The 72,089-nt window shown below is 41.0% G+C and overlaps 4 protein-coding genes across 4 annotated transcripts in view; 2 read left to right on the forward strand and 2 right to left on the reverse strand.

The window, feature by feature from the left end:
• Window positions 1-14,569: 14,569 nt before the first annotated feature.
• On the reverse strand, window positions 14,570-31,145 carry LOC106751637 (solute carrier family 22 member 8-like). Its single transcript, XM_014632601.1, has 11 exons — window positions 30,043-31,145; window positions 19,995-20,077; window positions 19,391-19,535; window positions 18,850-19,069; window positions 18,106-18,212; window positions 17,415-17,569; window positions 16,865-17,054; window positions 16,316-16,448; window positions 15,861-16,173; window positions 15,222-15,406; window positions 14,570-14,752 (listed from the first exon to the last, which is right to left on the reverse strand). Exons 1-11 carry the CDS (start codon window positions 30,075-30,077, stop codon window positions 14,570-14,572), a joined length of 1,749 nt encoding a protein of 582 aa, XP_014488087.1. The 5' UTR covers window positions 30,078-31,145.
• A 2,043-nt stretch (window positions 31,146-33,188) lies between these two features.
• LOC106751638 lies at window positions 33,189-40,480 on the forward strand. Its single transcript, XM_014632602.1, has 9 exons — window positions 33,189-33,308; window positions 34,161-34,253; window positions 34,894-34,974; window positions 35,070-35,121; window positions 35,211-35,289; window positions 35,578-35,706; window positions 36,782-36,865; window positions 37,009-37,199; window positions 37,627-40,480. Exons 1-9 carry the CDS (start codon window positions 33,189-33,191, stop codon window positions 38,982-38,984), a joined length of 2,187 nt encoding a protein of 728 aa, XP_014488088.1. The 3' UTR covers window positions 38,985-40,480.
• A 240-nt stretch (window positions 40,481-40,720) lies between these two features.
• Window positions 40,721-46,668, reverse strand: LOC106751695. The gene is made up of 3 exons (XM_014632708.1): window positions 45,668-46,668; window positions 44,898-45,058; window positions 40,721-43,614 (listed from the first exon to the last, which is right to left on the reverse strand). Exons 1-3 carry the CDS (start codon window positions 46,608-46,610, stop codon window positions 43,555-43,557), a joined length of 1,164 nt encoding a protein of 387 aa, XP_014488194.1. The 5' UTR covers window positions 46,611-46,668; the 3' UTR covers window positions 40,721-43,554.
• A 10,576-nt stretch (window positions 46,669-57,244) lies between these two features.
• LOC106751662 (apolipophorins) overlaps window positions 57,245-72,089 on the forward strand; it is a 33,845-nt gene continuing 19,000 nt past the window's right edge. Inside the window, exons 1-5 of the mRNA XM_014632635.1 lie at window positions 57,245-57,417; window positions 66,682-66,708; window positions 67,007-67,191; window positions 67,936-68,118; window positions 68,210-72,089. The exon at window positions 68,210-72,089 is cut by the window's right edge and continues 692 nt beyond it. Of these exons, the coding sequence (XP_014488121.1) occupies window positions 57,348-57,417; window positions 66,682-66,708; window positions 67,007-67,191; window positions 67,936-68,118; window positions 68,210-72,089 (4,345 nt within the window). The 5' untranslated portion in view covers window positions 57,245-57,347. The remainder of the gene's footprint in view (window positions 57,418-66,681; window positions 66,709-67,006; window positions 67,192-67,935; window positions 68,119-68,209) is intronic.

Below are 72,089 nucleotides of genomic sequence, written 5' to 3' on the forward strand. Positions count from 1 at the left end.
GCAAGCATCTCCACGCTGATGTAAAGTTTCATTATTTACAGCCGCGCTCGCTTACGGCGCACATCCATATCTTAACGTTCCTTTCCTTTTCTCTCCCTTCCTTTCTCGCTCCCTCCTCCACTGCCCCTCAGCCTAGCCTCGCTCGCCATCGGCCTCTCGCGCACGTGTCTTCTTCGTGTGCGCGACGCCGTCAATGTTTATGTCATGTCGTTGGCTACTCCCTTCCGTTGTACGTGGGGTCTCCAGGAAGGAGATAATTCATGTCCGGTTTTAATACACTCGCGTATCTTCGAACTTGCTGCAATATTCGCCAGTGACTTATGTAGTGAAGTATCGATTTTAATCGGAAGTAACTCGACCACAGAGGTTCGAAAAGTCCGTGTCTTTTCAATTCGAGGGTTAATTCATTTGCTACGGCTGAACTGGACGCAGAGCTGTGCCATTGCGCGCACGGCTTTACTGTTGAACGTACGTAATGGAGATCGGGTCTAGTTGAGCCAAGAGTCGTTCATACACGAGGATGATTTGAAGGGTAACTTGGCTCGACATTAAAGACAACAGTTTCATAAGGTACTTTGTTTCCCAACATCTTCAATCCCCCTTGAAGGTGAACACACTTCTCTCGACGTTTCTCCAGGTTTTTGCTTACCCCGATTTCCACCGCTGCGAGTCGTTGTTTCAAAAAGCCGAAATGCTACCGTAAGGCTAATTCACGCTTAATAAGCTCGACGCAACGCGCCCGCCTAATGTTCGACTAGCGAAGCGGATACCCTGTGGCGTCATTAATTAATCGCGAACGTATCGAAATATCGTAAACCGCCGTGGAATGTAGTTTGCGCGCGCCTCAAGCCACCTGCCGTGATGAGACAGCGTCTGTCAACAGCGGGGGGGAACTTCAAGGGTCTCGGCGAAGTCGAAGAGGGCGGGTGGTTGGATCGACAGACAGAGAGGGGTGGATGGGTACCGGTTACAGAGCCGGGCGCGCGCTTAAATATTAACAGTGTACTCAGCGGATACATTAGTAACACCGAAGCGACTTGTATACACACGGTGGGAAATCTCTTGGTTTTACTTACCGTCGAAATGGGCAAACCCGTCGCGAACCGGTCGCGTAGAAAGCGAAAACGTCAAAGGGACGTCGATTAATGCCGTTAATAAGCGTGTAAACCGTTCTCCGCGGTTCCCAGAGTTGAAAACGAAGCGGTTAATCGCGTTTCCGATGGAAGATCTCTGTACAAATAAACATGTAAATCTATATGTGTGGTGCGCTCATTAATCAGTTTAGCACGATTAATTTCTGGTTAGCTTTTGGCTAGGAAAGAAGAATTAAGATTTATCGAGTTTCGACTGGCCAAAGACTAGACATTTACTAATCAGTTTAATTCGGCTAGTTTCTGAATAGTTTCTGATTAGTTTATTTTTTGGAAAAAGATTTTCTACTCAGTTACTAGATAGTAACTAGATAGTTACTAGACAGTTTACTAGACTGTAACTATCTAGTAAAGCCTAACCAGTAAAAACTGATTAGTTTCTGACTAATAATCAGTTTTTCCCGAAAACACTTCATTCGGGTATACGTGAAGAAATGACGTCAATCGTACATCACAGATTCTTTTCTCAAAGGGCGGTTCGAAGCAATATTTACCGCGACTGAAAACTGCACGCAACAGTCACAACGTGTCACTCAAGTATCTTTCTTTCTTTCTTTCTCTCTCTCTCTCTCCCCCTCTCTGCCAACTTCCTCCCCTCCTCCCCCTCTCACGTAAAAGGCTGATCTCTAAAGAGCACGAGCCGTGTTTCACGTTCATCTTCGCAATGGGTTCGCGCCAGATGAGATTAAAGCGTCGCGGGCCACTGTATGTAACTCGGGTAGACTCAGCGTCGTCCATGCCAATAGCATTCATGTCCCGTCCCCGACGTTTCACCCTCCTTCCCCTCTAGCTACTCTTCCTCACCCCCTTTGGAGAGAAAGAGAGAGAAAGAGAGAGTCGGAAAGCGGAAATGGGATGAAAGTGAAAAGATTAAAAGGGGCGGCGGGCTTAATGAGACAGCCGGTTGTTTCGAAGCGCACGCCTCGGCTACGGATAGGGTTCAAGTATTAATGAAATCGATACCGACACACCGGAATAATGATCGGCTAACGATTTCAACGGCAGCCTGTCTGAAAAATGTGTACGCGCCGTTGCCGTTGCTTTTTGTGCTTATATGAAAGCCAGAGCAGAAGCATGGAGAACGCGTTAATCGTTCGACGACGAAACGATGTGACAGTCGATCGAGAATTTCGAGGCAGAATTGTGAGGCTGCTCGAATCATAAGTCCAGGATGATCTTTCAATCGCGAAACATGAGCAGAAAAAATGAAAAAAATTGATGTTATTTAATTGAATGTCGATATTACGCGCTATCAAGTAGCCGGAAGCATTTACTTCGATTGTATTCGCATGTGATTTGTAAACAACAGTATTTTTTTATACCTGGTCATATATGGGCAAATTTCATACATGATTTTTTTCCCCCGGGTTATTCACTCGTTCCGTCGTTTCTCCCATTTATATCTCACTATTCATGCTCTCTGATCGATGTTGGTCATAAAAATTTACCGATTTATTGGAACTTAACAATGTGTTAGCGAACTATCAGCGGTGATTTAACAACACCGGTGTTTGTCGTTTGCTTTCCATCACGAGTTGAAAGGCATACCGAACCGATTTGCGAATGATGCATGTGGTCGCAAATGCCGAATTAGATCTGGAAATGAGGTCGTTGCCCAATGCAACTGACGTTCTCGTTATATATGATGCTGACCGTCGGCATTACGTCGTGCGTAATCGGATTTACAATATTTTGTATAATATGCGGATTAGTCATTAAACATTTGCAGTAGTACAGAGGCAGCTTTCGTATCCATACGTGTTTCGTAAACGATGCAAATTATGGCGTGATGTTCTGTTATTATGCGTGCAACTTTGATATTGAAAAGTCTCTCTCTCTCTCTCTCTCTCTCTCGTTGTTAGAGAAGCACGATTTAAAAGTAAAAACGCGCTCGTTGCGAGAATATCTATCTGTGCTCCCCCGACAATTATTGACTTCGAGTGGAAGAGAAGAAAGATAAAGCCAATATCGTCGATAGAGTTGAATGGAGAGTCGAGTGGTCCAATGAACAAGCGACGATCTGTAACTCGTGGCTCGGAAAATCAACAGTTTTTAAACGGCATTATCGATAGATAAATAGACTAGCGCTGTTCGCGCTTGCGAGTCGGCGGGCCGAATTATTCGAGAAATAATAAATCGCGATAACCAATTCGAAACAAAGTGAAAGCAAGTGAAAGCCAGGTATAAAAAAATACTGTTGTTTACAACGATCGCACACATCGCACCGTTCCTCCTCGCCCTCCCTTCCTCCCTCCCCTCCGTGTTCAGAAAGTTTCGGGACACTATGAAAGCGTTCCGAATGAGAGGCGGGAGCCCAAAGATAGGAATTCGGAGGCGAAGCGAAATCCTAATTTTTCCAAAATTTATCGTCACGGTTGAAAGGTGAGATTCCAATTTGTCGTCGGAGGTCCGCGAGGTAAATTCTCCCCCGATGACCGTCCTCACGACTGTCGCCGGCGAGGTCGATTTTCCCACGGCATCCGTCGGAATTCGAACGTCTTTCATGAGAAAGCGGCTGGAAGTAACCAAAAGCGAAAAATGCTGATGTCCGCAGACCGAGCGGGGAAATTGTCTGCAGATCCCGTCGGGATGTGGATACGTGCTCGGATAGAAATTATAATTACTTTTGGCGTCAATTATTATAACCTTCTTCTAGATTTGATTGCAAGAATCATAGTAGCAGTACGCACATAATAATCTTTCCAGGTATACCGATACTCTTCCCGCTATTCCTCTCTCGCAAAACTATATTCGCAAATGAAAACGCGAATTGCGGGCGCACGCGATCGACCTCGCTGATGACGAAGGTTCGTCGGGGCTTTACAGCTCCGGTCATTATCTACATCGGACCTCTCGAACGTGTTTGTTTAGCGAGCGTATGCCTGTCTCTACGCCTGTCTGTCACGCACATACGCACATCGCCGCTACACACCGTGCTTGCGAAAGCCACATGCCGGAGGGGACGCGGGGGATGCAAATATTAATGATCGGTCCCCAATGAACTAGGAATACATAATACCTATTTGCATGACCCCCGTACCGCGAGCCGAGCTTAGTTAATCATTCGCACGTCCCGATGTTTGCCGAATTCGCATTGCGCACACACGCTCCCCCACAAATCATTGATTGTGCGACTGCTGACAAATCGATAATTGTTTAACTATTTACGAGATAGATTAAGAACGGGGAATGAAAATATCAGTCTGGTTCCGGTTTCGGTCCACTAAAATATTTAATAAAGGTTCCAGTCCTAACCAGTCTCGGTTTCGGTTTTCTGAACAATGAAAATAACGGTAAATCGTTTAGATTACGGATTATTTCGGTTCCGGTTCTGTAGGATTTATAAAATTTTGCTGCGGTCTATGCTCCCGGTTTGGTTCGGGTCCCTGATTAAGAATTTCGCTCGACGGTTGATAAGGTTCGACCGACCAATCCGCCGACGGGTTTCTAAGGGTTAACAAATTTTATAAGCAAGAATTTTATTTGCAATGCTATATTTGCAACTATGACCACCAATGTTTATTGGCCGCTTCTTATTGATAGTACACTAATCGCGCTTTCACGAATGGAGATAACTGAATTTGCAGGGGTTGAGATACTCACGATATCGGGGTTTACTTCCGAGCGATAAAATTCTCGTTGCTCTGTGAAAAAAATACAGGAGGCGATACACGAAGCGATATGTGGCTCGATCCAATTCTTTTATTTAGGCATTTAATCGACGCAGATGCGACGACCGAAATGTCCGAGTGAAATATTCGACCGTACGACTATGCAAATGTTTCAAATATCTGGAGTTTTGAATATTTCGTCACGAAACACATACAGAGTGTCTCATTTTAACTTACATACCTAAATATTTTGAAAAAAGTGCGTCAAAAAAAATGGAAAAAATGTCTTAGACAAAAGTCGGTACGATTTGGAGGGGGAGATAAGGTAATGACATTGGTTTGACCGACTAATAGTCTTTTGAAGGTCACACGAAGGTCACCTTCAATTTCTCAAACGGAAACTCCTACTTTTTATTGCATATTTTTGTTGCTTACCTCGAGAGCTTTATTCTACGTATTTTACAGCACTGTACATAATTATTTTATAATTAAAAAGTAGCAATTTAGAATTCATCGTTAAACGTTTCATTTAAACCGTCGAGAGCTCGAGGACTCGACGGCAGACGGATATACATCGAATGCATGCGTAGCATACGTGCCGGCGTGTAGAATTTTAATCGGTCCGCCGCTGCCATCCAATTAATTCCATTTTAATATTTCTGTTGCGAAGCCTAATACTGCGTAAAGCCAAGTACAATTATCGAGTTTTAGATAAAACCTCGGACGAATACTCCGGATTATATTTTTCAAGAGCACGCATCTACGTACCTCTCAAAAGTGTGAAACGGTATAATACGCCTGTTTTGGAAACAATGCCGAACTACTAAAAAAAAACTGCTCTATTTCTCAACCAAAGCTTTTCTTTTGCTTATTCTTCCGTGCCCATTATTCAAAAACCCATGTGCAGAATCTACACGCAAAACCTAATCTAACGTAACCAGCCGCGAAAACCTAAGCTCGCAATCTATGCGCGGAACTCATGCGCGAAACCTATACGCTTCAAATAATTTCAGATTCATCTAGAAGAAAAATCCTTATATTCCATTCAACGTGGAACAAGTATTATTTTCTCAAGGTTGAAGGTACCACAAGATCCCCCATCGCCATCTCCGTCGTCGTCATCGTTGTCGTCGTCCCTGAAGAACTCTACAAACGGCTGCCAGCACGTGACTTTTTCACGTGCAAAAGGCGGCGATCCGCTATGACAATTTTCACCGTCGACGTAACGACGGCGTGAAAAGGTGGATGCCGAGACACGAAGATTACCTCGGTAGAAAGTTGCGTAAAACGAGCTTCAATAATGGCCGACATAACCGCTAAAGCTCGAGTGCGCGCTTTTGATGTGGTCACCTCAATAGGACTCCACACACGTATCTCGTAATCCCTGTGTGCACGTGAAAAAGATAGAGAGAGAGAGAGGGGGGGAATGTGTGCATGTGTGAGCGAGAGAGAACACATTCCACACGAGAAGAAGAGCTTACCTCGTCCGAACACTTTGATACCATCCGGAAGGGTTTGTTAGGACGAGCCACTCGTTTGATGTGGCTAACCATATTTGCCATGAGATTGAGCATGTGAGGTGAGAAGAACGTGACGACGTTACCGTCGTCGTTCGTGTAGCACCACGGCAATCTTAAGGTTTTCTTTGCGCGAAGTTAAGAAGAGGGCCTGTTCCTAGCTTCAAAATAAATCGATAACATGTTTGTCTTTTCTTTGTTGGAATATTTCAATATGAAACGATAATCCACCATACAAAGATAAATATCTAACGAAGACAAAATTCTACATGAGGACGGTAGTGGGAAATTCTTCGTCACGCAGCATATTCGCCAGGCATGGCCCTTTCGGACTACCACTTGTTTCGAACGACGCAATACTCGTTATCGAATACACACTTTGGCTCAATAGAAGACGTTCGAAACTTCGTCGGTGACTTCATCGTTTCGAAGTCACCAAGTTTCTATAGTGATGGGATTCGAAAGTTGCCCGATCGATGGCGCAAGGTCATCAATGTTAACGGGGAATATTTCAACAATTAATTAATATATTCATCTTACTGAAAAATAAAGTCGAAATTTGCGAGAAAACGGCACGAATTCATTCATACGCCTAGTAAATTCAGTAGACTCCGCCGGCGGACAAGTTAAAGAATAAGATATCGGCGCGGTACTCTTGTCCAGAGATGCTCTCGCTCGCTCATTCGTTCTTCCTCTGTTTCACGCGCAATATCACGAAAGCATCGCAACGACACGCACGTAACAGCTGGCATCGCGCAAACGAAGGAAGGTTAATCAATTCCGGTCGTGACGGTGTTTCCGCAGACTTAATTCGTGCTCGGGCGTACAGCGGCGCGAGGATCTCTCTAGGCTTTCCCATTATTATCCGTCTACGGGGAAAGTAGACACGTACCACATGGGAGTCGCTGTGCCGCCAGGAATCTTCCAAGGACGAAACGGTAGGGCTTCTGTTCGTGCAGCGTCTCCTTCTCGTTTTCTTCCCTCGTGTCTGTACCCCTACCACCCGCGCACTCACCCGCCCAACCCGCCATACCGCCCACTTCCACTGTGGCCTTCGTTGCAGCAACTTTGTTCTCCGGAGAAATTCCCCGAAGCGCCATCTACATATTTGATGTCACCTCGTCCACTCCGCTAATGCTTCTCGTTAGAAACTTACCGCTTACCCGCGTCTCCCGCACCGCTCATTCTCTTTTCTCCCTCTGTTCCTCCCTTTCCCCTCAAATTCTCCCTCTATCTCTTCCCTTCTTCTTCGTTGTCGCTGCCGTTAACATTCGCCGACTCCTTCGCACTTCTCTCGCAACGTGACTAAACCACATGTTCCGCAAGAACAGCGAACTGTGCCGGTCGATCTGTGGCGGCGGCTGGTAGCCGTCAAAATACTGCGACACCGTCGAGCACGATTGGCGAAATGAACGCCGATAAAACGGGAAGCGACGGCGAAACGGCCAAGTGAAAAATATGTCGTCACCTAAGTAGGAAGTAGTTACTGCCAGCGAGATATTCGACCAGGAACGATTTTTAGTGAAAATACATCGACGTTACCTACCAAGTGCCGATACCGATGTAATACTGAAGTGAAATACTGGAGTGATTACGATAGACTGAAACTCGAAAGACAATATTGTAAATATACCGATTCGCGATATTGCAAAAATATCGTACATCCAAAAATATTTGATTTCTAATATTGGGGCAGTAACGATTTCCAGTAATGTTTATTTATTCAGCGTAACAGTCCGCATGACTTTTGGAGCACTTCCGATAGTGTAAAAAAAAGATTAAAAGGTGAATATCCATCTCTTTCGTGCAAGCTGTAACTTACAATAAAAAAAATTGGGAAAAATATTTCCATAAGAAATCAAGGTCACTTTGAATTTTTTAAATGACATCAGGATTTTCTTTTCATAGTATTTGTAGAAGACTTTAAGACGAATTCAACTATCGAGGATAGTCACTTTTAACGATATTTAATACCAAATTTGGAGTACTATTTTAAACAGCAGTGCTTATAAGCTCTGGCTATAAATGTAAACATAAATACTGAAAGCTCTCTGGGAATTATTTTTGCGTAAATACGTAATATTATCCATCGTTATGAGCGATGGAACATTCTCTGAATCTTCTTCCGAAGTGGACATAATCGTTGCTTCAATAGCAGCAATGGAATGTTAAAATAATGCTGCAAATTTGAAATTAAATATCAGTAAAAGTGACACTTCCAATAGTGCGTTGAATTTGTTTTAAAGCCCTCTACAATACTATTATGAAGAAAATTATAATATATAATATATATCATTAAAAAAATTTAAAGAGACCTTGATTTTTTTTAAACAACATTCCTTCTTTCAATTTTCTTTTGTTGCAGGTTGTAACTTGTATGAAACAGATGAATATTCACCTTTCAACTGTTTTTATAAACTGTCGGAAGCGTCCCAAAAATCATGCGGACCATTATGCTGAACATCCTGTAAACGTACTATTGGTACTAATACAACTGCTGCAGTGAATAAATTGCTATCAGCTGGAGTGAGTCAATGCATTTAGATAATTTTATCTAGATACCAGCGAACACTGGGTGAAAGAAAAAAGAAAAATAAACAAGAAAAGAATGTTTCGTCGTGGGGAAGTATTTCCTTTCCGATCGAAATAGGCGCTCCCTTCCCGCTTTAATAACGCAAGCCTCCGTTACGCACGCCGACACCCTTTACAATCAGTCCCGCGCGCGCCGCATTACGCAGTATTACTAACTGGGGAATGGTCTAATTCAAACTTCCTACCGAACAGCGGAGTTAGTTAATATGTAAAGCAGCTGCAACCGCAAATCCCAGGAATTCTCTCTCTCTCTCTCTCTCTGTCGCTGAGATTTACGTTTACATCTTACTTATACCTCTTAAACTTTCCCAAGATCTCCTCCTCCGCTCTGATATCATTCTTGCATACTACTTACATCTGCTAAAGAATAATAAATACACTTCTCCAGTAAGAAAGAGAGAGGAGAGAGGGGGAGGGGGCAGAGGGAGGGAGGAAGTGAGAGGCATGGCGGATGCTCGGTGAATCGGTGAAGTATGGGATCCAGGAAAGGGACGCTCCTCTCTCAGCATCGTCAACTCCTCCCTGCCGAATGAAACAGCGTCTCAGAAGGAACGAATGAGCGAGCGAGCGAAACCCGACGACATGTCAGCCGTGCCTCCACTTAACGGAATGGAATTTGTCAACGCTTTCCTGGCCGTCAAATAAAATTCAAATAAGACGAGGGTCAACCGGGTGCCCGCCCGTCCATCCGCACTTGCTTCCACCTTCCTTTCGTAACCAACAATTGGAGGAGCTCGTTGCCAAGCGTGTTGCTCGCATCTCGAGTTTGCGAGTTGAGATATATTACGGATTCATCGTCGGAGCATCGCCGATTGGTCTCGTACAAGCAACAAGCAGTTTTCGTCTTGGATGATTTCAGATGCATCTAGATGAAGATGAGAGAAAAATTCATCTTAGATTAAATGATATTGCGTTTGGTTTATAGATAAGATAAATAGCGCTACTTATCTAGGTAATTATTCGGCAGTTGTTCGATATTTGCACTGGATGGATGCATAGCTATGAGTGCGCGTTATTTTAAGCAATTAAACATTAGACTACGACCGATGAGACGTTTATAAGAAGATGAAAGACCATTTTTCTTCGTAGGATAATCATTCCAGGGTGTAACTCTCCCCCACCGTTATCCCCCGCCTCCTCGTCGAGGCGAGGTCACGCTTCCAGGAGCAGAAATTTTAATTAGCAGGTAGACGTCTTTACATCGAAGCGGGCAGGCAGGCTATTAATTCCCTTCCCGTCGTCTATAGATGTTTAACCTTCGCTGGCTCGACAAACAACCGACGTTTCCCTACGATTTTTCCGTCGTTTTATTTTCCGCTGCGACACCGGAGAGAGCCGCTCGATGAAACTAAATGAAAATGACCGCTTGACTATAAATCACGGACGCCGAAATTGCTGCGATTACTTGCGGAACCGATGCGGAATGCGATGGAAAGTGAGGGAGATGGTTCGTAAAAAATAAATAATAACAGTAATAATTAGATTTGAAAAGTTACTTCTTTCAGTAAAGATTTAGTAACGACGTTATACGTTTTCATTAGTAATAGTGACGGACAGTTATACTTCTTATTTTTACAATCAACCCGGAAGTTATAAGAAATGTAGTTTGTGTCATTTAATGTCTTCCGATCTTTGTCAATTGAAAAGCTAACGTTAACGTACGTACAAGTCGGTAATAGAGACAAATAGAGGTAGTCTAAACCGTTAACTCTCTCATTTGCACCACTTTGATCTAACCCTACTTTCCAAGCGACAATAGCAGCAGCGGTAAAGCTGACAGTCGTATCCCTCAGCTCATCATCTGCCAACGATTCGATCAATTTCGAAACACCCCTCTATTCGATGCTAACTAATGTCCTCGTCCCTTTTGCCCACCTATACGCAATGCTATTCAAAACGGATCCGATACGATAACCAGATTGGTTTGCATAAATAATTGTGCGCATTTATTACCAAGGACGAATGCGTAAAATGCGCTAGTCAGTTTAAGCGCAAAGCTTAAACGCATATAATGTACAAACAAACTGATGATTAAACGGCGGCTGTATAAAATTATTTTTGGAATGCGACGCGCGATTTCAACGGGGCCAATTGTAAGTGTCCGGAAGAGTATAATCGAATTCACGCATTGACTTCATTATCGTCGGAATTTTAATTTTCAAAATACGATCGCCGGGATGCGTCATATCAAGCAGTAATATCAGGATATGTGTTGGAAGTTCGATATAAATAATAAAAAAAGAAAATAATAAGAAGAATTTCGTCCCGACAATTTTTTCTTCTTCCTCCTTTCTCGAAGAATTACCAGAGCAGAAATGTGTCTGGCAGATTAGATTTCAAGACCAGTAGCTAGACTAGTAATGACTAGTAATGACTAGTTAGATAGTAATGACTAGATAAGTTTTCTAACCAGTCACTAGCATGATTAAATAATCCTAATCAATCTTTAATTGTCTAGTTATTAGAAAATATGGTAGCAGATGACGCTGTCTTTTCTAAAATATACAATCCAGCTACTATCTCGCCACTAGCAGGATTATGTTAGTCAGCACATCGAAATTATGGTTATGTTACAATATCAAACTCTGTCTAGTCACTATCTAGTAGCAATGTGTAAATCCTGCATAGAAATTGAACGTCAGGACTGTCTAATAGCTATACCAATTACATAGACAGTGACTAGACGAAGAAGATTACATAATAATGCCGTGAAAAACCATCAATATATCTTAAATAGAAATTGAGGTTTTCAAACGAATGAAGTTAACTACTTTAAAAAGGAGAATACTAGCCTTTCTCCGCGGAAGGAACTGCATTGTGCTGCGCCCCTTCCTTTGCGCGCTCCATTACACGATGTTTACTTTCAGGTACGATTACAAGGTGTCTCGGCAAAAGAGTCGATTGAACGCATCAAGGATCGGATTAATAACGACGAGAGTCGATTTCGATGAAATCGCACGAGCATGATGGACGCGGGGACTGAACCAACAGGCAGTTGGAAAATACGAGGGCTTGCATCGCGCAAGCGGAAAACGTTCACGAGGAAAAAAGAGAAAAAAAATGAAAAGCAAAGGAAGAGAGAAAGGTGGAAGGAGAGAGAGAGAGAGAGAGAAAGGGAGGAAAGAACTCATTTATTGCCAGGTCGCGACTGACCGACCGCGTCACCGACCGATAATGCGAGCTCGGAGCTCGAACGAGGAGCCACGATTTATTTTAACGATCGTTAACGCGACGAATGGAGAGCGCGATGTTACACCTGGCGATCGTTAAAACTTAACGAAATCCAGCCCGACACCCTTGTACGCGCATGCCTGGATCCTGCGTGATGTGTGTTACGGCGGTGGACGACGTTTTCCCCGCGCATATACGCCTCCAGATATCCTGTCGCCCTCGCCACCACAGGAGAAACACGGTAATTACGTTCTCACTTAACGCAACTGCCGCACAGCTGGACGAATCGAATCCCCTATTCCCCCCTTTTCATCGCCCTGTGGCACCGCGCGTTCCTGTTTTCCAATTTTGGCATAGGCTATAAGCGAGCTATCCACTAGCCGGACGTCAATCACGGAGGGGGAGGTCACACGCATAGGGAGCTACGAGTCGTCGTCGTCGGCGCGCGCGCGCGCGCGTACCCTGAGAATGCATTTCGCATTCATACGGAAATTCTGGTGTCGCGCTCGAGGGTGACTGATTTCAATGATCATTTTCACGGTTGAGCGTCGTGAGGGCGAACGGTCTCCGAGGTTGCTCGTGCGCGCATATGACGCTAATATTCGGTTCGCACCGAAGCAGAAATCGCGATGGTAAACAGTTCTCGACTCGTCGGGGAGCAATTGCGACAAGGATTTGGGTTGTGTAAAGTAATTTCGTACTTTTCGGTGAAATTCAAAGACAAAATTTTCGTATTAAGGAATATTTTTAATGAACAATGTACGAGGGGTGTTCAGAAAATAACGGGAATTTTTAAATTTCGCGGGTTTGGAGAGTCCGATCGTCAAAATTTTTTTTTTATTATGTTGGTATACATGCCCCTGAAGTATGATAAAATTTTCAGCTGTATTCATTGTTTACTTTGTTTGTGGCAGCCGCTAAGGTTAGACGTGTTTTTATGAGCTCGGCGATTTTCGTTCGCGAATGGAAGTTGCTCAGGAGTTACTAAATGAAGTCAACGATGATGCAGAATTACTGAAACGTGTTATAACAGGTGACGAAACATGGGTTTACGGATATGACGTCGAAACTAAGGCTCAATCGTCCCAGTGGAGGCATTCTGGCAACTTCCATTCGCGAACGAAAATCGCCGAGCTCATAAAAACACGTCTAACCTTAGCGGCTGCCACAGACAAAGTAAACAATGAATACAGCTGAAAATTTTATCATACTTCAGGGGCATGTATATCAACATGATAAAAAAAAATTTTTGACGATCGGACTCTCCAAACCCGCGAAATTTAAAAATTCCCGTTATTTTCTGAACACCCCTCGAATGCACCGTTTTGTACCGATAACCTTTCATTAACTTCCGGGAAAATTAAAGATTCCATCCTGCTAGAATTTCCCAGTTTTCTGGGCGAAAAATTGCTCAAAGTGTTTTTTTGCAGGCCTTAAAAAAAGCGAAATTTTTTTCCAATGGGGGAATTCTGCAGAGACCTGAATAAGTGGAAGTCTGATGGTGCCAGGTCAGGTGAATGAATAGAGTATACGGCAAGACATTCCAACCAAGCTGCAGTCATTTTTGTCGGGTTGTCAAAGATACGTGAGGTCTAGCTTTGTCTTGGAATATGACATCATAACGTTTGCTCAATTCTGGACGCTTCTCATCGATTGCTGGCTTCAAACAATCCAATTGGGAACAATACTTGTTGGAATCAATTGTTTAGTTTTGCGAAAGCAACTCGTAATTATATGTTGTTGAATTTATGAAATGGTAAATAATTAAGATTTCAGGCAACATTATCGTTTATGAATACTTTAGAAACAACGTAGTTAAAAAGAAATGTAATAAATTTCGAATTGATAATATAAAATATATATGAGTACATTTTTTTATTAGTATTGCATATGGTTATTTCTTATAACTATTTTATAGTACGTTTTATTGTATGAAAATCTTATTTTATTCTACGATAACAATATCATTTAATTGAACGAATGATTGTTATAGTTATTATGGCTGTAAATCCGAATTTACTTCATTATATTTTGCATGCTCCTAACTGCAAACATTTGTTCGAGGCTCCAAAGATGACTATGTAAAATATAGTGAAATTACATTTACTCAACCACCCATCCACCCACCCACCCACACACACACATACAAACACATGCACGCATACATTTCTGCCTCAATGAAGAATCGAAAAACGATCGTTTCAGGTCGTTTAACATTCTATTAGTAATAAGAAAATAATTAAAATTAGAAATATGAGAAATGATTGGTTAGAAACTGATAATAAATATCTCGAAACTGGTGTTAAAGACTGATTAATAGTTAATAATTAATAGTTACTTGAAAATTAGCTAGTTTCATTGTTCAGTTACTATTGGAACGAGCGTCGAGCGAACGAACAAACTGACTAGTATATAAACGGTAATATTACTTGAAAAATGGGCGCGCTTCATCGGTAAATTTTCAAAAGCTATCGCCCCACTTCCGTCGTGGAAAAGACTTAACCCTTTGTCTTAGCGTTTCAGTGTCCTATGGTCCCCCCCCCCCCNCCTGTGGATCCCGTTTAAGTTGCACCTTGCCGATGTTTTCTGCCTCCCACACGGTGTCCGGAAGTTTCGTTCCCAGAGTTTCCGGAAAAATCAGAGACAGGACGCCTGCGACTATACCCATAGCACCGAAGAGGATGAGCGGCAGCGCCGGCATTATTTGTGCCTGGACGCAAACAAGACAACGTACAATTAAAGCGATATCTGAGATAACAGCCGTTTCTCACACAGTGATGCTTAAAAAATCTGTAAAATACGCAATCCTTAAACACTTGTTACGAACCCTATAACGCGAGAGTACGAATTACACATAATATTTTATTTTAATTAATACAGTGAATTATCTTGGAAACAAAGCATTTCTTAAAAACATGTTTAACCCTTTCAAGAAGTATTATTTCTCGTTGAAAAACATATCAAGTCGAAAACTCTGCCGCCAAAGGTTGGCAAAGACCGTTCTCGTTTCTATTCCACTGACTCTCTCTCTCTCTCTCTCTCTCTGTGTCGCACGATTAACCGATTGGCGTAAATTTTGTTTATGACTACGTTATCGAGATGCAATTGGCAAAACACGTTCGTGCGATCCACAACGCGTTTACCGCGTTGCGACGCGGCTGCGCCGTCTATTGACTCACCAGAAGAGGCGTCTGCGGCGATAAGATTGACCCGACGCGTCCAGTCATACTGCAAATTCCCAGCAGCGAATGCCTCATCGTTGTAGGGAAGAGTTCCGTCGTGTAAATGTAGACAGTGGCGAATGCCATGGTGATGCACAATTTCCCGGCCATGTATAAAAGTAAAGGCCCGTAACTCGAGGCATCTGAAAACAGCGCGGACGATTAATCAATACCGCCGTTCGCGCCGCAACGTCAATTACAACCGATGTAGTTACTCTACGAACAAATAGCGTACACGTGTGTGCGCATACAACGCAATTCGACAAAAATACCGGTTTTCGTACGGTTTTCGGTTTTGGTCCGGGTTCCTGGTTTGATCCAAGATTATTCTGCCGCTCAAAGTATATCGATTCGTCTACGTTAAGCGTCTCGCGTTTCGATCATCATCGAACATTACAATGATCGGTACTGTTTTATCGCGTGTCAAGATAAATGAAATCAGTGTGATTACAGATGATTAATTCGTTCCAAATGCCCCGTTTCTCCATATTGCCGGATCACGACTTTAATCGCTTTTTCGCTCGTCTGAGAAATTCCTTTCTCCCCTTTATCCATTCCTTTCCGTTTCTTTCTTTTTTCTTTTTATTTTCTTTTTACCTGTCGGTACGAACTGGATCGCGAGGCAGAACGCCCCGCTCAGCAGGAACGAGCAGGAGAGCGTTGGTTTACGGCCGACGTGATCGGTTAGCAGCCAGGTGAGGAAGTACGCCGGTATCTCGACCACGGCGACGAGCATGAAATTAGTGTACTTATCCCCGGCAAATGCCACGGAATTCAACGACAATCCGTAATAAACGAACGTATTCGTGAGCCAGCAGAACGAGCAGGCCAGCAAGCGGATGAGTATAATCGAGCTGTGTAGAACCTGCACGATCGGCTTCTTCTCCTCCGACATCACCAGCTTGCTTTTCTGAAAGAGATCGCGCGCATTTAGCAGCGGAACGGGCAAACGTGAACTTACAAGTAAGACCAAATTCCAACGTTATGGATTAATGCGCGTGTATAAGCGAGGATAATATATATATACGTATATGTATATGTATATGGTATACCGTTTCAGGCTTAACAACATTCAACTCCTTAAATACGTTGATGGCTTCGTCCGTCACTTGCAGACCGTTCATTCGTGCCATTTTATGATAAATTTCCTCCACCTTGTCGTTCTTGCCCTTCGACAATAGCCACCTTAAAAATGATCGCGTCATGAAAAGCGTCATTACGCTGATGAAAAGGGAACACATTACTTAATATTAAAGAATGTTAAATAATATTAATAATATTAATATTAAATAATATTACGTACTTATAGGGTACAGCGGTACGTACAGTTCGCGTGCAAAAATCACCGTTAAACCCGTATTTCGCTACGTAACGAAAGAGCCGCAGCGCGAAAAGTTGCAAATCACGCATTCCTCCGCTCTCAATCTTTCAATCTGATCCGCGACTAATTGTGAGCGGATTACGAGGCGTCGACCGTGTGCACGTCACACACAATTCAATTGATCGCGGATAATGTTCGTCGATCATTAAATCTCGCTGATCGGGCAAGAATGATACCGTACTGATATGTGAGCAGTGCGCGCTATCAAGAAAAATATTACCTTACTGATTCCGGGATAAATAGGGGCAAGAAAACGGCGAGCAACGCTGGCCCGTACACGACCCTGAGCAAAGCTCGCCAGGATCTCAGCTGGCTCGCAATTAGTCCCAACAGGATCTCGCCCACGGCGAACATACAGCAGATAATGGTGCTGCCGAAAACTCGATTCTTCACACCCGCCATCTCCATTCCTGAGCACAAACGCGAGTGTTCAACGTCTTACGAAGACCCAAGTCATTTGCGTTAAAACAACATAGTCGTATGTTATTCATTAACATACTGAATATATTAATTATTCGCCACAAATACATCTTGTTTTACATTTATATATGTTATTCCAACTTAAAGTGCGATGTTAGAATAACACGAGAAATAGTTGAGGAATAGTTGAGAAATAGTTGAAAAATAGTGAAGGAGTAGTTGAAGTAACTTGTGAGAACTTTTTTTCAGCATATACACGCGCAAAGGAACGGATAACCGGCACGACATAACGCTTTACAGATTGTCGTGTATTCTTTCCCCCAAATTATCGTGTTTCGTTATTAGCATACCTAGAATAAATCCTGCGCTGTAAATTCCAGACGCAGCGGTGGCGTCCAGGAACTCGAACCCGAGAAACATCCAATAATTCGCGGAGAAGGAATGTATCAAGCCACTGACCCCGCTCAGAGACGTTGCCAGCGTCAAAATGGTTCGTCTGCCGTACCTGAAAGTAGGTGAGAAGAACAAACGGATGTGCGACCACCATCGTTTCCGCCACCATCGTCACCACTACCATCACCAGTATTTGCCCTAGATGATTTCAGACTCATCTGGATGAAAATGAGATGAAAATCCATTATTTGTAACGTCATCACCGTTGTATGTTATATTTTTTTTTCGTCAGTAACGGTAACATAATAGATTTTTTTTAGATAACAATAATAAATGCAATCGTTAATATATGTACATGGTACAACGTAAAATATACGTACATGGAATAAGCGGAAACGAATTTTAAAAGATCTTCAAAATTTGATGAAGATAGTAACGGAAATAGTCGGATAATCGCGAGAAAAAAAGCTCCAATTCTTTTTATAAAATTCAGGTTTATATATTTCTTTTTTGTCGGACGGCACGCGGAAGTATGCGAGATTGAAACGCGTTCACGCGAACGCATCCGGGAGAGATTTTTCTCCGTGATTGATTAATTAAAGCCAAGAGGACCGTCGCGTCGCACATATATATATATATATATCTCACCTGTCGGATATGTATCCGGCGAACATCAGGCCGACGAATTGACCAACGTTGTTTATTGTGCCGACCAGCGTGAGTCTCCATCGATTAGCATCGCAAGTAAAATCCCACTGTGTCGCGATAAGCAAAGGAAAATGATGAAACGTGGCCGGGGGCTTCCACGGGTCTCGGGGGAAAAAAGATCAACTTAATTAACCCTTTGAAACACACATTTCTCCTCCCGCTTATTTTTCATCAAATTCGGTACCCGAGGATTTTCGAAGTCGCTGATCACAAATCTGAGGTCAACATTGAAAAACATTTTTAACCTGAGATGGCAGAACCAATATGTAGGACCGAAATTGCAGCGAATCGACCAAATCACTTCAAATTTGGTATTTTGGTACGTTAGAACGCCAGTTTGGATTTTGAAAATCTACTAATTCTGACATTAGATTCGTAATCAGCGACGTCAAAAAACCCTATATACAAGTTTTAACATCTAAATTTTGGAAAAGTTGCTGGAAAAGGTATTTTCTCTGAGGAAACAAGCACTTTTCTTAATTTGATTATTTATAACACTTTTACAGTTAACAAAATGTGCATTTTGACGATTTTTTACATTCGCCTATCCCTAAGATACCGGGAGGAAAAAAAACAGTCCAAATATAGCAATGAAAATGCTATATCGACAAAAATCTGAAAGAAAAAAAGGTGGGAGGTATACTTCCCACCGTGCTTCTGAGGGTTAAGCTAGTACTGTTTTACCTCGTTGAGTATCGTGCGCTCGGTCGGATCGTAAAGCCAGGAATCACAGTCGTGGGTCACGTTCGTGAACGAATTAATCGTGCACACGTTCGGACGATCCTGCACCGCGTAACGTACGCAACGCGAGATGTCTCCTCCCTTGGCTCTCGGTGCGGAAGCGTTCACCCAAGGTGGATCGAACGTCGCGTTTCCCGAGTGCTCACATTCCGGCACCAAACATCTGTGTATTTGGACGAAAAGATAAGATTGGCCATTCACTTGCAAACATTGTACTCGTAATTTTATCTTCCAGTTTTATCTATAACATTTATATGTAAATATTTTATTTGTAGACACTTTACTGATTTCTCTACTGCATGATCGGATCCGTTCAATCATAAAAGTTTGTCCGGTAAACAATAAATTTGCTAAAACGACTTATCCATTTTTTTCGTGGATTATCTCTTTAAATGCCCATTCGCTATACTATGAATTGTTATGGAACACGTAGCGCGTCTGTCTCAGACATCGATTCACAGGTCTCAATATTTTTTTAATATACCTGTATTTGACTTCGCCTGCAGTAAATATATAGGAAAGCGTAAACCCTGCTGTGAACATTAAAGGCAGACTAATCAACGCGAACATCGTCATTTGATAAAGCCCAAATTTGTCTATAGCGTTCCCCACTGGAGGTTTTATAGTTCCTGAAAAGATAGATAGATAGATATGAAAGGTAAAGAAGTATAAATAAGGGGTATAAGTGAAACGTAAGAAGACTACTTCCTCGATTAAAAACGTGTGCGTAATAATTATGACTCATAGTAACATTTAAATTTTATAATATTAAAATTTATTGAAAATAAAGTAATAAGTGGAATAAAATAAATAATATGAAGCAAATAATAAAGAAATAAAATAAATGATGGTATATAAAATAAGTTAGCAGAATAAATAATATTAAATAAATATAGATATAGAATAAATAATGAACAATATATATATACGATACAGTGTGAGAGAAATTTACGCAGAGAATCGAGTTGAACGTTAAAATTATTCTCGCTGCATTCGAAATTATTCATCTCTTGGTGCGTTCGACAATCGATACATGCAACATTTTCAAACGTTTATGCGATTATGTCGATTAATAATGATATTTTTACCGTTTCCAAGTCCGGACGGCGCGTCGGCCTCGTCTCTTCTTGAACAACACAGCTTCATATTGTCGTCCTTTATGTCCCGTAAGCTGAAATCATAAATTCGAAATTTATATATCTCTTGCCACGGATCGGTCCGCGCGTGAACAATACGACCCGATTGAAAATTCACCCTGAAGCTTTATATTACTTCAAGTTTCCCGCATTGCGAAATGAAAAATGATGACGTTGCAGTAGTCGTGCGCATCGGAGCCGGGCATTGCATAAAGAAATGGAATCGGCCCCCTCCCTCCTCAAGAAAGGAGAGTACAACACTGTCGGGAATGCGACGCGACAGGACTTTCAAGTCAACAGCAGGAAAATCGCATAGTTTTTATTAAGTCATTAAATACGAAATGTCCGATTTCAAATCAAAAGTTCGGTCCATTATATCACAACCAGGCAGCAGTATAATTAATCAGCAGTATAATTAAGTGTGCGCTTAAACTATCGACATAATCTTGTCATCTTACTGGCAGCTTGTTTGTGCCAGCAGCAGAGAATCCTGGAAAGCGAGTGGAAAGCGATAAAATCGCGAAAGGCGTTTTCCAAAGCTTGTTGAAAATTGAATGACATTTTCCTTGTAAGAAGTGCTCTAATGCCTGGAAGTAGTCAGTTGGTGGAAGGTCTAGTTGAATATGGTGGGTGACGAAGAGTTTCTAATTCCAGCTTCTGTAGTTTGAGCAGCGTTGTTTGTGGTCGACACGTAGTCGAACGTTGTTTCGCAAAAGGATTGGCCTGTCTCTGTCGACCAATCTCGGCTACTTAATCGCGAGCTCCTCCACCATTTCGTCCAATTGGTTGCAGTAGACATCCGCCGTAATCGATTGACCAGGTTTCATAAAGCTATAGAGGGTAGACTACCAAACAGACATCGTTAGCTTTTTTGAGTGAACATTCGGTTTCGGACTGTGTTTCGACATTTCATCTTTATCCAGCCATTGAACGCTCGGGATTGTCGAAAAGAATCCATTTCTCATCACATGTAATAAAATGATGTAGAAATGGCCTTCATGTCGTGAAAAAGAACGGCAAGCTTCAAGACGATTTCTCTTCCGACGCTCGTTTAATTCATACGGAAACCATTTATCCGGCTTTCTTACGATCGTTTCAAATGGCTCAATATGGTTGAAACAGTAACGTCAAGAACCTTGCTACTGATTCACGCTTAGTTTAAGATGCACTCGCTTCCACTGCAGTTTCCAGCTCATCATTATCCATTTTGGCCTCGGGTCGCCCACGTGGCTCATTTTCAAGACCAAAATCACCAGAAGGGGATTCCTCAAACCATCGACGTACTGTGCGTTCATTCAGCCTCATCCTCGCCAAACACGTAAATGATATTTCGAGCTGTCGCATTGGTTCCACGGCGGAACTCATACGCAGTATGTCCCAGTGAAAAGGTGTTCCAGTTCTATCTCCAAGCTGCCCGCCATCTCTGAATCAACACATACGTTACACGTAGTGACGCATTTTAGTTATCACCGTCAAAAATTTCAAGGCGCCAGCGTGTCCGCGGCTCATGAGTTATAACGTGAAATGTGACGGCACCTTTTGTACATCTATCGTAAAACACGATGGAGCAACCTTGGGTAGAAAATTCGTGTTCTAATTTTAGTTGTAATCGCGCGAGGTCGACTGCCGGGATCGGATGCCCGACATTTTGATTTCCGGGAAGTAGAGTATCGGCATGCCGGAAGGGTGGGTTCCACCACCGTGTAGGAAAAATCGTGTAGTCCTCCGAACTGCGGTCCGTCCAAAGCTCGGGGAAACTTCGTCGACAACTTCATCGCTTCGAAGCCACGAAGTTTCCATCGCGATGCAATCCGAAAGTTGCCCGATAGATGGCGTATGGTCATCGATGTTAGCGGGAAATATTTTAATGATTGATTAATGTATTCATCTTATTGAAAAATAAATGAAAAAAAATACAGCACGAATTAATTTATATGCCGAATATTAGGAACAGCGCCTATTCGGCACATCATCAAGAAGTTTCGCGCTAAAAGCCTTGTGCTGACCTCTCGCAAGTGCGCGGTTAACTTCTACGGTACGCGCGGTGCTATTATTGATTTTTCGACAGCAACAACAGGAGAAAGGGCCGAATGGTGTTGAGGAGAAAATTTGGATGCCACGGCGAACGAGGTATTTTCCCATTTGCCGTCAGCACAAAACAATCACACAGGTTATCCCGATATGTCACAAGATTATTGTTTTCTCCACGTCGAATAACCAAAAAAAAAAAAAAAAACGCCAATAGCGATCGCACACCCGTTCTTTCCGTTCACAGCACGGTTCTCAAGGATCTCGTTCGAGACCCGCGGCGTAAACCAAGTTTCGAATCATTACGAAGTTTATCCATTCTCGCGATTTACGAGGCAGACATTGTTCCCGCGCGGAAAGCGTACTTCTCGCGAGGAAACGGACAACGTTAATAAATTAATAGAGCGTAGCTTAATATCGTGATCATTATCCGCGCAAGGTGACTCGACTCGGGAAAGTTCCTGCGATCCGAACGGGCTCCAAGTTAATCCCTCGAGGTGGTTTACGCGCACGCGGGAAGTAAGAAATAAACAAAGCGGCGAAACGGAATATTATTTTCGCGCTTTTTTCCTCTTGTCTCTTAATTCACGAGGAAAACGTCGGCACGACACCGTTCGAGCGATCATACGTTGGGGAACAAATTTTAGTATTTGTAGAGGAGGAGGAGATTCAAATATGGGCTAAGATCCCCTTCGAACGATAAATCTCATGTAATTTAACATAGTATAATCTTTATCATGCACGTGCGTGCTGTGTAAAACTTAATAAAACTATGTTTAGTTCTCTTCCAGTTTTCGCGCAATTTCGACACATCTGTGAAATGCAGTAATACTAGACAGTAACTGGGCAATTGCCCCGCGCAAACTGTGCATATTTTTACCAAGAAAACTGCTTCGGGCGCTAAACAAAACTGTATCAAGTTTCTGCCCATTCGCCGCGCAGTTTTGATGCAATTAATGAGAATGCAGTGATACTAGACGGTAACTGATTGGGTGTCTGGTAAAACCGCACAGATTTCTATCAGGCACGTGCCTCGGCGTGATCGTTTCAGATGCAACGCGGAGGAACGTTGAATTCGAGCGACACTGAACTCTATCGTGACATGTCGCGTCGCGTCGACACGATATATACGTCGCCTAATCGCGCAAATGTAACGACATACTAAAATGTAAGATACGTACTTCGGTACTCGATGAGCAGACAACGATGGTAATTATCGGCAGCCAATTACGTGCGTCCGTGTGTGTTTTCTTTTGTGTTTTCTTTTCGTCTTCCAGCGTGTATCGCCTGTTTTGTTTACCACTGCAGCGCTTCGGGAGATACGCTCTCGTCAGCGTCGTCGTCGACGCAAATCGTCGGACTTACAAGGACGGCACTTACGACCGCGTTTTATCGCGACAACGAGCGAAAACGCTTCCGCGTATCCTCGCCGGAATCTGCATATTTTATTACGTTAAAATGGAGCACACATGTCCGTCATAACAAGCGAGAAGTATATGTGTTTATGTGCGATGTGATTAAATCTTCTCACGTTTTCAAACCCCCGTCTCCGCTTCGCTTCTTCTTTTCTGCGCTGAGATTACGCCGCGCATACCTCTTGTACGATCACCGATAAGCGATAAACTAATTAATAACCCGCGTACCTGCTGGACATCGACGCGGCACCTGTCTGCATTAGTCTTGCCGCGACTCGGAACTGTCTTCGAATGTAAACGTACGCCACTGCGGAGCCCTACGGTGTTTGAGCGAGTGTGTAGAGGGGGGCACATGAAACCTGCGATGGAGCGGGATGGAGAAAGAGAAGTGGGGAATTCTTCCGAAAATTTGTTGAGGGGCATCGCCTCTCCGCATCGACGAGGTGCCGTTGTCTCTGGGATACTGCCGGACGTTTTGGTGTGTTTCAACGAATACGGCGAGGATTTTCGATGGACAAGCAAAGAGATAAGGAAAGGATATTTATGTTGTTGTCAGGCATTCAGGTATCTCAGATTACCATCGGGGTAGAAGAGAGAGTCCTAACATGGACTACCACTTTGATTTTTTTTATATCGTAAGTTGTTTAAACTTCTTGCCGACGAGGATGTAATGAAGTTAGTTTGTATTTATAACTGCGTAATGAAAGAATCATTGTTAGAAAAGTCATTTTTGTGTATAATACTACAATAGTAGTAATTACTACAATAGTAGTAAATACTACAATATAGTAAGTATTACTAGAGAGTTAGTAATATAATAACTTTATATATATATTGTTTGTACTATTTTCTAGTAGAACAATAAGAGGATATAATTCGAAGCGCCGAAAACAGTTATAATTTTAATGATGTTAACCATTTTCTTCTTCCAGTGTGGGTATTCGAATATCCAACTATTCAGGAACTATACTCGAATATTCAGTTATTTTTATTTTTATTTTTTCTTGTTTATTTTTCAAGTCGTTTCATGCATAAACGTATCACGGTAAAGTGGACAAAAAACAGGCACTTTACAGAAAAAAATATTTATTTTTCATATCAAAATATTTATAGAGAATATTTCATTTTTACATCCGAATATGCGTGTGTGCGAAAATCAGATATGAAATATCTGACAGAATACTTAGTTCTCGTCGATCATAATATTTTTACACATAGGTTGACAGAGATAATATATTTATGCAAAGACAAACACATGATGGTATTGGAAATACTTTTTTCATTCTATGTATCCTGTATACCCTGAGAGAACATCTTCTTATTCTAACAAAAAGTTGTTCTTGTTTTAACCTAAAAATTAGTAGCAATGCACATATAAAGTTATATTATTAATCACTGATATTAGAAAATGCAAAAATAGTAAGGTCATTGATACCATACACACTAGAAAAATTCTTAACTATATGTCTTTTATTTATACGATTATAGTTACAAATATCAAATATTTCTTTCTCAGTATTTGATAACTGTAGGTTGATTACTGCAAGAATTCGGATATCCGGGTATAGAAATATTTGATTTACATATATAGTGTTTGCCTGAGATGATTTCAGATTTATCCAGATGATGGGATGATGGGAAGATGGGATGAAAATCCGAAAAATACATCTTAGATGAAATAAAGATAATTTTGCTTTTGATTTATCTAGTAGAAGTGCAATAAACGTTACAAGCGCTGAAGATATACGCAAAAAAATGACTCGGTTACATCGGTTAAACCTCATTAACTAGTCTGAACTTGGCTGTTACTGCTAAAAGTTGGCTATTAGAGTTAAAATGCATTTGCTGCGACTTTATTGGCTGAAATCATTAGCATGAGTAGCTAAAGTTGGTTAGCTGAGTTCTTTGATTATATACTATATACAGGGTGATCTCAGAGCTCCGCTTCATGGGGGTATAGAACTCATTGAGTCGAACAAAAAAGTCCTATTACCTATATAACATTAAATCAGGTAAATAACTAAATTTCGGACAGAATCAGAATACATTAACGCCTTTAGGAGAGAATCTCTAAAAAAAAGCGATAAATTTCTGGTCAGAAGTATGAATATGATTTAAATTCTGTTGTGCAACCTCATATTTTTCGCTGTAGTTTCGTCTAAATTTAAACAATTAATAAATTTAACCGTGGCAGCAACAACATTAGCTGTCCCTATTACAAAGACACATCTTAGCTACCACAACTAGATTTTTGAGCTCCTATGGCTAATTTTTCCCAGAATGTATTTTCAGTATTACCCAGTATATCGAAAGGATCTGGAAAAATATCATATCGTGTAACTGGTTTCAACCAGACAATTCCAGCCGCCACGGGTCACATCGACTTTCTCGTCCACTACGGAAGCTGAATTATTGTTGTATCGTTTGTAAAAACGGAGAAAAAATTGAACTAAGCGGACGAATGTAACTCGGCGCGGCCAAATTTACCCACACGTTTCGTTGTCGTATTTCTTGACAGCATTATTTAACAAGCGGATAAAATCAATGTTTATACATGGAGAAAACAATTTTGCTAGAACAGCAAATTATTTGTTAATATAGTGACAGCAAAAGAAATTTTTTCGAACAGCAGAAAAATTTGTTCAGAATATTAATTGCTATTTGCTAGATATATGAACAGTAAAATAATTTGACAGTGCCAGTTGAATTTTACTGCTATCACAACGATATCTTCCCAAGTAGCAAGGTAACGTCAAATAACATCTTAATAACGTCTTTATGATGTTTCTAACGTTAATGAGACGTCATTAAAACATCATTTGACGTCATTTTGTTGTTACTTGGATTGCTAACATAATAGCAAAATTATTTTTTACGTGTGTAACAAATATTTTTGCTGTTACTATATTAACAAACAACTTGCTGTTCCAGTAAGACTTGTTTTTTCAGTATATGGAATGTATTACGTATAAAGTAGAATATACATAAATATTTTTAAAACAAGCGGATAAGACATAGTTTACGTGTTAACAAGATCTGACCTATATCTCATTTAGATAATCTCGCGTTATCGCAGTATACATTTGATAATTACATTCCTCAACAATTAAAGAATCATTTGAAATCGGTGCTAAAAATGCATAAAATTCAAAGTCACGTGCCTTTGTAAGAAATGGCCGCAGAATGAATTTCATGAGAGATTTTATAAAAATTTATAAAGTAAATTACGCAGACCATAAAATTGCATAACGATTAAGTAATTCGTCAACATATTCGCTTTAAATTTAAGGATCTAACAAAAAAGACCAATAATCATTGACTGCTCATTAGTCGCTGTGTTCTTAGAACAGTTCTTAGAACAGTTCTTAGAACGCAGTCATTATTTCAGTCTTCTTCTGTAAAGCCCATATCAGACTACTGACTGTGGAGGCCGATCTAACTGGCGGTTACGACTGTCGACTCTTGAAAGGCCTATCATAGTTATGTAACTAGTAATTATTAATAACTTATAATTGGTCCATTAAAAGTTGGCACTCGTAATCGGCAATCGGGTCGACCTTTACAGTAAACTGATAGGGCTTAAAATGGACTGACCAATTGAAACAAATGGTCTGTTCTTTTTGGTTGTACTGCTGAACTGATGGAATAACTTAGAGTGAGATAAGTATATTTTGTCTCGCTCTAATTTAATGCACCAGTTCAGCCGTGTAGCTAAAAAGAACAGACCAAAGGAGACGAAAATAATTTCAAATGAAGGCATAACAGTTAGATTTGTTAAAAACTCGATCGTTCAAGGTCGAGCTGTGCCGATCACAAAGAGTAAAAACTTCCCGCTGCTGCCGATAAACTATTCGCATTGCAACGTATGCACCTCGCAAAAACGTCTAGGTACAGCTGCGAAAATATTACCGCGAAACGTGTTTACGAGCAAACGCGCGCATGAGGAAAAGTGAAAAACGCTTCGTTACACTCGGAGGAAACGTACAAATGCGTAAAGATAAGTTACGAGCCGCACCAATGAAAAGACCACTTTTTCACGCGCTATACTTTCGCATTCGGCCTGTACTATACTTTTTCTTTGTTATTTTTCTTTTCTCAGGATACGATAAGATTAGTCGTTATCGAGGAAACGAGTGCAAGTCAATCAGCGGAGGCCGGCGATCGATAAGTTAATTATACAGGGCGTCCCATAAGTTGAGGTCGATCGCTCGGGACGTGATGGGGGACTCAAAAACACAGAAAATACATGTAATTGTTATGAACATACATCCGGAAATGTGTTGTTTTCGAATTATCGCCTTGTTTCGAATTATCGCATTTTTATGTTGTGGCTTGAAATTGCTTTATTTCGAATTTTTTATCAAAATTAAAAATAATGATAATTCAAAATGATTGAAAACATCGCATTTCCGAACGTATGTTCATATCAACTTTTTTTCCTTGTTTTTGGGGCCCTCATCACCTCCTGAACGATTGATCTCGACTAAAGGAACACCCTGTATATCGACAAAGATCACTGATTTTATTACAGTGAGTAATCATGCGCGACTATGCACGTAACCTAAATTAACGAATCAAGATAATTGCACATATGAAGATTTGATCGCTTATATTTTCAAGAGGGGAGATAGATTCTTATCTACATGACGTTTTGTTTAGCGAGCTTTGAAATTTCTTTTGTTTAAACTGTTCGACTTACGTGAGTATAAGTTTACGTATACATATTTAATTATATTATACATATTTACATTACATACATATTTAAATAACATTTATTTATTTTTTTATTGATCTGTTTATATTTCCTAATTTAAATGTTACAAGTTATTTCGTACATTCTTTGTCAACATAACAATAAACACAATTACAACTTTTCAGTTTATCTAAAACACAGTAATCAAAAAACTAAAAATTTCGATTTCTATTATCAAACTTTTTGTTTTAATCTATCGCCATTTCGTTAAATCTTAACCTTTCTTTTTTTGTTTCAAGCAATATAGATATAATCAAATAAATTAAAATTAAAAATTCATAATTCTATTTACATTTTAATTATATTCTAATTATATTTTAAAATAACTTAAATTTAAAAAATATAAATTTCGTCTAAAAATTAGTAATTTAGTTAGATAAAAATATCTCGTATTTTGACAAACAACAAGCAAAGAAGTGACCGATTAAATTCGAATGATACGCACGAAGCTTAGGACAAAACTCGCGAAAAAGTGGTTGTAATGTGCGAAAGAGAATATCATGCAACTAGTAGAGCAAAACATGAAACCTCGAAAGAGCGGAATCTCATCGGTACCGATCGTGATTCTAATGTTGATTGCTCACCTTATAAGACTCGATTACCGAGCCTTGATCACCACTGACGTATCGTAGCAATGATGCACGCGCATCGAGAAAAGCATACGTGAGGGGTTTAATGAAAAGGCGAGACAAAGCACGGATGCTAAATCCACGTCGAAAATATTTCTTTGAAAAATAACCATCCGGATAAAAATATCAAGAAATCATTATATACAAAAATTGCACGATAGTGTTGAGCGCTTCGATCGACATCGATATCAATACACTAAGGGATATCAACGCACACAAAGAGCAAATCATCCGAATGGGTGTGGGGCATCCGGAAACATCCGCACTCGATGCACATTAATGCAGGCCGCCGAATCCGCTGTGTGATAACACCCTATAGGGAGAAATTTCCGGCATATCTATATGTGACTAATATCTATTTTGAGCTGTTCAATTGGGAGACAATTCTAAAACAATATGACACATCGGGATTTACGCCTTCCTTCGCATATTCAACGCACGTAAGCGCCGACCTAGACATCATTTTGACAGCGCGCAGCGCTTGATTCCAAAATATAACTCGCCGCCGCGCATTTGAACGTTTAGTTTATAATGAAACGATAGAGTAATACACCGAAAAAAAAGACTGGTAATACTTACTAAATATATTTAATAAAAGCTTTCGATGGAATATTTGGTAACTGTCATGAAATTTGATATTAATTACCAAGTATTTAGTTGGCCTATGGCAATATGAACGACTTTTATTCAGAGTTGAATCGACTAAATAAACTATTAAAACGTATTGTACGAAGAAACGTGCAGATCTGCGGGCATACTATTGCATAAATTTACAATTTACGTTAAATATGTCAAATTTAGAAAGGGTAGTCGCGAAATGCGTGCTTATTTCATAATTGCATTCCTACACAAGTTCTTATTTCATTCGGTCGGACAGTCACACCGAACTAAAAAAATTCAAATAAAACAAATAGTTACAATAAACTTCTATAATTTACTAATCGTCATCATTCATCTAAGTAACAAATAAAAATCCTAAAACCTGCAATAGTATTGGATAGTGAATATACTTCAATGGATCTGTCAATTCTATTAAGTAATTCAATTAAACATATATAAATTCTGTGAAAGTGAAAACACACACACACACACACACACACACACACACACAACATACAAGACGCTTCTCGACGTGCGAACGTTGAAAAAGTAAAGAAATCACGATTAATACTCACTTAATCGAGCTCATAGTGGCGCCGTATCGGGACATACGCGCATCCCAGATTTCCCACTTACGTGTGAAAATCAGCGACGAACTCACGGATCACAAAAAGCACATGTACTCGCTCGCTCGTTCACTCGCGATCGCAAATCGCTCGCTGTCGCGTTTCGTTCCTCTCCGTTCCGCTGTACTCCGCTTTGTTCCGTATTTCCGTACGTACATCTATCGTACTTGTGAAAAAAACTCGGTCGGCCGGCCAGTTAACTATACCACGATTGCGAGCTTAAGTCCGCTGGACGAGCACCCGCCCGATGGAGTTGTAGATGTGAGACGAGAATAAGAGGACGCAGCTGGTGATGACAACGATGACGATGACGACGATGATGCCAGATGGCAACGACCGGTGGGCAACGAAAAGTCGCCGTCATCGGCGGCGAGCGGCCGTTTCTTCCCGCCGTCTCTCTTATCTGGCTCATTGTTGAAAGTTGGGTCAACAACAAATCGCACGACGCGGGTCGTGAGAAACGCGGCACGAGCCAGACTCAATCAGCTCAACGACCGGGCGGCTGGCTTCGTCACTTCTCTTCACGCAGCGAAATTTATCACGAGCATCTATTAACCGTATCTGTTTTACGGCACAGTCTACAATGTTTGTCTACTCTGAACTCTAAACACACACACAACACATACGTGCCGGATCGTGAAAATCGCGATGAATCCGCGTTGCAACTCGTCGAAATCGTTGGTGCTCGCACGCGAAGCCAGCCATTCGTCGCACGCGTGATCGACGAATTATCGAGGAATACCTTGAACTTCAGTCGGCACGTTGATTGACAATTCGAATGCGAGTGACGCATCACGGCTCTCTGCCGATTCACGGCTGATTTCTAGTTCTGAAATTAAATAAAAGTTTGCAGCGCGAATTACGGAGAAACGATGAATAATCGTTAAAAACCTATAAGCGTGTGATATTCCTGGAATATTAGATGAATATTATTCAATATTAAAATAATATTTCTCATAATATTCTAAGAATGTTATGTAATATTATGTGATGTTATGCGATATTTCTTAATATTATAAGAATGTTCTATCAATGTTATTCCAAGTAACAATGTGACTTCGAATAACGTCTTAATAACGTTTCTGACGTCAATAAGGTATTATCATTAAAACGTCATTTGACGTCATCTTGCTAGCTACTTAGGGACATGTGCACTTATATAATATTATCGGCATATTATGAAAATGTTCTTAGAATATAAAAACATAAGATATTGATAATATAGAAAAATATACATAAACATTCACATATTTATATATGTAACTGGAAAAATCCTCCCCGCCTGGACCAGGTCTGTTCAGCTGCAGAAAAAATCTGCGACATTTTTTGTTTAGCTGCTTGGAAAACGTACACTATAAAAGCCAGTTTTTACTTGACAGAGTAACATGTGTTGGCGCCACGAGCGCTGTGCGTCCAGGTCTCTCGCTGCATCGTCTTATATACCCCGCGAGGAGATTCTGCCGCGAGAAAACTCCGCGGTCGTGCGCCGTCTGGCGGCGGCGCCGCGACTTAAAGCGGTCGTGCGCTGTCTGGCGGCGGCGCCGCGACTTAAAGCGGTCGTACTTTCTGCCTGACGGCAGTGCCGTGCGCTGCGGGGATCGGCTCCTTGGGGCGCTGCATACTGCCACAATATTCTTAGAATATTGCGTTTAATATTCTAAGAATATGCCCAGAATACAAAGTGTGAAAGTTCGTTCTGTTTTATAAGTTGGTTTTGTAGGATTTTTACTTTCTTAACCCTGGAATAGTTATTTTGTTATTTTTTTTTTTTAGAAAACGATCGCCTGATGTCATTTAGATGTTCAAATTACATATAAGTTGTAATATTTTTATTAATATTTATAAAATTATAGTGAATACCGGAATGCTGCCCAAGTAGGGTCGAGTCAAATCGAAAATGTCACTTAAAATCCATATAAGACAACGAATTGGAGATAGAGATTGAATTGTATTTGGTCAATCAGCACAAAGTTAAGTGAACTCAAGTTTAGTGAAATCTAGTGAACTTTGCACTGATTGGTCAAATTTCATTTCAGTCTCAATCTCCAATCCGCAGTCTGATACGGATTTAAGAGCCACTTGCGCAAATCTGATTAACTCAATCTTCAATTAAAGTTGCGTTCGGAAGTCCACACCATGTGCACTACTAGCATACTAGTCGTTCAATAATACTCAGTATGGTTCAGTGTACATTCGTGTGTGTCGTTCTGAAATCTCCCGAGAGACATACTGGCCATTATGGTTACTGCCTACGCAGTAACGCGCGATGGAAGTTTGCGCGGTAGCCAAGAAACTTCTAGTTCTTACCGAAAAACCGGCACGTTGATTGGCTATCGCGCGAACTTTCGTCGATCTACAATAGTTGCTTTAAGTTTTAAGCCTTAAGAAATGATCAATCACAGTCGAAGGTGAAGAGAATAATTAACTGTGATTCGTCAATTTCTTAAGGCTTAAGGTTTAAAATACCTTTTGTATGCCGACACTAATGCGAACAAACTCTTTAGCCCGTGTTTTGAACTCTCTGTTATCGATAAAAATACCTTTAAATCCAACGACACGAATTAATTAAGCCAGCGGCACACGATGCTTGTTTTCGTACTGGATTGCTTGCTGGATAGAAATACTGCATTCTGATTGGTGCATTTCCAAAAATGGATAATAATATACTACTCAAAACTCAGTATTATCACTCAAAACGCAGTATTATCCAGCAAGCAATCCAGCACGAATAAAATACGAGCATCATATGTCGCTGGCTTTAGCTAATTGGACAATTCCGTTGAGTCGATCGGTCGTTTATGTTAACCGAAGTTACTGGCTTCGGGGCCAATCAGGTGTTTCCTAAGCTTTTACAATGCTATTTTTATCAGTAAAAGAGATCTCGGAATACGAGCGTATTTCTTGTGATTGGTGAATACTTTTGGTAAATACTTCTGGAAAGGACATACTAGAGAAGCAACGTGAAGGTAGACGCTGGCCATCATCATTTCCGAGTACTCGCGTTCATCAGCGTTAGACTGGTCCTGGCAGATTAATTTAACGAAATATCTCGTGAGTTTTGTAAAAACTTATATATTCGATATTTCGATTAAATAATGGGCAAGACAAGAGGAAAGTTTTTGAATAAGGACGAAGTCCCTAAACCAAAACGAAGACGTCGCAGGAAAGATCTCGACGATATGCACTCGAGGATCTCGAAAATAAAGAGAAAGTCGGTAAGTTTGTGTCGTGATTTGTGTTATCTTCATTCATGCTCGAACTATTCTCGTTTTTTACGATTTTACTCGATTTTCAAATGGCTGTCTTTTATTTGCTTCGGGCGAATTTTTCCGAATGTGTAAAGCGAGTAAGTTTTAACAAGGACCGTCCGAGTACTTTGATTGTCCGGCATCGCGAGTATATCCGCATGTAAGATCCGCCATTTGCCGTGTCATGGGTGAGTTTGAAGGATACGCGCTGTCAATTTTAACACAAATTCTATTTATAGTTACTACTGGTAGCTTTCTAATAATTATCCATGATATATAATAATAATTTTGTTTATTATCCATGATGATAATAATGTCAGTACATATGTCCTAGCAGACATGTTTACAGCACTTCACTCACTTAGTCTTGGTCTACAATGGTTACTTTAAGCTTAAGAAATTGACCAATCACAGTCGAATTACACAAGAAAAGTCAATTATGATTGGTCAGTTTCTTAAATTTTACATCTTAAATTCTCGTTGTAGACATCGCTTAAAATGGGATCTACAATGAAAATTTAACCTTAAAATCTTAAGAAAGTAACCAATCATAGTTGATTATTCTTCTCACATTTAACTGTGATTGGTCAATTTCTTAAGGCTTAGAGTTTAAAGCATATGTTGTAGACTGGGATTAAATAAGTAAAGTGCTGTGAATATGTTTGCTGTGACTATATATGATGATGATGATGGAGACGAGTCTTAAAGCTGTCCCAGCCATAACTGAGAAACATAAACAGATGTTTTCTGTAACATGTCCACTGACATTATTATCACGGAAATATAATCACGCGTGAATGTGTATATGAAGAATGTTAGAAATTATTACGCGCGGATTATTACAATGTCGAACGACATATTCGTACCTTCCATGAACCACATTGTTACACGGATGTATCTGATGCAAAGAAGTTAGGTAGAAAGTAGGTTAAGTTAGTTGAACAAGGAATCAGTTTTCTATTAAAACGGGGTCTACAATAAGAATTTAAGCTCTAACTTTAAGAAATTGACCAATCACAGTCGATTACTCTCCTCATATTTGACTGTGATTGGTCAATTTCTTAAGGCTTAGAGTTTAAAGTTCCTATTGCAGCCCAGAACTTACTGCACTGCAGCTTGCACATTAGTTTCATCTTCTTCTGTCTTTCTTGAGATTTCATGGAGAAGAAAGGAAAAAAGAACTATTAATGTAAACTGATGTAGCAACAGAAAACAGATCCGTGATATTAAGTACCCATGAGATTTGTTTCTTATTGCTTGCACTCACAATACTGAATTGTGCCTCTTGTACTTTTTTTAAATGGCACTTTAAATGATACAAATATACATTAACATTTGATATAGAAAAATGAGGAAAGCAGGAAAATTACAAGATAGTTTGAACAGTTCATCAGAAAAATATTTTTTATTCAATACAGTTAAACATCATATTTTTACAATAGATTAGTACATATGAAAGAATACAATTAACATACATCTTGTGGTTTGTAAATTAGTTATAACAGTGGTATCTTTGCATAACTTTTATAGAATGTTTATTTATTTATTATAGGATAAAGTAGAAAAAAATTGCAATGAAAATTGGCACAGCAAGCCGATACTGTCAAAAATCCACAACAAATATATAAAGCCAGTAGGTAACATTATCTAGTAATTTTATTAAATAATAACAATATATTAAGTTTTACATATCAATTGAGATTATTTTATATGTAATTATATTTGCAGGTATATGCAGGTATATTCAGAAATGGCACAAAGAGTAAAACTATCAAGAAAGGTATATGATTGATTATTTTATTTTATTTTATTTTAAAGCACAAATTAATGAGAAAATATATCTTTAATTGTCATAATATGTTACAACAGGAAAATATGAAAATGTGGTCTCTAAAGCCAGATTAGCAGGAGATGTGTTGAAACTTTTCGATGGAGAAACAGAAACAATGTAAATATCTCACTGAAATTTATATTTCCTATCATGTACAATAAAAAAGCTCCTGAAAGTTTGTCAAATTGTCCATGAATTGTCCCTGATTTTATTATCTCAAACAATGTCATTTTAGGAAAAATCATAATTACTTGAAAGGTAACAGAAAATATATAGCAATGATAGATACTTTGATTGAACGGTTTTAAATTTAACTAAGCCGTAAAATTTGACAAACTTTTGTGAACATCTAATGAATATAAAGTCAAATTTATTTTTATATGTGTGATATATTTTATTTTTCAGACACGCATTAAGAAACACAATGGAGGATAAATCTACCAATCAATTATTTGATAAAGAGTCGGTGGAAAATAATTCAGAAGAATCGCTACATATTCCGGAAAAGAGTCCTGTATTAGGAAGGAAACAAAGGTTGGTTAATAACTTAGATAATTGGTAAACCGCGGCAGTCTAATGTTGTTTAGTAACACAGAATCTATATTAGCATAATTAACAGAAAATTAATTGAATTGTTCGGTGTACACGGTGTGTAAAATTATCCGTGCACTCTTCTTTTACTCGAACAATAAATAGCCGCAAAATTAATTTGACACGGAATTCATTTTAACTTTTTTTCTTATGATTTTGTCAATGTTAATTTCACGACTATTTATTGCTTATTCGAGTAAAAGTGCACGGACAATTTTACAAGTATATTGAATCGATCACAAATGTCATTTTGTCAATATGATATCTTTTTATTTGAACGTATAACGTAAGAATTCTTGACGTGTGTTTTTTGACGTCATCAAAGAAAGATAGTTGCAGCGACTATCCAGCAGTGATGCCAATGATGACACGTGTCCGTGAGCGTGCGTAGCTTCGGCTGTAGTAACAATAGTAGTCAGCTATTGGAAAAGGAGAGACAGCGGATACGTTGGCTCGCGTCGAGTCAGCCAAAAACGGCCGAAACTGTACACGTTCACGAACATGCGACGCTTGTGTGCATTGTGGCTCGCTGGCATTATTGGCATCACTGCTACCTACGAACCTTAATACAAATTATAAGAAAAAAAAATCGCTAGAGTGACATTAGGTCTGTTCGTTTTTGCTACATCGCTGAACTAGTGCAATAAGTTGAAGAGAGACAAGTATATGTTTTCTCACTTCAACTTATTGCACTAGGTCGGCGGTGCAGCGAAAACGAACAGACCTATTGTGTTCTAAACGATCGTTTTAATATGAAATTGCTTCAAGTTCGAAGAGACGCTAATTAGCGCTACCGCGTTATTCTATCTTTATTACTCTTTACTACTTGCACAACAAGGATAAAATGACGGGGTAGCGCTAAATAGCGTCTCCTCGAACGCACCTTTACTGTAAAATAGTAGCAATTTTATCTTAAGAAATCGATTAATGGGACATCTCATAGCGGCATTTTATAGTTACTATAATAGTCTAGAAAATTTAAAAAAACATTATTAAATGAAAACTAAAAATATTGCAGTAAAAGTCGGAAGGAACATTTGGAAGATACTTCTATGCAGAATAAAGAGATGGAAATTCTATTTGAACCAATTGATATTCCTGAGTAAGTAGCAATACAATTTATATCATGTTTATGTTATTATAATGTAGACCACGTTCAAAAATTATTTACCATTACTTGTGAAAATATATGACCGAGAACTTAATAGTAAGAAAAATACTTATAGCATAAAATATTCTTTACAGGGTCGTTATTATTTGCAATTCTGAGACAGAAAAAATGATGGAGGAAAAAGAAAAGGCCGAAGAGAAAAGAGAAATAACATATTTGGAATATAATAAAAATACACTTCGCAACTCGGAGAAACGTGATTTTCTCTCGAAATTATGCCAAAAAGTGTGCGACGAATTGAAAAATGTACTAATTAAAGCAGAAGGTAAAATACGAGTTTTATCATTAGCTTGAATGCATTCTACTTTAAAGTTTGAATGTTTATAACTTTTGTTAGAAGCATTTTTTAAAGAAATGTTCTAGATAAAATTTACTTGTTCTATTTTTCATAGAACCCAAATATGTAACATTTTGTAAGAGGTTCCATTTGAAATTACGAAGTTACCCCCCGTCCTCCTTCAAAAGGGAGCGGGGGAGGATTTTGGTTTACAAAGAAAGAATATATGAAACTTTCTCATGAACAACTTTTTGATATGACAAATATTTTTAGAGTTTTTAGATTGTAACACTTTACGTGGTCCACCCTGTATAATTTCACTATAATTGCATATAACATAACCTGTTATACATTATTCAGTCGGTTATTAATTAATTTATTAATCATTGATTATTCATTAATGTTGCGATTTTAGATCCTCTTTTAGTAGCGCGAAGGAAGCTGAAGGATATTTGCGATTGTCCGGAAGTAAAACCGCCCAAAACAGCTGAAAAATCGTCAAATTCAAGATCGCCTGAGTTATTTGTATTATCGGAACATCAGACTTACGTACACTCCAGTGATTCGCAGCCATCTATCATCCAGTTTCTGAAGAATCGTAAAGCCATTAGTTATCCTTCGAAAAGTGGTCGATATAATGGAGAGAATTTCACCGATTTCAGCATCGCTCGGATAACGTCCGCAGATTTTCATCCATGGCGGGACAAGAGACACTTCAACGCCTCAATCTCACAGAGTGATAATTTGAAATTGCCACCGAAGAAACTATTTTCTCTAAGGTCTCAAGAAGAAACCTCAACGCAGCTGGACGACGGAGAAGTTATCACTATTTACGACAGTGACGAGCCGAACGATACATCTGAGATATATCCGAAGGCGATAGACAGACCCCGGTCAAGTAACGAGGAGAAGTTTTGCGAGAAGGATTTCGTTAACATGTTTCGAAATCTGCCGACACCCAGCACGGTGAATCGACGATTCTCTCGAAGGCTGAAGGTGCCGGAATTTCGAACGGAATCGATGAAAGTAGAGACGAAGTCGGGAATATTCGAGAAGCCCAGTACAGACCTGTACATCGATGATTCGAAGAACAGAGAAGAAAACGAAATTGTTCGATTCCGCGATACGGCATGTTTGCAAAATCCCCTCGATATGTTAACCGAAGCAGCGACAATGATCGAGAATCAGCCTCCACCGCGAACTGTGAACGTATTTATGGACACATACGTTCCTATTCATTCAAGTTGCTACAACTCGTCCAGCTATCAACCTTCACCGTTTTTCTCTTTACACGACAAAAACTTCCCCTCGAACTTCAACGTAGAGCCAGCAAAGGTAAAATACAGGATTAGAAAAGTGTCTCGTCGCGAAGACGAGCATACCTGTCTCAATCGTTCCGACTGTTTGCACGAATGTAACATCTCGCAAGCGTGTCAGAATCACGCGGAAGCCGCACGGGCGACAATGTTGACGACTGGATGCTTGTGTGTCCCGACATGCAACGGTGACATTAATCCACAGAAAAGTGTGGGTCACTTGGGTGTGATACCACTGGTGGTAGGCCATGTTCCGTATACGTGCCCGCAACAGCTCGAGGATCGTCGTCAAGTGGTGCATCTGCAAAATTTTAGTCAACCTGTCAAGTATTACGCCTTGGACGTGAATGGCGTGAACGCCCGTAAAATGCCGGTGTACGCGAGCGATGGTGTGTGCGAGTGTCGCGACCACCGCAGACATCATCGTATCATTGCGTCCTACGATAAACGGGAATGAGCGTGATCTACGTTAATCTCGCGAAATGTCATGAGATAAGGAATAATAATACCGATGCGAATAAGTGTAATGCCGTGTGAAATTAATCCGGAATCTTTTCAACTTAGTGCTTTCATTAAAACCTGCGCTTTTTGTTCGTGAATTGTGCATTCTGTACATACTGATTGCCTTTATCAAACGGATATTGCAGTATATTTCTGCCATTTGTCGCTGTGAACCCTAATTTGGTAACTTGAAACACATTTCAGAAAATTGGAAGAAAAAACTAAATGTGTACTCATTCTTATATATTTAATTTGGGTTTTCTCCTTTTTTTTTTCGTATAATAAATCAATGCTAATTCGTGCCGCATTGTGTATTTGGAATAATGTCGATATCTTCTTTCGCTTAGTTAGTGAAAAATGAAACAACAAAAACAAGGTAAATGGAAACATATAATAATTTCCTTCAGTTCCTCTGAGAGTCTCTTTTTTTTTCATATTCAGTTCTCCCGGCTTTGGTAGATCTATTAAGCCTCGTTCTTTGAGCTATTCGCTTCCGCACATTCACCGTCAAACCATTCATTCTTTATACGCCTGTTCTCGTGCCGGTCGAATGATGTCGTTGCAACCCCGATTGATAGGTGACTCGAGGATCTGCCATTACTTATTTATGTCTCTCGTTATTCACGCATTCCTGCGTTCGGTTCCTCGTCACTTTCTCCTCATAACATTGACACATACTTTAGGGTCTTTAAGTTTCTGGATCCTGAGCTTAGGAATCTTGGTGACTTGAGTTGCCTTCTATATTGGCATGGTAAAGCCAAAATGACCAACTTTGGAATAGCTCGGAGAGCTATAACTTCACACAGATTGCAAAGGAATGTTTCGCTTCTTGACAATCTCGTAACAGATTAGACAATCACGACGGTTTATTCACCTATTTATAAATTTTTCGAGACACATATTCCGCGAAGCTAATTCCGATAGATTCGAATGTATAATTTAAACACATGGTATTGCCAGAGCTCATAAAAACGATGAAATATTTGTTGACAGTTTGTAGGCACCGCTATAAGATAAATCATGTGACAATAAGTGAGCCTTTAAGAAGTTTAATTTTAGTGCCCAAGCCGCTGGCTTATATGCCTAACTTTCCAAAATTAAGGAATTTCCAAAGTTGATCATTTTGGTTTTTGAGAAACTTAATAGTAATATAAGTAATAATAAAATATGATATAGTAATGTTCTAATTATTTTATAATGTAATGATTTGATAAAGATAAATCAGGTGAAATGGAAAGATATATTATTAATTACTTAAATTTAAATATTACTTAAACATAAACTTAAAAATTAAAGATATATTATTAATTACTTAACAGTTGATGGTAACGAAGAAGCGTTAATGGTGTTGTTAACGTGAAATTACTTGACGCTAAAGTTTCATATATTATTTGTAACACATGGATTAATCGTAATAAACTCCTTGATAGAATTTACTTTGCGAAACCTTTGTAATATAAAAGGGAAGCTAGTTTTGTAATTTTTTTTTATGTATTAAATGCCTTGTATCCGTTGATATTTGGAAAAATATACGTGTCGTTTCTTTATTTACCCGTCTATAATTGTGAAACATCATCCTCTAATATTAGATATTATATTATGTTGACGAACAGAGAGAGAATATTTGATTTGGTATGGAAAATGAAAATGCAAAACTGCCTGTAATATTTCATATATGTATATATTATTATATTAAATCAAATTATGACCGCGCTAAGTCATAATTTTCAAACATCAAATGTCGAAGTTTAACATAGGAGAAATTCATTTCTGTTCACTCTCGCAGCAATAGTTGATTGTTACATATATATTCAAAAATTCTTCGAAGAAGTGTGATTAAGGCTCGTAATAAATAAATGCCGCAGAACGCAAAAAAGGTACGACAGCGAATTGCTCTTTCGATAGATTCACCTGTGTCACCTTACTCGAGAGATAAGGTGCAATTAATTAATTATTCTAATAATTAATTAATTATTTTCGTAACTCACTCTTGCTGAAAGCATTCGTTCGGTTTTTTTTTATTTTTTCATCTTTTTTTTTCATTCGGGAAATTTTGCTCCATAAATTCGAAATGAATATTAGAGAGATATATCGATACAACATAGAGCGTGCACAAGGCGGAGGAGATATCGTCTCGCGTAGAGATGGGCGATACAACACGAATATATCGATACGTATCATGGATGAAAGTATCGATATACATAATGTATCGGATATTGATACCGTCGATATCGATACTTGAGTTATATATAAATGTTAAAAGAAAAGTTGGGAAAGCTACCTTTAAAGAATAATGTTGTCATTAAGCAGTTACTGAAGAAAATAATTTCCCGGTCGACACGTTCAATTGCAGCTATGTAACTTCAAATGTAAAAATAATTTTACATCGATATTATCGATTATAATTTCGTATTCAACGATGTAATTTCAGTATAGCACATGTACATATTGCAATGTTGAAATATGTACATAATAGTTACGTCGGAATATAAACTTATTATTGTAGTTGAAGTTAATAGCTGCAATTAAACGTATCTACCGGATTATAACAGTAATGGTATTACAAATAACGAATTACTTTCCAATCCTGATTAAAAATATACTATATGTGTCATATGAATGTAACTATGTGAATGACATATATTTATAGCAATGTTTATATAATTACGTTAACATTTTCTAAATGAAAATAATACACATTTTGAGTAAAATTTGTATTTACTTGTAAAATAAATGATATTTCGTATATTATAAAGTATAATAATAATTTATAATTACTCGGTCTCGGGTCGCACCTCATCGTGAAGAAGTAAACTGAAATATTCACGGAACGTCGGAAACAAATCTATGATGGACATGACGTCAGCTCGGAATGCCAAATCAAGTATTTATAAATGTCGGTCGCTGAGATCGAGTAATTGTAAAAACAAAAACTGATTCAGAGATCACTCATCAACCTATTTTGTTTTTCGGTCATTATTTTACCTCCTTTAGAAAACAGACTTTAAGAAAGAACTGACGTCGCAATTAATTACTGACACTTAATTGCTAAAGCTTTTAGGTGGACAATTGAGGAACAGTCAAGGCGAAAAAATAAACGTTGTCACGGGTGATCAACATAGCCGCATATCGAAGTTCGATATTCAAAAATCGCGTATCGATACGGAGAAATATTGAACGGCAAAATAGTGATACCGAAATGCCAATGTTTTGGTATCGGAATAAAGATACATAAAGTATCGATACTGTATCGCCCATTTCTAATAGTCAAGTCGAAAAAAATAATCGCTACCACGAGCGATTAACATTGCCGTATCGAAATCTGATATTTAAAAGTCGCGTATCGATACGGAGAAATATCGAACAGTAAAATAAGCGATACAAAATACCAATATTTTGGCATCAAAATATCGATATATATATGAAATATCGATACTGTATCGCCCATCTTTAGTCTCGTGACGGTACTCGACTCTTAGTATCGCCCAGGATCTCGACGTAGGCGTCTTACTAATTACGTACGCTCGACGCATCCGAGGTCGTTTCCAACGAGCGATTATTTGATTAAATTCGAGTATAATTCTTTGTCTTCACGTTACATTCTCTCGGGAAGTACTCTAGGAGGAAGTCTACGTACGCGTATGCTCGGAGTGATAGGTTGTTCCTCGCTATATAACAACACACGATATCGTATTCGTCCCTGAATCGACGACAGTGAGAAGAGAAGCCGCGTTGTTTTCACCTTTTCTTTCTGGGAATGAAGTAAAGTAGTTTCTCAGTCTTCAAAATTACTTTATTGTACCAAAATAAAGTCGTTAGAGAAGTACGATTAGTACGATCTCGCGGAAATCGCTCTCAATATGAAATCGTAATACATTATCATCATCATCATCATCATCATCATCTGTGTGGTATAGCAGTAATAGGTACTTGTAGAACTGAAATCATCCAAGTCGGATACTCTCGCGCGCCGTAACTGGGCGGCGTTTAAAATGCCGTAACTCTTACGAACTTTTATTTGTAACATCCTAAAAGTTTCGGACACCTTAATTTGTACTTTATGTGAGGATATCTTGGTTACGATAGACCTTGCTAACCGATTTTTTTTGTTTTTTTTTTTTAGTAGTGTAGTTAGAACCATGCCGTGTCCCCTCGGAGGTTAAATCGAGCGGTCATATTCATTTTTGGGGAAGAGAGAGAGGGGGGAGGGAGTGAGGAAAAGAAGGAGGGGAAAGGAGGAGGATAGAGGAAAAGATCAGAGAGAGAGAGAGAGAGGATAGAAGGAGGACGAGGAATGAGGATGGAGGGAAGAAAAGTGGGAAAGAGAGAAACAGTTCGTCTTAACATTCCCCTGAGTTTGATTTCAATATGAACGTCTCTATGCGCCAAGCATAGAGGAAAAACAGCTTCCGGAAAATAGATATAATGTAGGAGAAAAGAATATCGATGAATATATATAAAGAAGTAGACGTATCAGACTTGTGATTTTATGTACAGATTGGAGGTTCTCTTCGTCAACAAAGGAATTAGCGCCCTCTCGCCCATCGTAGTATGGCGTCCGCTAATACGTCCAAATGCGCTTTCGTCTGAAACATATCGAAATAACTTTGTATTTCTGATCTTTAATCGGGTGTTCGCGAGAGAGAGAAAGAGAGAGAGAGAGAGAGAGAGAGAGAAAGTCTGCCAATTTCGGTCTGCCATATTGGATTGTCATCTTTAATTTTGAAAATCTTATAAGACTGACATCAAATTCGTAATCAGCGACTTCAAAGAACCCCATATATAAGTTTGAACACCTAAATTTGGGAAAAGTCGCTAGAAAATGTATTTTCTCTGAAAAAATTCATAACACTTTATAAGTTATTTATAACACTTTTGTAGTGAACAAAATGTGTATTTTGCCGATTCTTTTACATTCACCTTCCCTAACATTTGAAAAAAAAAACAGTCCAAATATAGCAATGAAAATTTTATGGACAAAAACCTGAAAGAAAAAACGCGGGAAGTATACTTCCCACCGTGCTTCTAAAGGTTAAGAACTTCAAAGTAGTATTCCATGTTTATTGTGCGACCTTGTGGAGCATATTCGTGGTGTACAACACCTTCCCGGTCGAAGAAAACAGTAAGCATTGCCTTCACGTTGCTCCGGCTCTGGCGTGCTTTCTTGGGTCATCTTCGAACCGCCTAAACCACTCTTTTATTTGTGTATCACTTATAGAGTCATTACCATAAACTTTACGGATCATGCCGATTGTTCCGGAATATGTGTGGCCAAGTTTTTGGCAAAATTTAATGCAAATTCTCCGCTCGACTCACTCGGTCATTGTGAAATGCGACGCACGGAGTTTTCGATGCTTACACAACTGCGCACCATTGCCGACTGAACAACTGTTGGGTCGTTCCGCTTGGTGGGGATACTTCTGAAGATCCCTCCGAAATACTGAACGCCTGTTTTCCATAATAGGATATCCAAGAATAAAGATATGCCCAAAGGTCGGACACTTTTGGGACAGACCTCGTATGCGAAGAGAATTTCAAAGTTGGACATTTTTATTATAATAAATTGGAGAAGAGGCACACAAACGTGAGCTACATGACGTGATAGTATTTCTTGAAACGGGAAAACAGACGATGGAAAAAATTGGAGCCTTCATGAATCCTCCTCACTCTCCTCATTTCACAAGAAAATGTATACAGTTTCAAAATTTTCGAACGTACTTTCAATCTCGAGTACATGCATGGAGTTTGGGTGTAGGAGTGTCGTCGCAAATATCGTTGCACATACTCGAGCAGTTTAAGTAGTACGAAAGTAATTGAGGGTTAAACAACGACGGTAGACACGAAAATGTGACTGTATGATTCTACTCACGGTTTTGTAAAACATGCAGGCTTGCCTGTCCTCGTCCTCGCCTGTAGGACAGTCGATAAAGCCGTCGCACAGGACATGATCGTCGATGCAATGATATCTACCCATTCTATCCGCGGTTGGACAAGCGAATCTTTCCATTCCGTCCTCGGAGACAGGACATTCTGTAAATAAAAGATCACAGGAATCATATGTCAATATATTCGAAGAAGTTGATGTTACTCTCTCTCTCTCTCTCTCTCTCTCTCTTGTACATTTTTAAAACTTTTCTCGAGTAAAATTCCGCTCAAAAAGTAACGCGATAGTCGAGTTACTCGAACTTCGAGTAATTCTTTGCTCTATTAATACGAGTCCAAAGTTCATGTCAAGAGTCGTTACTTAAAACTTGTCCCAAGTGAAATCCAAGTGAGACCTGATTTTAGAGTCGGATTGTATATCAGTTTCTCAATTGAACCACATGATACGCGCGACGTCCTATTTGCGATCGCGATTCCATCGAGAAACTCACACGTTCAACTCTAACTCAAATTCGAGTGTCTCGTTTGAGCTGAGTTTCACGCAACGACTGTTATCACTGTCCCAACTCATGAAAGCTGCGTTACTCGGAACAAATGGAAAAGCGCCAAAGCGGAATTCTAGAAACCTGTTCGATCTGTCTGATTTCTCACGGAGATCAACTACATCTTCACACACACACACACGTCCTGGAAGGATTGCAGTCGGGAAAGAAAATTAGCTGGGACAGAGTGAGGTCAAGAGAAACGAAAGCTTACCGATTTGCGGCACGTCATACTGTATGCTGCCCCTGATGGATCTCAGCATGAACTGCGAGGCGATGCTGGCGCCGGCCGCTGATGCCGCCGAGGACGCGGCAGACGCTTGAGCCTGGTGTCCCGGAGATTCGGCCTGCACGTCGGCCGAGCGCCGTCCCACTGAGATCTGATTCCGCTTGCCGGGTAGCTTGTTGGCCTCGTAGACGAGCGTCCTCGGGACGAAGCCGGCGTTCATCGGTGGTTCACGGGGTATGCCATCGGCGCGCACAAGATCAGTCTTCGTACTCGTCGCAGTGTTGAATCTCTGCTCGTAGAGATCGTCGTGGTAGTTAGATTGTCTGGATGGGTCCTGAAGGATCGCCGCTCCCGCTGGGTTTTTCTTCTTGCCGTCGCACACCAATATCGGTAAGCTGAGCGTACCCTTCGTGGGATGCCTGCAGCCGAGCATGCGCCGCTTCTTGGCGCGTTGATGCTGCTGCTGCTGCCACGGTCGGCCGCCGTTTAGATGTGAATTGCCGTCCTCGTGAACGATCGGCTCGACGGCGACGGACGTCTGCGACGTCATGTAGTCGGAGTAAAGGACGTTCAGGACGGCGGGCGACAGGGCAAAGAACACCGACTGGAGCTCGCGCGGCTCCTTCACCATGTCGTCGATCAGTATGCCTGCCGGGGACCACGAGGATATCCGCGGCTCGTCGTTGATGACCAACCAATTCGACAGGTCGTCCCGGTAGGAGCCGTCGGATGGGTATATCCTGAACTGCAACAGGTTACCACCTACCGGCTCGCTCTTCTTCCTAATGCCATTACCTCCGTGACGGTAGTCCAGTCCCTGTGTGCTCTGCACTACGATCGCCGGCCGATTGCCTACCGCCAGATCCAACCCCTGACCCACGTATGTGAGAAGCCAGAACATGCAGACCGCCATGTTTCTTTTTCTCATCTCACAATTGCTTCTATCTCTCTCTCTCTCTCTCTCTTTCTCTGAGTTTCTCTCTATCAATCTGCTCTCCTTGTTTTTCCCTCTCTCTCTTTCTGTTTTTATCTATGTATATATATGTATGTATATATATATATATGTATATATTTACGTATATATATATATATTTCTCTTTCTTTCTCTCTTCTCTATTACCACCAACGCCACCACAACCACCACCACCGTCGCCGCTTTCGTCTTACGTCGATCGTACTCGGCTGGGGGGTGTGTGTGGTGGTTATAATTGACCTACATGAACAGCAACGATGCTTTTGGTTTGTTTGTCTTGTACGCTTTAGCTGCTTACTACTCACTGCCAGTCTAAAGGCACGTCTGTAGCGACTCGGGGGATTAGGCCGACTTTTCGTTTAAACGCGCGGTAAACTGGAAAGCTGAGGATGGAGGCGTGTGTATATATATATCTGTATGTATGTGTGTGTGTGTGTGTATGTATGCGTGTGTCCTCTGTGCATGTGTGTGGCGCCTACCTGCGTATATTACATGTATACGTGTGCGGCTGAGCGACGCAGGTGGGCAGGCGGTACAGGAGCGGTCGATTGATACCAAGAGGGCGAAGAAGGGGAGGTCGAGGATAAGCCTGATAAAAAGTCACGAGCGGCGACGTGTAATGTAATTTTCGACACACAGCGACGATATTATTGCATAGGAAACGCAACGATACGCGCTACACGCGTCAACTGTATCGAACGCGATGTCCCTTCCAGCATGTCCTCACCAGGAGGAAGCAAGGATCCGTCGCCGAACTTCGAGAGAGAGAGAACGCGGGGATCCCCTTCTCCCTTTCTCTCTCCCTCTTTCTTCCTCTTCCTGTCTCTCTCTCTCTCTCTCTCTGTCTCTTTATCGAGAACAAATAGCCAATTCAAGTGCACGGTGTATCATTCACGCTTGACACTCGTGATTGCGTTTTTATGCTCGCTCCTCTAAATCGATACGCTTCACTTTCGGCAGTCCATGATAGTCAGCCGCGACCTTGGCGCTTACTCTCTTCGTGATAAAGCGCACATGTCTCCTGTACCGACCGTCCTGAAATCAGGTCGTTAAGTAAGGAACAACGTGCGACATCCTACCAAGTGCCAGGAACACAAAAAGATATTGTGGTTTTTGGTTCTTATCATTCTTTTTTTACATTTTTTTTCTCAGGACATATATATATATATTCATAATAGAGTGCTGGTGGCGACGTGTGGAGGACGTAATCGGAGGTGCTCATCGTGCGTGTGCCATAGATGCGTAAAGGTGGTGCTCGAGAATGTGGACAACATTTAAACCAATCGATGCCACCCGATGTCAAAACCGCTCGCGATCGCTCGTTTGCGTGCGCCAATAAAACTATCATCTGAGTATCGGAGAATGAACTCCCTCGACGTTATTTCCTCATCCTCTTACCTTCCCTTTCTCATCTTTCTCCTTTTTCCCGCTCGCTTACTCTCTCACACACACATACATACACACGCACATACAAGCACACAGATGCGCATTTTTAGCAAGCTCGTCCGTCCGTCTGTCCGTTCGTTCATCCCCTTTCTTCCTCTTCATCCTATGACCACCTCTCGTTCGCTTTTTTTTCTTTTCTTTCTTCACATCAATCAAACGTCCCGGACGTTGATTTCTCTTCTCAGAACGGAGATGAGAAACTATAGCGACGCTAGTGAGATGTCGATCACGGTGATAACGATAACGACACGGGCGAGGGGCACACTCGTTTAAAAATAACCGCGTCTAATCGAGGCGGCGGCTTCGCCCGAGCCGCGATCGTGAGCGCGAAATATCGACGAGATTAACCGCGGACGTGACTTCGACGAAGTTTCATTTTCGTGGAAAGAGCGCTACCTCGGAACGGATCTATCCCATCTACCTCCAACCCTCCTCGTTCCACCCTACCGGGAGCCCGCCGAGCCGGAAATTTGCGGCGGTTTTCGGCAATGTATTTTGTCTCTTTTCTCTTTTTTTCCTACTGTTCGCGTTGAAAAATTCCATCGCTTCACGTTCACGTGCAACATCCGGTTTGAACACTTCTCTCGATTCGCAACTCGGAACATAATGAAACTGACGTCCAACCGGGAAGTTTATATCACTCACGGTTAACTTCATAACCGATGGACTAATTATTCAGGGCCAGTTTCACGACCTCCGACCGATCAAGTGTTAACCGTGGCTGCTTATTTCTAATCAGTTCTACTTAACGACGGATGCGATTGGTCAATTCCGATGGGATAATCGACGGATCAAATCCTGCGGGACAGTTTCGCAACCTCTGGTTAACTTGATCCACTAATTATCTCATTGGAATTGTCCAGTCACATTTGTCGTTAACTAGAATTAGCCAAAAATAATCAATCGGTCGTTTAAATTAATCGGAAATTGCGAAACCGTCCTTGAATAATTAGCAGAAGATCAGTTCTCCCTTATAGAAATTTATTCACTGCTAAGCTAGCGAGTAATTACTTATTTGGAATATTTAAAACATTCTAGTAGCACATTTCATTGGCTGAACATTGGCCAATGTTGAATCAATGGAACGCTATTGTAATTTCATTGGCGTTCCATTGTAATTCCCAACGTAATTCCAATGTAAATCCAATGTAACGCCAATGAAATGTACTGCTAGGCCACTGCTGTTAGTAATGCGTAACGATTAAATTATATATAGAGCTCGCAGTAATTCCCAATATTTCAATGCTTAAGATTGCAGTAATTCAATACTACCTTACTATTAATATGAATACTTACACACTAATGCTTAATAACACAGTAGTGATGAAATATCCTTTCAGAAATTTAATATTGAGAACTGCTGAATTTGCGGTGATTAAATATTGAGAAAGCAGTGGAAGTACAGTGAGACAGCCAGTATATATCAAGAAGGTATTCCAGCAGCAGAAAATCTAGGATGCCTAACTAATGAGTCCCAGGTTCGATACTGCCCTGAGTCTGTATTTTTTTTATTTTTCCTTTTTTTCTTCATTATTTTTATATATTTTTTTATTATTTTTATTTTATTATTAATATCAATAGAAACACAAATATAATCTTTTTGTGTGCACAATTTGAAATATATTAACCAATGATTAAACATTAGCGTATTCTGAACTACATTGAGAAAAAAAAAAGGTTCAATCATATTGAAGTCATATTGAATGTATATAACCCTCATTTGCCTGAGATTTCGTTCGGCTGAGCGGAACTTTTGAAACAAATTGAAACGTGAGCGGCCAAACGATTCGGAATTTCAACGAACGCAGCAACGCGTTTGCAAAATTGTACAATGACTGCGCTCGATTTACCAAAACTCAATGAATTGTATATAATAGACGAACACGTAGCTGTGATTTTATTTGCGATGGTGATCGTCCAAACGATACAATTGAACACAGTCTTTCCACTACGAATTATCCCTAAGTTCTGAACAAGCCAAATCATTATTGTCACGTGATTCGCGTCATATGTCGGATCGCATGATGGCCGATTATCGGGAGGGGGAGGGGGAGGGGGATAAGGACAGATCAGAGAAACGAAAGAGTCTCGTCTCTCGATATGCAACGGCTTGCAAAAATCCGTTCTGGAAAGCGAAGTGCGATCTCTCGGAAAACGAACGTTCTCCGCGCGTCCTCGAGGAGTGTCCTCATGTCCCGATGTCCTTTCAGCAATCGACATAATTCGTACAAACGAACGAATAACACGGACACGTCGTGCACGACGGTTTCCTCAACACCGGCCCTGATGACTCGCTCGAACGACGAACGGGGTGACATAATGTGGATAGAATGTGGTATGTAGGTCGGTCGTATCAACAGGTGCCCCGAAAAACGTTGAAAAAGCAAGGCTTGCTGCCGTGACAGGAGCGGTGTGCGCCGAGTCGAGGTGCGAATAACGCGAAAAGGCGGTACACGAGCGTGTATATTGCGACAGAGAGTACATAGAGGTCAGAACAAAGGCAGAAAAGAAGGTACACACATATATGTGTATGTGTGTGTGTGTGTGTAAAATAGTAAGGATGTCATACAAAGGTAGAGATGCCTGGAGTACAGACAGAGATACGCGAGGAGGTATCATCGAATAGAGGAGGTGCAGGTGGTTAATTATAACGCGGGGCATTACGGTGAAAATACTTGCTTCGTGATTTCTCGCCGCCGCGTCAGCCTTTTTCCTCCGAGCTTTCCTCCGATCTCCCGTCTCGACCTCTCCCTCGACTCTCCGCTCGTCGCCTCGTTCCCGTGATGCCAATCTTCGACCTTATCTCCCTTTTCTTCCTCTTCCTCCTCTCCCTATCTATCTCGCTCTCTTCCTCTCTCCCCCACACATGTACACATTTATCCTCTTTCTTTATCAGTTTTTCTATCCCTCCTTCTCTCCTTCTTACTCAGTCAACCTCTCTCCTTTTCTCTCTCTCTCTCTCTCTCTCTCTCTTCACTCTGTCTTCGTATGTCTTCTTTCGTCGCTTTTCCCTCGTTCAACCTCCGTTCTTGATTCTCTCTCTCTCTCCCTCTTTCTCTCTTTCTCTCTCTTGAATGATCCCACTACACCGTGTTATGCACACGCACCCTGTCACACAGTCTTCCTTGCTTCCCGCACGTCGTAGAACAGTCGAAGAAGAGATGACCGATGTCCCTCGCCCTGCCGTGCGCTCGCTCGCGCTTTGCTCTTATTCACCGCTCCACCCTTCGCAAATGCTGTTTCCGATATGATACTATTGTTGCTGCTGCTGCTGTTGTTGCTCCGACGGATGTTTCTCGTCGCGTGTCACTCCACCATCCTCTCACGAAAGACGACGCGCGTCACGGAGAAGTTGCAGCGCTCGCAGCAACGCTCGACGCAACACCCCGTGCGATCATACCATGTACGAGGAGGTCGTCCGGTCACACTCGGCGGGGCGCGATTCATTCACTGACATTTTCGTCGCTCGCCACGCTTCGCTTCGTATGGCCGGTTCATATGGGCGTGATACCGGAGAGAGAGAGAGAGAGAGAGAGAGAACGCGCGCCCGCGCGGCGCGTCGTAGGTGTGGGTAGGTTGGTAGATGCGTACCTGTGCGTGCCTGTGTGTGTATCGCTTGTGTATTCTGTGTATATTTGGTGTTTGTGTGTGTGTGTGTGTGTGTGTGATGCGTATTCGCGCGTTTGACGTTTTGTACCGGGTACCGGAAGCGCGGACGATCGGCCAGTCGTCGTCAGTCAGTCGCGGTGTTGAGGCTGGAGGATTCTTCCAGGTGGTCTCTCTCTCTCTCTCTGCTCCGAATCGTTCCTCCGCAGTTACCACACACACACACACTCTTCTTTCTGCTCGTCGCCTTTTTCTTCTCTCTGTTCTGTCTTCTTCTTCTTCTTCTTCTATCTTTCTCCCTCTCTTATTCTCTGTCCCAACTTCGTCTCTACGATGATGTCTGGTCTCTGACTATAATTGCCCAGTGTACTTCAAAGGTTAAAGGCTGTTTCCCGCGATTGCCCGACTTCCCATGCTGACGTCGCCGACGATCTCAACCGGCTACGCCGGTGTTCCATTGAGCGACGAGAATCGTTCTCTCTCTCTCTCTCTCTCCCTCTCTCTCTCTCCCCCACTCTCCCTCTCTCTCTCACTTCTGCCACGATACTCTCCGACCTCAGCTCGTCGCGCGACAGCCCCTTCGCGCTGCTGCTACACCCTCACGCGAACGTCTCTAGCGACGTCGACGCGCTCACACTGGGGGGATCTCACGAGCTGCTCGCGACACTGTTTTCGCTGTTTGCTCTAGCACGACGGACAGGACTTTCGACGCAGGTCGAAACGACGACGACGACGGGAATCGTGATGAGAGGAGGTATATAGTGGCCGTGGAGGTTGCTTTGTTGGTCGAAGGTCGAAGGAGATGGAGGATCGAAGGGTTGGGACGGTGGGTTACTTCGATGAGTGAGCTGCCTGGCGCCCTCACCAGAACTAACTCCCACGCTGCGCGTGGAGGGCCGACGCTTTGACTCGCAATGCGCATTCTCCCCGGTGCGCTACCCCTCTACCTGATGAGAGGGAGAGAGAGAGAGAGAGAAAAAGAGAGATAGAGAGCGAGGGAGCTTTCACCCCTCCTGTACGTCGCACCTCGTCTTGTCACGCATCGCCACTTCGCCTGGCCGGCGCGCCCATGAACGGATTAAAGCTGCCGCGAGCCCTAAGCACTTCGTACTACACGCACGCACAATGTACTCTCTCTCCCTCCCTCTCTCTCTCTCTCTCTCTCTCCCTTCTTTTCTCCCTCCCTCTCTCTCTCTCTCTCTCTCGCCCTGCGACTCTTTTTACGCGGCACGACTGGTCAATGGTGATCGACGAGTGCCATCATCCCGATCCTATTACTACCTCTCGGTACCTCCAATAACTCCCTACGCGTCGTATACGGATGTGTGACGCCATTGTCTCTGGCATCCAGTGTTTGGGCGTATGTTCCACTGCCCCCGTGCTCTGAAGAAGGACACTTGTTCAAAAGACAAGGGAGAAAAAAATGAAAGGGCGAGGAATAAATGAGAGACTGTTTCAATCGAACTTAATGTTTCGACGTCTATGTCTATGTTTCGATCAAGCCATCGGTGACTTTGACAGCCTTTCCTAGACATAGGATACTACAAAATCAAGAATCAAGACAGAGTATCCGAGCTTCACGCTCGAAATTTATTTGTCACCATCAGTTTCAAAGCTTCCAAGTCGGTGGCTAACCGTGTGAGCACCTATCCATTATCCCATCCCGTTTCCATCTGCTCCACGTAGCCACCACTTGACGCGTGGTTCTTTCGGTCTCGCTATTCAGACACGCGTCGACTTCCTACATTCACGGGAGAGACTTGGTTCAGTTGTCTCGTAATTCCACGGGGCTCCGTGGGAGTATTTGCGGATGACGTTAGCCGGACCGAACCTACTTCCTCCCCCACCCCCGAAAGACTTGTAATCGGTCGCTATCCAAGGTTTACCTTGAATACCACTATACGATTCTGGTTTCGGCTTTCATTCGTTAATTTGCCGCTTCTACTCAATTAGGTCACTTTTCGTTTCGTTAGCTAACTGCTACTCTCTCTCTCTCTCTTCTTGGCTCTGCCGCTTAATGCACCATCATATTGTCGTGAAGATATCTTTTATAGTAAATGATATTTAATACGGAATTTCCAATGTTAAAATAGTCATTCCAGCGATGCACTGCTTGGAGCAAAGTGGCGTATTATATTTAAGGCGATGCCGTAGATGATCCCTAACTCCGACGGGATCAGCGCGCCACCCAAAAGGAACTAAGATAATCGGTAATGCAGGTCACGGTGATGCAGTTCTTAATACAGTAACACTGCTATACCGATACCATATCAGACGCAAACCATGTTTTTGATTTAGGATTATCAAATCTGTCATTACGAGATGACTTAATCCTTAGAAGCACGGTGGAAAGTATATTTTCCACCTTTCTTCTTTCAGATTTTTGTCGATAAATTTTCATTGCTGTATTTGGATTGTTTTTTTTATTTTTCTAGTATCTTAGGGATTGGTGAATATTAAAAAATCATCAAAATATACATTTTGTTAAGTGTAAAAGTGTTATAAATAACCAAATTAAGAAAAATGCCTGTTTTCTTGGAGAAAATTCATTTTCCAGCGACTTTTCCAAAATTAGGTGTTAAAACTTATGTACATATATATATATATATATATATATATATATATATATGTGGTTTTTTGAGGTCGTTAATTACGAATCTGATAGAATTAGAAGATTTCCGAAATCCAAAATGACGGTCTAATATGGGGGACTAAAATTGCAGCAAATTAAGCAATTCTCTTTAAATGTGGTATGTAGAGGGTTTTCGGATCACTGATTACGACTAATAATTATATAATAATAAATTATATATTAATATTTAATAATTAATTATTATTAAAAAATATTACATGACATTCTTAGAATATTATAAGAATATTATTTTATTATTGAATAATATTTATATCATATTCTAGGAATATTACGCGCTTATAGGGATCAAGAGAACCTGTCAATAGTTTTGATGTGACACGACGCCTGATGCCATCTTGCGGAGACTTTTGGAGGAATCTATGTATATCTACAAAATTACACACAATTACATATAATTAGATCTAAACTTTCTTCCCAGATTGTTAATTTTAACATATTCGCACCATGTTAAGTTAACACAAAAATGTAAGTAGATCGTTTGAAACACGCGAAATGTGTTAAATTTAGCACGACAAGTTTTTACTACGTAGTATATTAATAATTCATATATTGCTATGTGATATTATTTACTTATAAGACCGAGTCACATATAATAATTTAGAAGGATAAGGATTAAATTACTCGTTCGATATATTACAAAGAGAGATTAAAAGTACTTTAATTCTGGTTCCGTATTCTAATTTCGGTCATCTTCCGATACGAAAAAAATGTATAATCTCACCATTGTTTTTTTCAACCCCCTTGCGTTGATACTCAATTGACGTATTATATGTCCGACAAATGCGTCCATTTAAATTAACTCTCCCGGAGGAAATGATGTATACGATATTTCACGTGCCTGCCGTAAATTTAGTTCATCAATAAGCAGGATGCCTGAGATACATGATTTCAACAAGGGATTGAACTAATCTTCATAGAATTACTGAGAAAAACCACGCCTGCATTTTGCGATAACTAGTCCCTATTATCGACAAATTCTTGTTGTCCTTTTTCTTATCATTCCCGATAACGCGGACTCGCTACTTCAATGGTTCGTTCGACAAAATGTATAGTCGGTGTCATGTAAGCCGTACCATTCTTCAGAACGAAAGTTACACGTTTTCAACAATAATTTTGATATAGATAAATCACTTTGACTTATATAAGAAAAGAATAAGTTAAAGTTAATGCATTGTAAGATAACTAATTTAAATTGAAAGTTAGTTCATTTAAAATTAACTAAGTTACATTGAAAATTATTAACTTCTTAACTTCTTAATTCAACTTTTAACTGATTTTTCAACTACTAGTTTTAACAACTTTTAACCAGTCGTTATCCAATTTTGATTTATAACTGATGTGGTTTACTGTTGAATATAGGCTAAGTTTAAGAACAATATTTGACGCTCATTAACTTAACGCGTTACGGACGTTTCTCTCTGCGGAGATCGTAATTGTCGATTAAAAAAAATAATGGCATACATGACACTGACTGTATGGGATATCCTTGCAGAGAAAATTGCTTGTGACCGAAATTTCAAGTGTTTTTAAGATCAGTTATTCTTCGTACCGCGCTCAGGTACGTAACGGTAATTATAGAATGAAAGAATTTTCGTGTCTGCCGCAAACGGATAATCGATATTTATTATTTTTAGTCACGAGCGAGAGGAAAGTGACTGACTTACATAGAATTCTAGAATCTACGAAAATATGAAAGTCAGATATAATTGCCGTAGCGATTATTAGATGTCACAAAATCCTTCACGGACCGCCACGTTTTCTCTCTCCTCCCCTTGTTCTCGCTGTTTCTTCCTTCTTCACGCAATAATCGTATATATAACGTTTAAAAAATTATATTATCGCGTAAATTATGCGCTTCATGTCATAAAATGACACGAATGAAAGTTGTTTGCCATGTATATAGATGTTTCAAATGTGCTGACCAAGTCGCCGAAAGTTTAAACATGTGAGTGCAGATAGATAGGGAGGTCAGTAAAAACAGGAATTAGACGCGGATTAATGCAAAAAAGTTATCTTCTTCTAATAACATCCCGAGATAGATTTATTTATCTTGTAGATCCGCGTCGGACGGTGGATAAATTGATGATCATACAAGAATATTTGCGAGCCGCGTTGAAGGAGAAAAACATAATTTTAATGTGTAGACCGAGTAAAATTAATTTTAAACTAAGGCTACAAGAGCGATTTATCTTCTCGTTATTATGTGGAAACGATTAAACGAAGAATTATGTATAAAATATGCTTACACATAAATACGTAACGCGTGAAATTCCACAAAAATGGACCACCCTCGATCGATCGATGTGGCAGTCGATGCGAGCGAGAGCGAGCGACAATAACCGTTAATAATCAATGGCTGATTAATTATCGGTGGTGCAATTAAGGCGTTACAAGCAGATAATGATATATATCGGTGACAGTGGAAGCTAGCAGGAAACAAGTCGCGGTGGATTCACAGATAAATATCCCACCCTCAGCGGAGGAAGCTACGCCGGTTGCGATTGGGGGTCGCGCGGGGGGTCAGTGGTTCGCCCTATGCCTGCGGCCACGTCCGCTCGAGGGACTTTTTCTTCGTCGTTCTCGCGCTGAAACTCGGCGTGACGAGATAAAAAAAGGAGAGAAGAATCTTCGATAACAATACTTTTTTCTTCCAGTCTCCGTGTTGTTTCTTTTTTTTCGTTCCTCTCGAAGGGAAACCACGGCACACGTTCGCACGTACCCGGGCATCCCGAACCTTTTTATCTCTCTGGTCCCAGACGTTGACGAGAGGCCGCGGACCTCTCTCGATATATACGTTGCAATGCGAGCGATACGCACAGGAAAGATCCGTGGCGGTGCGAGTGGGGAGCGACGGTAGCATAAAAGCACGCACGAAGAAAAGCTCGGACGCTCTTGTCGTGGTTCCCCCCGTGGTCGTCGATCGTGTCACACAGGCTGCGCTTGATTGTGCGAGAGTAGTGCCAAGTAGTTCGGGGAAAGAGGACGCCATGGGGCTCGCGAGGGCAGCTGTCATCGCCGCCTGTCTCCTCCTCTTCCTGGCGACCGACGCTTCGGGGAGTAAGTAGAACCAAGTGTACAACCTTCATCATCGTCTTCCTCCTCGCGACGCCTTTTCCCCTCAAAGATATTCCATTCACTTTGTCCTCCGATCCTCTCCTGAGGGAGAGCCTGAGAGACTGTACGCTTTGTCTTTCTTTCTCGTCGAAAAAAACTTCTGTCTGGGAAAGTTGGTCGTGTACACGCGAAAAAGGCGAAAAGAGTTTGCTCGAATTTACCTGACGATCAGCAAGCTGAACGCGCATTTTGGTCGGAGAGGAACCCGGATTTCTGATTTTTACAAAGATTCGATTCTCACGACTGGAAATTCGGTTTCTTTCGATCGAAACGTATTTGATTTCCTCATTGTCGAGTAAATTCCAATTTTTTTTCCATGTACTCTGAGGCGGTTTTGTTTTGATGTATCTTCTTTCAATCGCTACGATGATACACCCCAAAAAGTTTAAAAACGCTACGTGATTCTAACGGTTTTACTAATAAAATACTGTAATGATGAAGAATGCGATATTGTGATTCTCGCATATGTGTCGCATCAACGCGGAATAAAACGAGATCGAACAAAATGGCGTTCCGAATATCGGAAATAGATGGGAGAAGAAATGTTCGTGCCCTTTTTTTCACCCAACTACAGTTTAACATCGGTTATTATAGCGCACGGAATTGCTTTCAAATGAATATATATTCGAGGTGAATTGATAAAACTGGAATAAGAGAGGCCATCATTTGGCATTTCAAGGAAACGGAGTAAGATAGAAGAAGAAAGTTTCCTTTTTCAATTTCTGTCCAAACATTTTCAAAATAATGTCAATTTTTTTCATAATATAGTTGTATATTATATATCTTCAATCTTTCCGTCGATGAAAATTTAACTAAGAGTATTTGAGATCGCTTGAAATATTTTCTCTTTATCAGTATCTTCTCTCTTTCTCTTTCTTCTTCGCCAAAAGACATGTCGATATGCGCGATGGTGATTTTCGGAAGTTCACTCTCACATTATATTGCAGTAGCATTCAATATGATCCCGTAATTTACGAAAACTGTAATCTACAATACATGAAAATGGACTATTTCTCCGAAACCAGCAAAACGCATAATCGATAATCCAATATTAAACCCTCGACATTGCTTCCTCTCTATCTCTCCTTCTGTCTGAAAGAATTCATAAAATTGCATCGGATCGCTATCTCTTCGAAGAGACCGGATGACTCCGATAAATTTGAATTTTGTATCAAATTAAAGATTATTAAGTCATGAGCTGATAGGAAAGGGTCAACGCGCTTCGGGCGCGGTCAGGTTCGAATATCGTAAGGTTATGCTCGCGTGTCAAGGATAGATAGATTATCGTCGAATCGATGTGTCGAAATTGCCGATAGTTCCCTGTGCATGCGAGAGATTCTCGAATCTTCGCGGTGTCCCGTCATCATCGTCGATCATCAACTTCGAGCAAATAAAAGTGTCGAGGGATCGTCATATCCCCGTCTCTATAATTATTCCAGCAAGCAAAAAACATCAAATTAATCCTTCAAAACATCGATTTTATATGAATTTTACAAACATTTTGACATATTTTATGAAATATAAAAAAAAAATTTTATAAATTTTTTTTAACTGTCACTTGATATCATATTTATAAAATATAATATTCAAAAATATAATATCAAGACTATATTATATGTTGAAATATTAAAATTACGGTAGAAATATTATTTTCACTGTTCTGGCCAAATATTGTCAACAGTAACGTTGTATGCAACATTAAGAACTACATATTCGAAATTACACGTTACAAAATATCGTTGTAATAACGTTGCGTTAATGATTTTTTTTGCTTACTAGGACGTCGCGATTTACGAAAGCGCATCTCCGACCTCACTTCCAGACCTTATTCGATCTTCGCCGCGATAGCCGCGGAAAACATGTTGATTTTCTGTCGGTGAGCACTTTGCTCTTTTTCCGGCCGCCTTTTGCACCCGCGGCGACTCGTCCGTTGATATCGCTTCGTCGATATTCTTGGCCTGTTATTTTCCATTCTATGTTACAACTAGAGGTTTTACTCTATTGTTTGCGCGTGCCACGATTAATCACATTGCCAGCTCCGACCGGCGATTGGCGCGCGGTCATTTCACGATTTTGCGCCGAGCAATGTACAACGTGGAGCTTTTCAGCGGCCGACGTCGAACTTTTGAGACTTTCTTTTCTTTTGAAAGGGATTAAAGAAAAAAATGTAATACATTGAATAGTTACGGCTACGGTATTTCCTTAACAAAGTATTTTCTTGAACAAAGGAATATCACAACGATTATATAATATAATGATAATTATATTCTCGAATTAAAGTCAATATAGATAAATTCTGAAAGAGCCTTTTATGAGGGAAATAGGTTCAAGAAATAATGCGTTACTTGCAACGCTATTTACGTTACAAACGAATAAGCGAGAAACATTAAATTAATATTTATAACATATATGTAACGTATTATGTAACGGCACACTCTCAAAAACGAGCGTCCCGATCTTATCCTATAAGCGCATAATATTATTTAATATTAAATAACATTCATTAAATAACATATATTCTTAGAATATACGTAATATTCTAATAATATTCTAGTAATATTATTTAATGTTATTGAGATATTATATATATATATATATAATTGTAGTTTTTTATTTCAAATGTATTGCGACACCAATTGTTTTATTATATAAATAAAATCGAAAGAATCTTGTGTGACGTTTTATACTAAAATACGTTTTATACTAAAAAAAAAAGTATACATATATTATATTATTATTATTTTATTTTTTCTTTAATATTCTACAGAAGAACATTTTTATAATATACCAAGAATATTATATGAAGTGGACGTATATTAATAAAACATTCCTGTAATATTAAAAAATATTACATAACGCTCTTAGAATATTATCAAAATATTGTTTTAATATTGAATAGTATTCATATAATATTCTAGGAATATCACATACTTATAGGGTAGGGATAAACTGATGATGGTCGACATTATTCACTGTATTCATTGCATTCCTCGGTCTCGTATCGCATGCATCGACACTTATATCGATTATCGGCAACCGACATACAACGCGAACACGTTATTGCGTGTCAAATATTGTGTATATATGACATGTTTCGAATATCGCGCCGAGATTATGCATATTATTTCGCCTATTCACGGCCGGCGAAAAGATTGCCTGCTCCTTTTTTTTCTCGTCGGTACGTCGTATATCTTATTAATATTTCAATTATAATTGTGGATTTCGAAGTTTCTGCTCGCGGGTAATATACACAGTAAGGCGTATTATCGCAGGTGCATCACCACATTATCCTTTTCGTCCGACGCGCACATTGTTACATTCAATCACAAACATTTTAGCGGATTAACGCGTCAATATGTGCTGCAATAATTTCTGCGCGCTATAATTTCGCGTTTCACGCGCCGATAGACCACGTTTCTCGAATTATGCGCCTTCTAAGCGAATATAAAAATTTCAGGATTTTTCATTAAAAATTGGAAAAAGGAAACATTCGACAAAGTAATTCCGAAGGACAAAGTCTCTCTCTCTCTCTCTCTCTCTCTCTTTCTTTCCTTCTTTCTTTCCTCCTTCTTTTCTTTTAATTTCTTCACGGTCGAATGAATTATCGATAGGAGTGAGCGTAAAATAAACGGAAAATTCAATAATTGGAAACGTGCCCGCGGCGTTTCATGTGATTGCGTTAATCCATTTAACTGAGAGAAGTGTCATAGCCACAGCCACGACAGGACAAGATTCGGTCGGGTTTTCGCTCGGGAATTTTCTTTGCGCGTTCCTGCGAGGTAACGAATGAGCGTTTAAAAGAGTTCCCGTTATGGCGCATCGGTGGCTCGGAACGAGGTCCATATCATTGAGACGATTACAGATCCCCCGTGTTTGACCGGACATTTGGTAAATTGATCCGACGTCCCTACATCCCAGTAAAATAGATCCGAACTGGCCGTTGCGTCGTAACGAAAATGTTCTTTCACCATGCCACGTTCGAATTGTGCGAAAGGGGGGAAAGAAAAACAGGATAGAGGAGAAGGTGTCCAAATATGGGCAATGGTCGAAATTTGGGCTAGGCGGTGTTCAGGTTCCTGTAGCGCTCTTATCTGATAACAAGCGTATGATAATTTCATTGAAGATGTAGCGTGTCGCACAGCTATATTTAACGATCACTTTCGAGGCAGCGTACAAGTTACAATACGTACAAGTTACGTAATTAATTAATTTCTCGGAAATTCAAGCTTTTCGCAGGTGTGTATATTTAATTTTTTTTTCTGGAAACGTAGTTGTTATTAATAAAATTTTTTATAACCTGTAAACAGTATAAGGTTAAATGTATGAAAGGCGGAACGCGCGGATCGAGTCCGGCGGTCCGATTATGCGACGAGTCGATCTCTTTTTTATTAGCGTTACATTTTTCCAATTGTCCCGGTTGTACTACGTTGTACCAGTAGTAGTTCCAGAACCGGAATACGCGGAAAGGGGGAAACTTTTTCTTTCTTCTTTTGTTTGTTTTTTTTTTTATATGTAGACCTCTTTAAAAGCGCGCGCAACATCTCACTCGGTGTCGGACCATTCAATATAAGGACGATGTATTAATATCCCATGATAAATAATTACAATAGCGAGTGTTAGCGAGCGCGGGCATGAAAAAGCGACCTGTACTTGTGTGTTAAAAATATGGGAGCGGAAAAATATGAGATCATCGCGCGACGTTTAAATCAATGCGCGACGCGAAGTAACATACAGCCGGAAAGATACAGCGTGTCTCTCTCCGCGCGTGAAATACGAAAGTAATGATCTCTCTCTCTCTCTCTCTCTGTGTGTGTGTGTGTGTGTGTGTGTGTGTGTGCCTGTCTGTCTGTCGTTATAGATTTGCATAATGCATACCTTAAGTAATATAACGAGACTGGAGCAGCCTTAATCATGCCGGGCGCATGTCAGGGGCGAACAACATCGGAAATTACACTCGTAACTTCCCTGGTAGAATCTGTGCAGTTTTAGACTAAGCACCCAATCAGTTATAGTCTAGTATCACTGCATTCTCATTAATTAATATCAGTACTGTAGGAAATGGACAAAAACTCGATAGAGCTATCTTCAGTACCTTAAGCAGTTTTCTTAGTAAATATATGTACAATTTGCCCAGTTATTTTTTCAAAATAAATAACTGTAACATTAACAAATTACTTTTCGATAAATTCGATAGATGAACTGACAACTGTAACATACCTGTAACAATTATTTGTAAAAAAATTCACTCTCCGAACTCCGAACCAACGGTGACTCGCAATTTGAAATTCCGCAAAAATAAAGTCAGCCCAAATTGCAGCGTGTAACTTGATTTCGTTCGCGTTTCTAACGTGTATAATTCACGAAACGCCCAAGTAGGAGGGAAAAAAAACGGAGGGGAAAAGTCAAACTCGATGACGCAAAGGAACGAATTCCTCCGTTTCGTGTTTGTCGCGTTGCGACAAACGAGACGCGACATTTTTTTCCGGATATGGAGTTGTCCGGAGCGATAATGAAGAGAATCGCGACGAGTATATTTCGACGAAGCCGCAGATTGTCGCGTCAGTCAACGCAATGGTGACGGCGATTAGGGGAAGGAAATTGATCATCACAGGTTTCGCGGTGTCATCGCGAGAGAGAAACAAAGTATATAGTCGAGAATTGTCGAATCGAGATTCGCCTTTTTTTCTTTATCCTCAAAATTCTTCCTTTGCCCCTCCCCCCCCCCTTTCTTTCTTACACTGAAAGAAGGAATTGGTAATATATAACATAATTTAGTAACTGTTACTAAATTTACTAAATTAACTGTTACTATTTTTTGTTTCTTACAATTTTATATTTAGCATTTAATATTAATCTTTTTACCATTATTATTTTTACCATTAAATATTAATATTTTATTTAGTTCAATAAAATGATATCATTTTAGCACTAAAACACTATTATTTAATTAACATTGAATATAAATACATTATTTATCTTCTATACTTCTGAAATAAATGTGCGTGCCCTCGCAATCCCACATAATTTGCGAGGATCACTTCGAGGTTTCGTGTTTTTTGTTACGTGCTCGTTTCATCAGGAAGAAAATAATTTCTTATTTGTATTCGCAGTCGGCTATAGTTGACCAACCTCGTCGTCGTCGAGCGAGTAATTATGTAACTCGGTTCACAGTGCAAAGTACAGATTTGGATGGGCAACCGCTTGTTTTCTCATTTTAATCGCATCAATCACGTGAAGTAATATTGAGTAACATTCAACTGGTTTACAAACTACCATTAACGAGATGTCTATAATTGTATCTTCTTTTTGGTGATGGATTTTGGAACGAAGTCAAGCGCGACTTTGATTCCCGTGTTGAATAGCACAAATTTCCTTAGGAAGAAAATTTCGAGATTTTCAAGAAATAACCGGAACAACTGAGATAACGGAAAGCTGAATTAACAATCGTGTGAATGCATCGGCATTACTTAATTTGACATAATTTTAATTTGCTTCGACATTTGGAGCATCGTTTAAAACTTTAATACGTGTCATAATGAATATCCGCGACATTTACTCGTTAAATTTACCGATACTTTTGACAACGATATTTCTTATTTGCTTAAATGTTTACTAGAGGATTTGCGAGAGATTTTTATGCGGTAAGATTGACATTAATGTTCTCAAATTGTAAACTTCCGTTGCGATGCCCAATGGCATCCGTTCTATTTCGATATTGTTGGAAAATTAATCGCTTTCTACTTATCTCTGATGAACAAGCTTCTGCGAATTAAACAAAAATTACGCAACTAATAAATCGCGCTGATATCATCCACCGTACGTACATACGTACATTAATTAATTTTTTATATTTTAATCAACTCATGTAGTCTACGTTTCTTCAAAAATATATAAAACTTCGCCATGCTGCGTCAGTTTACATTTTTACAGATTACATTTTTTACAGATTACATTTTTCCGCCGTATCTTCTACATATTTTTTGCCGATTAGAAATTTCGCCGTCCACGCTATTTTATTAAATGAAAACAAGATAAGGCGGAATTTATGATAAAAAATGAAAGCTTAATGCCGACTGTCAACATGAATGTTAATATTAAATACGTTAAATGTTATTCGTAATTACTTTAAAATGAAAGAATTAACTACACGAATAAATTAAGTACTTTACCAATTCCGTCTTTATATAATATTTTATAATTTAAGTATAATATTAAATATTGAATTAAGTCCCAGAAATTAAATCTGACGAATAAAGAAGAGAAATTAAATTTCTATACAATAATTTTCTCATTTAGTTTTGTGCGTGCATACTGTGAAAGAAATAGATTGAAAGAAGCAAAATGCAAATGTCAAATTATCCTTATTGTTTAATTATATAATAATCGTCCAATATTTTTTACAACTCTACGAAATTATTGCGGTAAATTGTTAAACTGCCAGTTCGTACGAATGTACCGACATACAGTATCGAACAAAAATGAAAGTTTCACGATCCAGGGTCACGAAAGTCACGATTATCGTTATCAGTGCTTGACCCGAGGCATCGAGTTCACTTCACTTGATGTATAAATATATTTTCTTTCTCACAATAATCAGCATCGGTCATAATAGATTACGGTTGGTCTCGTTCTTCGCTCTCCTTCTTCACTTCATGAATTCGCCCATCGTTATCGATATATAGCTCAGAAATTGAAATAGCAAACTGTCACGAGAATATTCACGAGACGTTGCATAATGGACAAATTAATCCATATCGCGCTGCTTTATAACAATTAATAATTGATATTATACATTAACAGTGGAATACTTTTAAGAAGTTTTCACGTGTGCTGCATATACATATATTAGGTTGGTAAGAAAGTTATGTCGTTTTTTTTGAGGAAATTTCAATTTCTTATATTTAAGCTCATAAGCGAGATTAATTAATGAAATATTGACCACTGTTTTCCATGACCTTCCTTCATCTGTCAACAAGGTCATTTATGCCGGATGTATAAAAGATCCTATCCTTTGAAGCCAGAAAATCTACCACTGTCCTCTGACATCCTGAAAGTTTCAAAATTTTTTTCTTTTAAGAAAATTTTGCTTCGAGAGGAACAAGTGGTAGTCAGATGGTGCCAGGTGAGTATGATGGATATGATAAAACTTCATAACCAACAGCCTGCAGCTTCTCCTTCGTCCTTAAAGTCACGTGAGGCCTGGCATTGTCATGTTGGAAGACAACACCTTTTCGATTATACAGTGCTAGACAAAGTTCACATATTTTTGTATCCATTCGGGTTAGCTGATCGCAATATAGGTCTGCTGTGACAGTTTGATCTGGTTGCAACAGTTCCCAGTGGATAGGACCTCGACAATTCCACCAAACTCAAAACATTAGCTTTTTTTGGTGCAAATTGGCCTTCGCAAGGGTAGGAGGTGAACTGCCTGGCATTACCTTGGCTCTTTTCCTCACTACATTGTCATACACAATCTACTTTTCGTCACCAGTAACTAGGCGATCCAAGAATGGCTCATATTGTTGTCGAGCAAGCAAAGAAGAAGCAATAGAAATTCGATCTGCCATATTTTTTTCGCTTAATTCACGAGGAATCCAACGACACCATTTGTAGACAAAGCCAAGCTTGTTCAAGTGTTTTTCAATTGTTATGTAGCTAATGCTTAACTTATCCCCGATCTCCCTCGTAGTCAATAGTGGTTCATTACCCACTAAAGCCCTCAGAACGTCGTCATCAAGCTCCTTTGGTCTTCCGGTGCGAGGTTCATCTTGAAACTTCATGTCACCTGACCTGAATTTTTCAAACCAACTTTGGACCGTACGCACTTTAACTTTAAATGGTCCAAAGACGAAACACAAATTTTTATGAGCTTCCGTCACATTATGACCAAGTTGGGACTCATAAAGCATAGAGTGCCTAAAATGAAGTTTTTCTTGATCCATCATATACCCCTATTTCTCAAAATTTAATTATTAAAAAACAAGTAATATCAAAAATCAAAACGTGGAACTACTGGCTTTCGATTAATACCAAAATTGTCTAAATCGCACAAAGAACAACGAAATAATAAACATTTCAATTGGAGCAACAGAAAAACGACATAACTTTCTTACCAACCTAATATAATAAAAATTAAATTCCATGTTCAATTTCACGTTCGATTTCGGCACAATGTAATCTCACACTTAACTCTGTTTCTGTTTACAGGTAAATGTTCAGTCGGTTGCCGTGGATGTGAGTATATCTATAAAAATACATACCGTAAAAAAATAGGATAAAAATTCATAATTATTATCGAACATTCGCTTTGATTGGAGTTAATGATTGTAATGATTGTTTTGATGAAAGTTAATTAGAAGATTACTAATCAGTTACTTCAGTCGCTTTTCGAGGGAGCAAAAAGTTCTCTCGGGAAGAAAGTCGAGATGTTCTTTGCATTCGGTCGGAAGTTTTCAGAATATTACTTGATATTAAATAATATTACGCACTTATATTCATTCTTGCACCTCGCATCGGGCGCGATCTGTTTCAGTGCACGGAGGCAAGGCCTACAAAGAGGGACACACGTACGTTTACGATTTAGAGGGCACGTCCGTGACATCGGTGCCCGAAGCTCAGAATGAGGCTACCTTAAAACTGAAAGGTACCGTTGAATTGTCCGTGAAACCTGACTGCATCCGGCAGATCCGATTGAAGGACGTACAGATCAATGGAGCTGTAAGTACATGACATTTATCTGTAACACGTATTGTGTGCGCGTTCGTGATAAATTCATGCGCTACGTACAGGCGTTACAAAAAAGGGAAAAAACGAATGCATAAGGGATAAAATAGGAAAAAAACACGTCGAGGCTCTTCGTCCTCCGTCACAGTCATCTTATCTAATGACATCAAAAATGAGAAAATGTATGCCCAAAATTCATGTGAAATAAAAAGATATCTCCGTAAAATGACGTTTGCGGTAAATTTAGCAGTTTGTAAAATATCCCCCAAAAATTTCTCTCGCTCTGACAATCAATGAATAACCATAAAATTAATATAATATAACATTCAACCTTCCTTCTTACCTATTTTTTCTCATAATTTCGTCACATAAATTTCACGGCAAAACGAGAGTTCTCGAAATATTTTGCAAATGTGCTCGATCGATCACAAGTGTCATTTTCCGGACATATTTTTTTTATTTTAACGTATTTCGAAAGAATTTTGAACGATATTTTAACTTTTCGTGTCGTATTCACACTTACATATCGACACTTGAATATCGACTCAACGTACAAATACTCAGATAACGCAAATACAATATTTTAACAACTTTAATATTTTATATTAACGTATGGCTATGTTAAGCATTTAATACAAACATTTTAGCAAAGATGATTTTAACGCAAGCACAAAATGCCTTTTATTACATATATATAAAGATACTATGCATGTACTATTCTCTTTCCTTTCATTCCAGCCGATATCGCAACCAGATGTGGAACAGTACGCGTTGCAGTTCAACTACCATGACGGCCACATCGATACAGAAGTGTGCGCGGAAGAGGGTGACTCGCAGGCATCCCTCAATATCAAGAGAGCGATGGCCTCCTTATTCCAGACAGCCGTCTTCCAGGACTTCGGCTCCACGAGCCATCATGAGGTAGATGCGTCTCTTTTTCTCTCTCTCTCTCTCTCTCTCTGTCACTCTCGTTCTCCATTTCACCATTTCATACGTGAAACTTCTATTTCAGGTCGACGTGTTCGGTGGCTGTCCGACCGACTTCACCTTCCGGAAGGACGGTGACTCGCTGACCGTACGCAAGGAGAGGAACCTGGCGCGCTGCAGCCATCGCGAACACATTCTGTATGGTCCCGTCTCCGTGATGTACGACCATTCCGACATCCTGTCTTCGCCGTTGCTGTCGTCGGAACAGAGTATCGAGCAGCGCTTGAAGCACGGCGTCCTGAACAAAGTCAGCTCCGTCGAGACATACGAACTGAAGCCGTTCAGCAACGGCGACGCCGGCGCGAAGACGGTCGTGCGTACGACGCTGACGCTGAAGAGCGAGAAGGGCGACAGTCCGAAGGCCGAGGTCAGCCAGCCGAAGTCTCTGATTTTCGAAGCGCCACATCCCGTTATCAAGTCGTCGGTCGACAGCATCGCCACGGCGTTGAAGGCCGCCAGCGTAGAGGAGATCGGCACGGTGCAGCAACACGCGGCGGAGAAGTTCGCGGAACTCGTCCGGGTGCTCGGTTACAGCAACAAGAACGACATCCTCGCGGTCTATCAGAAGGTGAGGGCCGGCGCCGGCTTCGACAAGGTTACGGACAAGAAGATCCTGCTGGACGCTCTCTTCCGCACCGGGAGCGGTGAGGCCGCCGAGGCGGTCGTCGAGCTGATGAAGGGCCACGAGCTCAGCGGCCAGCAGACCCTCCTATTCTACGCGAGCCTCGCGCTCGTCCGTCACGTTCACCTGCCGTCGGTGACTGTGGTGACGAGCCTGTTGGACCAGCCGGACCTGCCGCGGCTCGGTTACCTCGGGGTCGGCCAGGTGATCGGCAAGTATTGCCAGGAGCACTCGTGCGAGAACGTGGCCGAGGTGAAGCAAGCGATCCACAAGATCCGCGAGAAGATCGGTAACGGCAAGGCAAAGACCCGTGAGCAAGAGGATCTCGTAGTCTCGGCCTTGAAGGCGCTGGGCAACACCAAGTACCTCGACGACTCCACCCTTGTGAAGTTGGCCGGCATCGCCGAGGACAAAAACGTGCGCAACCGCGTCCGGGTGGCGGCGATCGAGACTCTGCCCGCACGATGCAGCATGAAGTCGAAGAACATACTCATCAAGGTTATGGCTGATCGGGACGAGGACAGCGAGATCAGGATCAAGTCTTACCTCTCTTTGATCGCGTGTCCCTGCCAGCACTTCGCCAGTGCTCTCAAGGACATGCTGGACAAGGAGGAGGTGAACCAGGTCGGCTCCTTCATTCAGAGCCACCTGCGCAACCTGCGAGCCTCCACCGACCCGACCAAGGCCGACGCGAAGCACCACGTCGGCAAGATCAAGCCGCGCACCAAATTCCCGGAGGACTTCCGCAAGTACTCCTTCAACAACGAACTGTCGTACCACATGGGCGGCCTCGGGGTCGGCTCCGCCGTCGAGAGTAACGTAATCTACAGTCAGAACAGCTACGTGCCGCGTTCGGTCAACCTGAATCTGACCGCCGAGCTGTTCGGGCGATCCTTCAATTTCCTGGAAATGAACACGCGCATGGAGAACCTCGACCGAATGATCGAGCACTACTTCGGCCCGAAGGGCCACCTCACGCAGGGCGACGTTGACGATATGGTGGAGAAGGGCGTACACGACGCGGTGAACATCGGGGAATACATCGAAGAGAAGATGAAGAAGCTTCGCGGCAAGCGCGAAGTCAAGCAAGGCGAGCTCGACAGATTCGCGAAGGGCGTGAAACTGAGGAACAACGAAGTGGACCAACAGCTCGACATCGACCTATCCATCAAGTTGTTCGGCGTCGAAATGTATTACCTGACTCACAGCTCGGAAGGAGACCACGCGAAGGAGGCCACGCCGAAGCAGCTGATCGACAAGATATTCGACAGCCTCGACGTGGGAATGAACAAGCTAAAGAAATTCGACCACCACTTGAAGAGCCACATGCAACTCTTGGACTTGGAGCTGATCTATCCGACCAACCTCGGCGCGCCGTTCATGCTCAATGTGATCAGCAGCGGCGTGATGCTTGCGAAAATCTACGGCAAGATAGACGCTCGGGCGATCATGGAGAACCCGCAGAACGCGGAGCTGTACTTCGGTTTTGACCCCAGCATCTCCGTGCAGGTGACCGGCAGCATGCTCGTCAAGGCGTTCGACGCGGAGTCCGGTATGAAGGTGGTCTTTACGTTGCACAGCAATACGGCGAATGATTTCAAAATTAAGATGTTGGACGGCAAAGGCATCGATTTCTCCATCGGAACACCCATGCAGAATGAGAAGACGTTATTCGTGAGCAGCGAGGTTCTCATGAGCTCCGGGCAGAAGAACAACGCGTACGAGGCCGCCAAGTTCGGCACCAAGGGCAAGATCTACGACGACTGCTTCGACCAGATCACCCCTCTCACAGGTATATCTCTTTGCGGCCACGTGGAATTCCCGTATGACGGCGTCGAGGCGATGAAGAAGCGGGCCCTCTTCCCGTTGAACGGCCACTCGAAATTCAGGGTGAATTTCCACAATCAGGACAACCGTTATTACCGTCTGAAGATCTTCTACGACAACAAGTCGGAAAAAACTCGGACCTTCGAACTTATAGCAGAGACGCCCGGCAGCAAGACTCAAAGACGGATATCCTTGACCGCCGAGGCCGGTCTCGAGCCCGACAAGTACGTTAGAGTGAACTTGGATTCTTCCTTCAAGAAGGCGTCCGCCGAGGCGGTGCTGAAGAACACCGCCGAGGAGCACACGTTCACGATCAAGGTGAACCATGACCAGCAGGAGTATTACGGGCGCGCCGGTCTCTTAGCCAACGGTGCCAAGTACAAGCCCGTGTTGGAGTACAAAGTGCCGGAGCACATCGAGAAATTGTCCGGCGGTAAGATCCCCCATGGTAAGCAGCACTACAACGTCGACGGCATTGTGGAGCTGGTGGAGCAAGATGGCGGCAGGAAGTACGTGTTCGACAAGGTCGTCCTGATGATGGAAGGCCGCAAGATCGTCGGCGTGGACGGCTACATCATGTCTGCCCATAAAGCCGTCGCTATGGATATGAATCTTGGCTACGGCGACGAGTCGCTCGCCCTGAAGATGGACCTTAAGAAACTGGGGGCCGAGCACTATTCGCTCTGCCTGTCGGCGGTACCGTCGAGGAATCCCAACATCGGCTTCGACCTCGACTTGGAGTATCGCAACAGCGAATACGAGTTCGAAAACAAGCTGGTGTTTGTTCACGGGCCTGATCTCAAGTCCGAGGTGAATCGCTTCACCATGAAGCAAGAGATTATCGCCAAGCCGAAACAGTCGGACGGGAATTTCTTGTTCAGCGCTTCCAGCAAGATTTCATACCCGGCTTTGAAGCTGGTGTTCGACATGGACGGTAAGCTCACGGCCAAGTCGATCGAGGGCGACATCGACATGTCCTACAACAAGTTCAAGTTCGGCACGGAGCTGTCGATGAAACGGAATATGGCGAAGAAGGGCGACTACGAGGTCGAATTCGAAGCCGAGTTGCTGCAGAACAGCATGAAGCTGCAGACGAAGCGTACGGTAATCGATCCGCACAAAAACCGGTACAAGCACTCGGTCGAGCTGAAGCCGGGCGGCAAATACGAGTCCGACATGGTCATCACGTGCCACAACGACAAGAACAAAATGGACGTAGAAGTGGACGGTAATATGAATCTGAACGGCAAGAAAGTCAAGACCGTCGGCGCGTTGAAGGCCGAGTCGGGGAGTATCGACTGTCACGCGATCATCGCCATGAACGACGTCAAGTACGTCAACTTCCTGCTGAAATCGCACAAGAGCCCGAACCCGCACAGCAAATTGGTATTGAACTTGAAGAACTACCTGAACGTCGACGGCGAGATGTTGATGCAAGGCGACAAGGGTAACGCGC

This window comes from Dinoponera quadriceps, unplaced genomic scaffold (genome assembly GCF_001313825.1).
Source record: "Dinoponera quadriceps isolate SergipeBrazil2010 unplaced genomic scaffold, ASM131382v1 scaffold115, whole genome shotgun sequence".
Taxonomy (NCBI): Eukaryota; Metazoa; Arthropoda; class Insecta; order Hymenoptera; family Formicidae; genus Dinoponera; species Dinoponera quadriceps.

Coding starts and splice junctions, on each gene's coding strand:
- LOC106751638 (XM_014632602.1), top strand. CDS start 33,189: ATGGGCAAGACAAGAGGAAAGTTTTTGAATAAGGACGAAGTCCCTAAA. Junction 34,975..35,069: donor ACAACAAATATATAAAGCCA/GTAGGTAACATT, acceptor TTATATTTGCAG/GTATATGCAGGTATATTCAG. Junction 35,122..35,210: donor GAGTAAAACTATCAAGAAAG/GTATATGATTGA, acceptor ATGTTACAACAG/GAAAATATGAAAATGTGGTC.
- LOC106751695 (XM_014632708.1), bottom strand. CDS start 46,610: ATGAGAAAAAGAAACATGGCGGTCTGCATGTTCTGGCTTCTCACATAC. Junction 45,059..45,667: donor GTATGACGTGCCGCAAATCG/GTAAGCTTTCGT, acceptor TTTTATTTACAG/AATGTCCTGTCTCCGAGGAC. Junction 43,615..44,897: donor CCTGCATGTTTTACAAAACC/GTGAGTAGAATC, acceptor GATATGTTTCAG/ACGAAAGCGCATTTGGACGT.